Below are 71856 nucleotides of genomic sequence, written 5' to 3'. Positions count from 1 at the left end.
GGCACTTTGGCTAAGTTCGCCAGAGCCAGAACAGACAGGACAGACTGCAGCTGGCTGTGCGGCAGTTTTTACAGCAGTTTCTTTACGGGAGGCCATCTCGGCCAGTTCTGACCGAGTCGGTACTGAAGCTGCAGCCGATTTTGGGGCTATGGCTGCGCCCGGCGCCGCGGCCGGCACTGCGGCCGTCTCTCGCACAGCAGCCGCGTTCGGCGGAGTCGCCGCTTCCGCTGCTGTTTCGCGCTCCCCGGGCACGCTCGGCGCCGCCGTCTCTGGCCGGCGCTCCGCGGACGCGCCCGGCGCCGCCGCTTCTGCCCGCCGCTCAGCAGCCGCCGCCGCTTCCGGGCTTCCCCGCGGCAGCGCTGTTCCCGGTTTCGCTGCCGGCCGCGCCGTTTCTCGGCTCGGAGCTGCGTCTCCCGTTTCTGGCGGGGGGGGGGGGGGGGCGCGGGCGGCGAGGCCGGCGCTGGTGCCGCTTGCGGCGCAGGCTCAGGCATTCGCCGCTCTAACAGGCTGAGCAAGTCCTCCATCCTACGGGATAGGTTTCGTAGCTCTGACAGAAAGGGCAAATGCTGCATAAAAAGGTCCATGGTTCGGTTCTGCGACTGTGCAGAACAGTCCAGCGCCAGGGAGGGCAGCGGACCATAGCCAGGCAGTCCCGGGAGGGGCACGCCCGGTGCAACGCCCGCTAAGTTAGATCCAGGTGCATAGGGAAGCGAACTAGGAGGCTCTCTGGGCGTCCAAGTTGCTAAGCCGCTGATCTGCGGCCCTGGATAAGCCGTGGCTGCCGTCCAGCCAAACGGCAAGGCAGGCTGTGCACCCTGTCTCTGCCCTGACCCCCCTGCCTCTGCCGGCGCGGGGTTCCTGGGGGCTGCGGAGTCCTGTGATTGTGCAGGGTGAGCCAGCGCAGGCTCTGCCTGTGGAGCCGGGGGGGTTATTCCAAATCCACCATCACTTGCCCCGGAAGCCCAGTCACCGGGGCCCCCCTCGGACATTCCTCCGTCACTCATCACCGAGACAGGCGATCCAGCCCTGCTATCACAGTCAAGGGCTGTCAGCAGAATAAATAACGACCGCCAGGTTTTGTATAATTCTAACGCTGCCGGCTCCCCAGTCGGGAGCTCGTGTCGGACAGTGCATCCGAGCTCTTGCCACAAGGAAAAGTCCAAGGCAGTATCTCTGTCCATGGAAATCCCTTTTAAAGTAGCCCAGTCTAATAATTCCCGAACTGAGTTTTCAGGAATGGAGGTGCGCAATATGCTAAACACACCTTTCCAGACCAGTACGACAGCGTCGTTCTGTGAGCTGCTGTTCGCCATTTCTCAGTCCTGTCGGACCTCCCGGTCCCGGGGTGGAAAAAGGAACAGCGTACCTCTACAGGAATTCGGCTTGGCTCGCAGCAACAGGACACGTCAGAGAGTGCAGAATCACGTCGGGCAGCACCAAATATTACCACAGGCCTGGTTCCTACAGTATATCACTGTGTCCCGCAGCCATAGGGAGGAGGAGGAGGAGAAGATCCAGCAGGCAGGAATTGTGCAGCAAGATTGATTTATTTAATTATTTTACAAACTCTTTTATAGAATTTTTTCTTCATAGTCTAATTGGACAAAGGACCAGCCACCCCTTGGGGGTGATTGGCCAAAATCCTAAAACATCCATTTATCAAAATATTTTCTACTATACCATAAACAAGACTTTCCAAGGTTGCAGGTGGCTTGGTTGTTTACATTCCCTGCTACCTCTTCTGTGAGAGAGAAAAGTCTCTCACGGACTTAGAAAATAACAAGAAGATACTCACTAACAGCATTTTTGTACCTACACTCTTCGAGCTAGCTCTTGAAGGATTAGAGGTGGGACTACAACCTGATTTGCAGGTATAACAGCCCATCCATTTTCTGTAATCTCATCCTTAAGAAACTTAATTAACTTGTGGTCTGCCTGATCATATTTTGGGGTGAACCCTGACAAATCAATCTCTTTTTGTGGAATTACTGCAAGAATACCTTTTTCTGCAGCCCTTCTTGCTCTTTCATCAGCAAAGCGATTTCCCAATTCTGGAGTGGTTTTCCCTTTCCAGTGACCCCTACAATGTATGATAGCTACTTCTGTGGGTTTTTTAATGCTCCCTAAGAGGGCAAGGATTTGTTCAGCGTGTTTGATCTGGTTACCTTGAGCGTTCAACAGTCCTCTCTCCTTCCAGATGGCTCCATGGGCATGGACAACACTAAATGCATATTTAGAGTCAGTCCATATATTTACCTTTTTTCCTTCGCTCAGGTCTAGGGCCCTTGTCAGTGCAATCAGTTCAGCTTTCTGCGATGACACATCTGCCAGAAGGGCCTTCGCCTCGATCACCTTGTCCTGGGTTGTTACTGCATAACCCGTCATTCGTTTACCATTTCTCATGAAGCTGCTCCCATCTGTAAACAGATCCCAATCTGGATTTTCTAGGGGCATGTCCTTCAGGTCTGGTCTGCTGGAACAGACCTCCTCGATTGTCTGCAAACAGTCATGCTCAGGCACATTCTCAGTTAAGGTAGAGAACAGAAACATGGCAGGGTTAACAACAGAAGTTGTTTTCAGGGTAACATCATCCTGTTCTAACAGCAGTGACTGATATCTAAGCATTTGGTTGCTGGACAACCAATGTCCTCCTTTCTGTTCCAGTACTGTTGCTACTGCATGTGGCACATACACTACAATATGTTGTCCAAGGGTGAGTTTCCAGGCCTCTTGAATCAGGAGGACAGTAGCCGCCATGGCCTTCAAGCACCCAGGCCACCCTTGGCTAACATTGTCCAGCTGTTTGGAAAAATAGGCCACAGCCCTCCGTTGGCTTCCAAGGCGCTGTGCTAATATGCCCAGTGCCACATTAAGTCTCTCATGTGTAAAAAGTTCAAAAGGCTTAGTCAAGTCTGGTAAGCCTAGTGCTGGAGCTGACATTAGAGAATGTTTCAGCTGTTTAAATGCAGCCCTTGTGCTTTCAGTCCAAATTATAATGCCATTTTCAGCTGCTTTTATTGCTCCATACAAGGGTTTCACCAACAATCCATAATTTGCTATCCACAAACGACACCAACCTACCATTCCCAGGAAAGCTTGCATCTCTCTCACGGTGTGGGGCTCTGGAAGTCGGCAGATGGCTTCTTTCCGTTTCTTGCTGAGCTGTCGGTGTCCACGGAAGATCTCAAGTCCCAAGTAAACTACTGTTTCCTTGGCTATCTGTGCCTTATCTTTGGAAACTCTGTATCCACTCTGTCTCAAAAAGTTTAACAAGCTTACAGTGAATTGGATGCAGTCATCTCTGGTCAGCTGCAATCAAGATGTCATCAACATACTGAAGGATAACCCCTCCTGGCTCTTGTCTCCTCCAATCTTCTAATTCTTTTTCTAGCTGTGTTGAGAGTCTTTCTGAAGAATGGCTAAAAAGCAAGGGTCATGATGACACAGCAGGTTTAGTGAAGATGCAGACACTGAGTCCTTGAGCAAGAGGTTGCATAGATAACAGAATGTGCATTCAGATAAGTAAGCAGAGAGAAACCATATGGAAGAGGAAGATAAGACCACCGTGTTTGCAGATCCCACGGAATAGCTCCAACCAATAAGGAGCTCAGCTTTTGCAATATGTATGAGCTAATTAAAGGTACTATAAGTAAGTGTAGTTTTGAAAAATAAATCGAGACTTGCTGAACATGATGCCTTGAGTGCTTGTCTCCCGCGACTCCACCCAACATCTGGCGCCCGAACAGGAGAAGTTGCCCTTGCCTTATGCGACGGGGGAGTTGCGTTGGGGTCGGGTCCCGCAGCTAGACGGACGGCGAAAGAGGTCGCGTATACTGCAGCGATTGCCTCCGCGCCCGAGTGACCGCACAGGCGGGCTCGCCGATACGTGCTGCCGAAGCCTGGAGGGGCTAGCAACGGTACCGTCGTAAGTATGGAAAGGCAAGCAGCACAGGAACTTTTTAAGGCTTTTTTGCTTAAGCGTAATTTTAAGGAGATTAATCTTGATAAAGACCTCCCCGCCCTTTTAACGCATGCGCGCTCTTACGGTTTTTTCGCTGACCCCCACTCCATTCATGAATTAAGTCAGTGGCGCGCGTATAGTGACAAACTCTGGGATCTTGTCTTAGATGACGATAAGCCAGCTAAAAAGATGGCTAAACTATGGAGAGTTGTCTACAATGAACTTTTAATGGTACAAGCAGAGAAAAGGGCAGCAGAAAAAATTAAGGCAGCCCATGATAAAAACCGTAATTACGATTCTGCTGCTTCCCTTTACTCCGCTGCCCCTAACCCCCCCACCTTTGCTACAGTCGAGGTTCCGCCTGAGGCATTTGCCTCCGGCCCGGCTTCACACTCACCCTCTGCGCCCCCTGATCCTCCCCTGCAGTCCCCGCCCCCGTCCCCCTCGCAGCAGCCGCGGCAGCCGCAGCAGCCGCCGCCGCCGCAGCCGTCTGTTCCTCCGGATCGCTCTCGTTCGCAAAACCCTTTCCTAAGCCATGAGCCTGTCCCTGGGGCAGATTCTGACCTCGCGGAGGCCATGGCCAAGGGTCATAGAGAGCTGTGGGCAGCTCTCGCTCGTGACGGTTTGCATAAGGGCGATGCAGAGATGCTAGCGGCTGCCCAGGAAAGCTTGGCTTTCCCTGTTCTGTTTGTTCCTAATCCACAGGGAGGCAATATTGCGCAAGTTACTAACCTCGACTGGAAGCTGTTAGCTCAGCTACGAACAACGGTGGGGAATTACGGTGTTACGAGCGAGCCCGTAAAACAGATGCTTGATTATATTTTTAACGCTTTTACCCTTCTTCCTGCTGACATTAAAGGCATTACTAAGCTCATGTATACCCCGCATCAGCGACTGCTTTTTGAGGCTCGCTGGAGGGAGGAGGCAGCTGTTAGTGCAGATCTCGCTAGACCCCAGGGAGATCCGTTAGCAGATATCACTGTAGATGAACTACTAGGACAGGGTCAACATATGAGGGTTGAGGCTCGGGCTGCACTAGGCCCTGCTAAATTGCGGGAAGCTATGGCAGTTGCTAAGAGAGCCATGGACAAAGTTCGAGCCCCGGGTGGAATTCCTATGTACATGAGCATTAAGCAAGGTCGGGAAGAGTCTCTAGGCTCTTTTGTTGATAAAGTCATGGAGGCAATTTCAAAAGCCGGGGTGCAAGAGCACATGCACGACCCATTATTAAAACAATGTCTCCTACAAAATGGTAACCAAGCCACCCGTGCCCTTATTACTTCCACCCCAGGGGATTGGACTGTCCAGCAGCTCCTAGAAAAGGCTGCTACCATGCCCACTGGCTCTCAGCTGTTCTTAGCACAGGCTTTAGAAAAGTTAGGTGAAGGGCTTAAAGAACAGGCTATTAGCTCTCAAAATCAGGTTATGGCAGCCCTTGCTCCTCTCCAAGCGGCAGCAGCACGTCCCCACCCAGCTCCAGGTGGCCGCATGAAGTGTTATTGCTGTGAGACACCCGGTCATATTTGTCGCGAATGTACAGCCGCAGGAATTTGACTATTCCATTGCATCCAGATGACACCAAGCGCTTCGCCTTTACCTTACCTGCCCTGAATAAAGGGGAACCAGCTAGACGATTTGAATGGACTGTATTGCCGCAAGGGATGAAAAACTCACCTACTTTGTGCCAACTGTATGTTGATGCTGCCTTGCAACCCTTACGGAGACAGATGCCTGATGCCATTATTTATCACTACATGGATGACATTCTCTTTGCTCAAAGGGATCCCTTCACCCCTGCCCAGATGCAAATTATTGTTGCCTCCTTGGCTGCCTGGTCCCTTGTTGTGGCACCCAACAAAATACAAGTTTCTGCTCCATGGAAATATCTAGGATGGACTATTACCGCTCAGAGAATAAAACCTCAGAAGTTACATATTCAAGCATCTATTTCAAACCTAAATGAGGCCCAGAAACTTCTAGGAGACCTACAATGGCTTAAACCCATTACAGGAATTCCCAACATGCTATTGGAACAGCTACGTCCTTTGCTAAAGGGCACAGACCCATGTACTCCTGTGACGCTTACGCCGCAACAGTCTAAAGTCTTGCAGCAAATTACATCCTGTATCTCCAGAGGCTTTGTTGACCGTCTAGACCCCGACACCCCCTTATCCTTAACTGTCTGGAACAGTAGAGAACATCTCTTAGGAGCCATTACTCAGCAAAAGAAAACGGGGGACATCTCCGTTCTAGAATGGATTTCGCCCCCCTTGCAGCAAAGAAAAACAGTCACTCCAAAGATTGAAAATTTAGCAATTCTTTTAAAGAAAGGACGTCTACGCACCTGGGAAATTAGTGGCCTTGAACCTGCAGTTATCTACCTCCCCATGGAAAAACCTACCTTAGACTGGTACCTACTCAACTCCTCGCAGCTCACTGAAGCATTGCTCTCTTCTGGAGCAGAAGTTCGCACCGGCCCATTAGCTCCAAAATTACTCAACTGGTTGGGAAGCTGGACCTGGATATCCAAACCGTTGCAGCACCGAGGGCCTATCCCTGATGCTCTAACAGTTTTTACTGATGCCAGACGCAGAACCAGGACAGCTGCCGTTGTTTGGCACTATAATCAACAATGGTGCCACCATAAGATCGCAGCTACCCCTACTGATACATTACAAACCTTAGAACTTGTAGCAGTACTGTGGGCTGCCCTTCATTTTTCGGAACCCCTCAATGTCATTTCAGACTCTCTTTATGTTGTAGGAATTGTTTCTAGAATCGAGGACGCTGTCATCAAGGAAGTGAAAAACCAGCGACTTTTTGATCTGTTATTACAACTAAAACGTCCCCTATGGGTTCCGGCCAAATGGACTAAGCCTGCTGTCCTAAATGAGCAGTCCACAACTGAGGAAGAAGATAAGAATACAGAAGAAGATCTCGCAAATCCTATGGGAAATTGAGCAGCAGTTTCACGTCACCTTCCTTGTGGACTCAGAGGAAAAAATTGAGAACTTATCTCCTCCCACATTTGCAGAGACACTTTTTGCGCTTTTGCCAATCTGCTTGCTTTGCATGTAATTGTAATAATCATAAGGCGTGGGTAAGATTGCTTTGCGGAGGCTGTAATTTACAGTGGTGGGTCCACCAGCAACATCTATCAGAAGGGTTTTGGTGTCAGTCTTGCAGTTTTCACTGGCACCGTGAGACGGCTCAAGGAGCATTAGTACAACTCACAGGCAAAAATATCATTGACAGTTTGCAATTAGTTGAAAATCTTGAAGATCTGCGGCTAAGAGAATTAGCGTGGTCAGTACAGCATTTAGCAAAAAAGATCTTAGCCGATAGCTACTCTGTAGTTTTGCAATCCTCATGCCAACCAAATATCGGGGTCCCCATTCAGTGGCAAGTTGACCCAAGAAAGTGGGATCATGTTTGCCGGCGGTTTAAGCATCGTGCTGCTAATCGCAGGCTCAGTAATGGGTCACCCCCTTTCCTATCCTCCTAAGGTGTTTGACCCTAGAGATAATATCTGGGTCTCCTTGGCACGTGAATTGAACACTACAACATTCTGTGCTTCCTTAGCCTCGCCCAGTGCCCCCTTCTTAACGTTTGATTGGGGTGCCGTTAAATGATAGTACTTGGCGTCTCTTTGTTACAGAGACTCAAACACTTAAGACTACCCAGAGCCTCTGGCCCTTGACTACCACTACTAACGTTACGCATGGGCTACAAGAGTATGATAGCTGGGATGATAAACTCCCGGTGGGCCCTGAGCCACAAGAGATAGAACTAGTTGATTCTCTTAACGCTACAGCCTGTATTTATATTAATAGTTCACGTAATTTATGCCAAGAGGGCAGCCTTAATGGCTGTCGACTGAATGAATCCAACCCCATCTTGATTTATCCTATTGGCAATGCTTCACAGTGGGATTTAGAATAGTGCAACGTTACCGTGAGAAATCGATCTCTTGCAGCCCCTGGAACGTTTTTCCCTCGAAAGTTACCCAGAGGGTTTTTCCTAATTTGTGGGAATCGTGCCTGGTCAGGTATTCCATCCAGGCCTGTAGGTGGGCCCTGTACCTTTGGCCAACTGAGTCTTGCACTTCCACAGCACCATCTTAATGCTACACACCGAACACGATGGCAGAGGTCTTTAACAGAAACTATAACACCTGAATGTCAGGATGACCTCACGCTATGGAGCAAATCAGAAGTGCTTTTTACCTCCCTTTTTGTTCCTGGTGCAGCTGCGGCACGAGCCCATCGTCACTTAGAAAAACTAGCATGTTGGGTAGTTAAACAGGCAAACGGTACCAGCCGAGTGTTGTCTGAACTTGCAGAAGATCTGAGTTCAGTCCAACACGCCCTGCTTCAGAATAGAGCAGCTATAGATTTTCTACTCTTAGCCCATGGCCATGGCTGTGAAGACTTTGAAGGAATGTGCTGTATGGATCTTGAGGATCATTCTAAGTCCATCCACGCCGAAATTAAGAATTTGATTGAACACTCCCAAAAAATAAAGAAAGACTCCGGATTTTTCAGATTAGAAGGACTTACAGAGTGGATGGGCTTAGAAGGATGGATGAAAAGTGTGATTAAATCTTTAATGCTGTTGCTAATAATTGTTTTGCTTGGTTTACTTATGCTTAGCTGTATAATGTCATGTGTAAAAAAAATTTAATTTTGAAGTCAGTCAATATGACTATGATCATGCAAAAAGAAAACAGGGGAAGTGTTGAGAGTCTTTCTGAAGAATGGCTAAAAAGCAAGGGTCATGATGACACAGCAGGTTTAGTGAAGATGCAGACACTGAGTCCTTGAGCAAGAGGTTGCATAGATAACAGAATGTGCATTCAGATAAGTAAGCAGAGAGAAACCATATGGAAGAGGAAGATAAGACCACCGTGTTTGCAGATCCCACGGAATAGCTCCAACCAATAAGGAGCTCAGCTTTTGCAATATGTATGAGCTAATTAAAGGTACTATAAGTAAGTGTAGTTTTGAAAAATAAATCGAGACTTGCTGAACATGATGCCTTGAGTGCTTGTCTCCCGCGACTCCACCCAACATAGCTGCTTTCCAAATATTGTCAGGCTATTCTAGAAACCCTGGGGTAAGACTGTCCAAGTAAGCTGACTTTTCCTCCCTGTTTCGGGATTCTCTCACTCAAAAGCAAAAAGCTCCTGGCTGTTTTTATGCACAGGAATGCAGAAAAAGGCATCTTTTAGGTCCACAACAGTAAACCACCCTAGTTCATCTGTCAGTGTGGTCAAAAGTGTGTATGGATTGGCAACCACTGGGTGTATGTCCTCTGAAATTTTGATAATTGCCCTCAAATCTTGGACTAACCAATAACTATTACCATCAGCTTTCTTCACTGAAAGGATTGGTGTGTTATACCTGGACTCACATTGCACTAATAACCCATGGTGGAGGAATTTTTCAATTATAGGTGCCAGTCCTTTGCGACTCTCTAATTTTAAAGGATATTGGTTTTGCCTTACCGGTGTAGCTCCTGGTTTGAGTGCAATGCTCACTGGTTCTGCCTGTTTGGATCTTCCTGGAACATCACCGGCCCACACAATTGGGTTGACAGCATTTTCAACTTCAATGGGGATTTCACCACATCTGTCCTGTATAAATAGTGCAGCATCTTCAAAAAATTTAGTTTCTGGAATGATAACTCATATGCCCTCCCCTCTTTTAAATTTAATTTCGGCTTCTAATTTTTCTAACAAATCCCTCCCCAGCAATGGTTTAGGGGAGTTAGGCATATAAAGAAATTGATGAGTTACCCAGTGCTTCCCCAGTTTAAATTTCAAAGGTTGGAAGAAAGGCCGTGTTTCAGTTACCCCTGTTGCCCCAACTACATGAACAGTTTCAGTTTCCCTTCTAAAGTATTTAAGACAGAATCTGCCACGCCGGTGTCTACCAGAAATTCTATATCATCTTTCCCCAGCTTGGCTATAAGCGAAGGCTCTGCTGGGGGAGAAGCCTCTGGTCCCCATCATTCTGAGTTTGAGTTTTGTTCCAATGGGAGCTGTGGAACTGGGGGTGTCTTCTTCAGCATCGGACAGTCAGCCTTCCAATGCCCTTTCTTCTTGCAATAAGCGCATGTGTCTTTGTCCCTAGGGGGAGAGGCTTTCTTAGATGACTTTTCCTGACTATCTTTCTCCCTGGGACAGGGTTTACCTTTGTCACTGGAGTCTCTATCTCGAAACACTCTCCAGGCTATTTCTAACAATTTATTCATGTCTTGAACCCCTTCTAACTTTTGCAGCTTTCTTCTTATATCGTTTGAAGCCTGATCCATAAACAAATAAGCCAGATTATTTCCCCCTTCTGCTGTATCAGGATTTATGTGTATTTGGTAGCAGCTTCTCTTAACCTATTCAAAAAATCAGTAGGAGTTTCATTAGGACCTTGCTTCACTTCATAAAGCTTTGCCCAGTTAAGAGCTTCAGGGACACCATGCTTTAACCCATATACTATGAGATCTTGATACTGTTTTAATCTTTGCATTTCTGCTGGCACATTTGGATCCCACCTTGGATCATCTGTTGGAAAAATATCTGCAACCGTACCTTGTAGCGTCCCGTTAGCTATGCCTAATTCCACAGAGTCTGTAATAGCTTTGTTTACCATCTGTCTTTCAGTGGGACCAAGCAATGTCTCTATCATAGCTGCCAAATCACTCCAGTCAGGGTTCTGTTTTAATTGCTCTTTGTACCAAAGTAGCCACTTTGTCTGGATTTTCTTTATATTTCCCCACTGTACTCTTCCATTGTTCTAACTCTATGAGGGAGTATGGAACCTTCACATAGATTGGCCCTTGATTACCCGCAGCCTGTCTCAGAGGGGCTTGCAAAACTGGCTCCCTTTTCGCTCTGGTCCGTTTAGCAATTGGGCTTCGCTCCCTGTACTAGTTTGAAAACAAACCAGTGGGAGGCACCAAGTCAGAATAACAATTTAATGGGGAAGTTAAAGAAAAGAAAAAAAAAAACTAAAAGAAAACACTGGTTCAAACTGACAGAGTCAAGATACAACCTGAGTCCCTGTTAGGCAGGGTGGTGGTAGCAGTCTGCTAGAATGGTGGCTGCAGTCCTCTGAAGCGGTGATCCTGTAGAAAAGAGGGTCTGCTCTTCCTCAGAAGGTCCAGTGGTGGCTGTGTAGCTCCTGTCCTCTGGAAATCCAGTGGAAAGGCCTCCTCTCTGGTGTTCAGCCTCAGCTTATATCCACGCTGGGATGCTTGGTTCCTCCCTCTGGGTGGAGCATCTCACAATGGGGTAATGAGTCATGAGGCCAGGTGTTGATTGGGCTCATTAACAGATGATAGTCCAGAGGGAGTTATCTATGAGTCATGCGGCAGGACAATGATGGGCCATTAACAGCAAGATAGTCTGGGGGGAGGAGGCAAGGAAACACTGCCCCACCTGATTTCAACGGCTGATGGGGATGGTAATAGAATACACTGCAACCCAGGACACTCCCTTATTGCTTTTCTTGCTATCTTTCCCCTCTTTCGCCTGTTTAAAGCAGCTATCTCATCTTCTTCCTCAGAGGAATTGCCTGAGTGAGAGCTGTCTGATTCCGTGGAGTCGGCTGTGTCAGGTCTGCCCCGGCCCGTTCTGGTACCTGGTATCACTGTCAGGGACCTGCTCCGCCTCAGGGACCGGGCAGTGTCCCTGGGCCTGCGCGCTTCGATGACGTCATCCTCTAAGCCAGCCGCTCGGCGTTGTCATGGAGACTCCGATGCCTGGGAGAGGAAGGAACGACACCCCCCCTGTGGGACATTCCCTCCCCACCCTCCTGGTGGAAATCCCTGCCTCCCGGCTCCACCTCTAAGGGCGGTGCCGTAGGCTGCACACGCTGGCTGTCCCCTCCCCTTGGCCCCTCCGCTCCTGCTGGGACCGAAGGGGAGGGCGGAGAAAGAGAGCCGGGCGGCTTCTGGGCAGAAGCCACTGAAGACGCAAACGCCTTCCAGAGCCGCCACGGCCAGTCTTCACCCTCTTTTAGATGCGGCCTTGCCGCAGCCAGAGTCGCAGCCGGGAATTCTCCCGGGTCCGTGGGAGGCGGCAGGGGCGGCCAGTCCGCCTCCCCCTTCTCCTTTTTCACCGGCCGGAACCCATCCAAAGCTGCCTCTCCTCCTCCCCCGCCGCCGGGACCCATGTCGGCTGAGGAGGAGGAGGAGGAGGGGGGGGGGAGGAGAGGGGGGCCCAACCTCAAGGCGGGAGCTATTAAATCCATCTCCACGTCTTCCCCTTTTGTCAGGTCCAACATAGACTTCTTAACCTTTTTCTCTTTTTTCCTTAAAAACAGTATATGCTCTTTTTTAGATATTTGTAACTTAGATGCAGCCAAGAAGAGCTTTGCATACTCTAATTCTAAGAAACAGTGATCTCTTCGATGATATGATATTAAACTCAATATTAATTCTTCATCTAAGGTTCCAAACTGAGGCCACTTTTGCCAGTTATCTAACCTATAAGCTGGCCAAATCAATGTAGAAAGCCTAATTAATTCTGCTTTTGTAAGGGTTTTATCTTTGCCAATCAATTTTTCCCAGTTATCTAATACAAAGCTTAAAGGTGTTATAAACATATTATAATATTGGCTTCTAGCAAAGTATTAAGGTAGATATTATATAATGTTAGAAATGCTTTTTTGCTGTGTGGATGTAGTTTTCTCTCTTTTTAGCAAGAATGTTAGCAAGTGTGAGCAAGTAATATAACCTCCAAGCGAACAGAGGATGAGGCCCAAGAAGCTGCTAATCAACACTTTGTCCAGGGAACAAAAGGGCCCAAAGGCTACTCCGCCCGGAGAAGGGGCGGCCAGGAGAGTCCAAGAGCCCTTATCACCGCTCTGCCCGGGGGGCAAAGAGGCCCAAAGCTGCAATCAGCCCTGACTGTCTGGAGAATTAAGAGATCCACCCTACCATCGACTCTTACCTAGCGAGCCCAACCCCAAGAATCAAAAGAAATAAAACCACAAGGCAGAAGACTACACATGCTCTAAAAAGGCAGAACCAAGGAGTGGCCATGCAGAACAGCTCCAGGAAAAGTTTGAATATGAATAGACAGTAAAAATGGTATTAAAAGGACTCACCTCTAGCATCAGGTGTACTCTTGGCAGAGTACCAAGGCACCCGGTCGTTATCCCTTTGCTTTATTTTATGTGTCTCTTATTGTCTTTATATTAAACTCTTTAAATTCTCACAGGAGAGTGAACCTCGTTTTTCACAAAGGGGTGTTCGGTGGTATTTCACTCCCCATACAAGAATGATTACCGCCCATGGTTTTATGCTTATAAACAAAATTCACGAAAGATCTAAAACACTCTATAAAGCAGAGAGAGAAAACTACAGAAGGTAGGATTCAAACCCATAACCCCCAGGTATTCAAACTGAGACTTGAAATATGATCCAAGCCGCTACACCACCTGGCTGGATGCCAAAGGGTGGCGGCTGGACGGAAGCTAGCAACAAACCAACAGAGAGAAAATCAAATTCCCTGGAACTCTCACATGAGTTACCTGACAAGCTCTCACGAGCTGCCAAGCTAACAAAAGGGGAAACACCAAACAAAACCCCCTTGGACCCTCCTGGGTCCCTAAACAAACTGTAAGGGATCTCTTAATACCCAATTCAGGTGTTACTAACAGAATACCATCTTTATTCAGTTACTCACATGCCTCTGTGCTGGATCTGGAGAGTTTTCTGGGCTCTTGGGGCTTCTCTGACACCTGGACTACTGCAACTGCCCCCCCTGTGTGCCAACGGGGGGGGGGGGGAAGCTGAGCTGGATCTTTCTGAATCCCAGAGGATTTTCAGAAGTCTCGTTGTCCCTTCTGGATCGCCAAAGAACTGATGCCTTAAGAGGCCTCCCAGAAACAGAGACTAGACAGGAGTAAGGGAATAAAAGTAGGTATTTATTTGAAAGGCCTTCAAAGGTACACCCTGGGGACTCTGAAGCTATTCTCAAAGTGGACCCCAAGATGGACCCCAGGTCACGAGTTCTTCACTCTTTTATAGGTTTGGTTCATTTGCATAGCAGGGTTAATTCTCCAATTAAAGCTTCAGTTTTCCCCTCAGCTTGCCCCCCCCCCCCCCCAGCGGCTTTTTGGTTTATACGTTTGGCCTAGGACAGTCTTGGTGTCCTTGGAAAGCAGGTCCGGAGAGGCTTTGTTATGTCTACCTAGCATGAGAGAGCAGAAATTAACAGGCTACAAGAAACTTCAGAGTCACAAACCAAGCAGTACAGAATTTGAAAAATATAAAAATTAAAACCTAAGCCATCAGTCCAAATACAAGTATGGCAAGGCCTAGCAGATTGATTACATCACACTGCATCAAACACGCCAAGGCAAGTGCTATGTGCTCACAATGGTAGAAGCCACCACAAGATGGCTGGAGACATACCCTGTGCCTCACGCTACTGCCTGGAACACCATCGTCATACATGAAATCCCTATTTGTGCTTGGTCTTTGCATATTAAGTGCTTTAAGTAATTAATTTTGAGTTAATTATTTTTAAATTGAATGTTACAATTAACCCATCAGCCCAGGTACAAAAATCCAGTTCCATTATCAGTGTTTTCATTTGTTTAAAGTAGTTTATTAATAGAGTTGCACCCTTCCCAGTTAAAATTTTCCCAGTTAAAAATCACAAACTTGCCCCTTCTCAAACTTCAAACCACCTATACACCATAAGAGTTACCTTTCCTGTGTTTACTGTATACCTTTACAAGTGTTTTGAGGTGTGTTGGATGCATTTTAATACTTTTTGTAGGTGTTTCATTTGCATTTTGATTCCAAGGCCAAAACCCCCACCCAGTCTTAATAGCCAGCAGCTATTTTTAGCTACAGAGCCATTACTCTGCAGGCAAGTTCCATGGCAACCTGAATACCTGAATTTTAATGAAGGTATTGTATTCCCCTTATCTCAAACTGATACCACCCCCACCCCCCCACCCCCCCGATAACGATGAGCCATTAGTGGACAGAGATGATCCATCAAAGGGAAAGCACCAATCGCCTTGGACCGAAGGGGGTGGCTGTGGGCGGGCTATGGGCGGACTGGGGGCAGAGCAAAAACTATAAAAAGGACGAAGCCGAGAGGCAGGCTCTTTCTTCTCTTCCCCTCTTGCTCTCTCCAGACTAGCTGTGGGAGACATCGGTGCTGGGCATTAAAAGCCTTACCCCTTTTAAGGGGCTTTTAGTAATTTTTTTAAGTCAGCCCAGCACTGCAAGTTCTTTTTCTCTACCTGAGGTCTAGTGCTGTCTCAGCCAGAAGATCTCATATCCCTGCGCTCCTGGGGCATACCATCTACCGAGCCATAGGATCCCAAATTTTTATATTTTTCTGATTTCTGTAATTTTTCAATTTTTCTGTTTTCAATAAATTAATCTTTTTAAGAGTTGTCTCATTCCTCACAACCATCTTGGGTCTGGAAAACCAAGTCCTTCGGAGGCATGTACCCCTGAGAGAATTGAATCTGACAATGGGACTCATTTCAAGAATAGCCTTATCAACATCTGAGCTAGGGAACATGGCATTGAGTGGGTGTACCATATCCCTTACCATGCACCAGCTGCAAGCAAGGTGGAGTAGTGCAATGGATTGTTGAAAACCACTGTCTTGGGGTGAGCTTATGATGTGTATCCCATATCGCTGCCTATGCCCAGAAATTAATTCCTGTGCCATTCTATGCCTCTAAACTGAGCCTGAGAGGGGGAAGGAAAAACTGAGCAAAACTTTTTCAAAGCAGTTTGCAGCTTGTTCAAGGTCACACACAGATAGCAATTTGTTTCCCAGCTGCGGCAGGGGAGGGAGGAAGCACCCGGCTTGCTGCTCCCAGGACAGCTTTTTGGCCAGTGGTTCAGCTGTTTTTTTCTCCGGAGAGAGACTGAGAGTTGAATCTTTCCTTCCCTGGAATTTCGGATTTTTCTCCCTTTTCTACTGGACTGCTTGATTGCTTTAACATCAGAGCACATCAGGAGGACTTTCCACCAGGCACAAAGGGCTTGGCCCTGGCCCAAGCCCCAGCTCCGAGGAGACCAAAGGGAGGACTCTAACACTTTGCCAGGTTTTTCCTCCACAGCAAAAGATTTTATTATTTAGCATTATTTTCCTTTCCCATGTGTTTGTTAAATAAATAGCTTTTATCTCCTTCACTTTCCTTCGAGAAAATTTATTTTTTCCCGAACTTGGTGGGGGAGGGGTAGTAACCTGCCTTCTCTCAGAGGATATATTTCTAAATTTGGCCAAACCGGAACAACCACCTTGAAGGCACTGGGTGGGGGAACTTTCAAAAATTGGGAACAGCATCTAGCAAAGGCCACCTGGTTAGTTAACACCCGAGGTTCCACCAATAGAGATGATCCAGCCCAATCTGAATCTCTGCATGCAGTAGACGGAGATAAGGTCCCAGTAGTGCATGTCAGAGGTCTGTTAGGAAAGACTGTGTGGATGAATTCTGCCTCGAGTACAGACAAACCCATCTGTGGGGTTGTTTTTGCTCAGGGACCTGGTTGCACATGGTGGGTAATGCAGAAAGATGGAACAACACCTTGTGTACCACAGGGAGATCTGATTGTTTAGTGAAAACCATCTCTAATGTGAAATGCCTGTATACCACTGCTTGCTGAGTGTCACTGTCACTGTTTATACATATATATATGTGTGTGTATTAATGTGTATGCTTAGAGTTAGAATATATTAGTTTGGGCACTGAGCCGACGATATGGGATAAGGGGTGGAATGTCTTGGGGTGAGTTTATGATGTGTATCCTCTATCGCTTCTCTATGCAGAGAAATTAATTTTGTGCCTTTCTATGCCTTTAAACTGAGCCTGAGAGGGGGGAGAGAAAAAAACCGAGAGAGCTTTCAAAGCAATGTTTCAAGGACACGGAGATAGAGACGGCTCTCTGTGTTCAGCTGTGGCAGCAGAGCACCCTGCTTGTTTTATTTCAGCCAGTTTTTTGGTTTTCTTTCCCTCCAGAGAGTTGAACTTTGTTTTCCTAGGACTTTGATTTTTCCCTTCTTCTTTTCTGGACTGTTTCAACATCAGAATACATTGGGAGGATTTTTTTTCCATCAAGGCCCTGGAGGAGGGCCCACCCCATCCCAGCTCTGAGGAGGAGGGGAGAGGCTACCTATGGAAGGACTCTGAAATTTTCCCAGGTTTCCTCTCCACAGCGAGAGATTTTATTATTTAGCATTATTATCCTTTTCCTGTGTGTTTGTTAAATAAATAGTTTTTATCTCTTTCACTTTCCTTCGAGGAAAATTTATTTTTTCCCAAACCTGGTGGGGGAGGGCTGGTTGTAACCTGCCTTCTATCAGAGGATATTTTTCCTCCAAATTTGTCCAAACTGGCACACGAAGTTAAAGAGAATACATCTGGCTCTCCCTCTGCGGAGGATCCAGGAAGCTTGATACAATCTGAGGGCAATGCACCTCCTCCTGTACAGCCCTCGACCCCCCTCTTGTGGGAAAGCCAAAGGGGGTTCCCTTGCGATCTGTAAGGGCATTCACCTGCCCTGACGATAGTGAGGAAGAGCAAGAAGACCCCTTTGATCCTGGACCTATTGACCCCAAGAGGGAACCGGACCTTGATCCCCCTGATGCCCATGACAATTGGGCTAATTTGAAATGGGAGGCATTGAAAGAAGGGGAACTGGACTTTGCAGAGAAAATTGTAGCACCTGTCCTTTATCAGGGAAAAAACCAGCGGAATCCACAATGGGAGCCAATGTCTTTTTCGGTGATTAAAGAGCTCTGTCGGACCGTGACAGAGCATGGGTAAGCTCTCCATACGTGAGTTTGCTGTCTTCTGTGTTTAATGCTTATGTTATGACTCCACATGATTTAAAATCACTTGCTCAACTTTTGCTAACCCCCACGCAATACTCTCTGTGGGACACTGAGTGGCGGAAAATATTGCAAGCCATCCTTGTTACCTATGTGGATCATAATAATCAGGCTTTAGTAACCCTTACATTTAATCACCTTATCAGGACAGGGCCTCATACGGATCCTGCAGCCCAAGCCTGGGACTGCCCTAGAGACACCCTTGAAGCAACTCGTGAAGTGGCATGTTTAGCCCTTCTTAAAGTCCCTGATACACAGAAGCCACATAAAGCGTTTACAACTATTGTGCAAGAATCTCACAAATCTTACATGCAGTTTATTGATCACCTTAAGCAAGTGCTTGAGAACCAGGTTGAACACCCTGAAGCTCGTGAAATTTTGCTTTTAAAGCTTGCTGTTGAGAATGCGAATGGGGACTGTAAGAAACTCCTTGAGTCATTGCCTAATCAAAATCTGACCTTAGTTGAAATGACTGAAGCATGTAATCATATTACTGTACCAAATATTACTGTATCCCGCAGCCGTAGGGAGGAGAGGAGAGAAGATCCAGCAGGCAATCTTGTACAGCAAGATTGATTTATTTAATTATTTTACAAACTCTTTTATAGACTTTTTTCTTCATAATCTAATTGGACAAAGGATCAGCCACCCCTTGGAGGTGATTGGCTAAAATCCTAAAACATCCATTGTCAAAATATTTTTCTACTGTACTATAAACAAAGCTCGGCAAGGTTGCAGGTGTTCATGGTTTATAAACTCTGCGAATATCTTCTTGAGAGAGAAAAGTATCCCACGGCTTAGAAAGCAGCAGGAAAATTCCTTGCTAACAGCATTTTTGTATCCGCACAATCACATTGGCACAGTAGAGCATAAATATGAGGCAATGGCTGCTGCTTTTGCAGCCCTTAAAGGCCCCCCCCGGGCCCTGGCAGTTTGCTTTGGCTGTGACAAACCTGGTCACTTGAAAAAAGATTGCTTCGCCCTGAGAGGGACTAAACCTAAAACCCCTGCCGTGTGTCCCCGTTGTCGTAAAGGCTGTCACTTTGTTAATCAATGTCGTTCTAAGTACAATTTTGAAGGTCGCCTGATCCAGGGAAACCAGACCCGGAGCGTGGGATGGCACTGTGTGCAGACACAAATGCCTCAGCCATCGCAGACACCCCATGGAGGACCGCCTCAAGTCTTCACCCAGCAACTGCAGGCAGCGCTGGATTGGACCTGGCTACCTCAGTCACAGTAACATTGTTAGACTCTTCTGTTCATTTACTCCCTACAGGAATTTTAGGGCTCCCAGGGCCCCAAAGAAGTGCCTTGCTGTTAGGGAGATCTTCAACCACCCTTTCAGGACTTTTTGTTTTCCCTGGGGTTATTGACTCAGACTCTGTAGGAGAAATCAAAATCATGGCTTGGACCCCTTTCCCACCTTGTACAGTTCCTAAAGGAACCTGCATTGTGCAGCTGATTCTTTTCCCACACGAATCACAACCCCTTGTAGAGGAACGCAAAGAAAGAGTGGGAGGATTTGGTTCCACGGGAACCCCACAAATTGTATGGGTACAGGCCATTTCGGACAAACACCCTACTTGTAAATGTACCCTGCCTCTATGAGGACACCCAGTGACGCTTACCGGTATTTTAGATGTGACTGTCATTTCTCAAGCCAAGTGGCCTCCTGCTTGGGCCCTTACAGAAGTACCCCAAGCCCTCACTGGGATTGGGGGAAGCAGTCGCAGTTATCAAAGTCACCATCTAATTCAAGTGATGGGACCAGAGGGCCACAGAGCTTCTATTAAACCATTTGTTCTACCCGTACCCATGGTGTTATGGGGACATGATTTACTTTCCCAATGGGGTTTTAAAATTCAGTCTGATTTTTGATGGGGACCATTGAGGTGTGCGACACCCTGAAATTAACCTGGAAAACTGAGAACCCTATTTGGGTGGATCAATAGTCCCGGTCACAAACCAAATTGCACGCACTTACTGACCTTGTACAAGAACAGCTTCAAAAGGGGCACATTGTCCCCTCCACGAGTCCTTGGAATTCACCTGTGTTTGTTATTCAAAAACAAACTGGCAAGTGGCGCTTGCTCCATGACCTTCACAAAATTAATGCTGTTATGGAGGACATGGGAGCCCTTCCCTAACCATCTCCTACTATGATCCCTCGAAACTGGCATTTGACAGTCATTGATTTGAAAGATTGCTTTTTTACCATTCCTTTGCATCCTGATGATGCTTCTAAATTTGCTTTTTCTGTCCCAAGCACTAACATGCAAGCACCCTTGCAAAGATATCATTGGGTTGTCCTACCACAGGGAATGAAGAATAGCCCTACTATTTGTCAGTGGTTTGTTGCAAGGGTCTTCAGTCCCATCCGCCAGAAAATGCCTGATGTTCTCCTGTATCATTACATGGATGACATTCTCATAGCAGCAGAGAAACAAGAGGTTATGGAGGAAGCCCTAGCCCTTGTCATTGCTGCTGTAACCCAAGAAGGACTTTGTGTTGCTCCCAAAAAAATCCAGAGCCAACCCCCTTGGAAATACCTTGGCTGGTGTATCAGGACCCAGACTATTTCCCCTCAGCCTTTACAAGTTCAATCAGACATTCAAACCTTACATGATGCCCAAAAGCTTTCAGGAACCATTAATTGGGTTTATCCTTTGTTAGGAATTTCCAATGCAGATTTGAGCCCTTTGTTTGCTTTGCTAAAAGGGGAACCAAATCTTTTGTCGCCTCTGCAGCTTACATCCGAGGCTTCCCAAGCCCTGCAACAAGTAGCTGATTCTATTTCAAACCACCAAGCACGCAGGGGTTAACATCTCCGTGTGTGTGTGTCTGACGGTCATCTTACAGAGGTTTTTTATACATTTGCAAGTTTGTCATTCTACGTTTACAAGTTCGTCATTCTACGTTTACAAGTTCGTTATTCACTTCTGCTTTGGTCACTTATCTAGAGTTACAGTCCTATGGGGTCCTACGTGACTTTGTGGTTTCCTTATCTTAGGGTTACAAACACATCACACTATTCTTAATATATTGATCACATCTACTTTGCTAATACATACTTAATTCTACTATTACACACTTTGTTGCTATATTAGTTATACTTTATTTATAATTGTGTATTGATTATGTTCCTATTTTCTTACTACAATTTTACTCTTTTGTGGAAGTTCCTCTATTTGTCATTAAAACGGCAGTTAGCATGCATCTTCCCCCTTATCGCTTAGCCCATAGGGGCTAGGCCCCTGTTCTGCAGACAGTCGGTTAGCCAAACCCATTAGCTCGCATTCCATTCCCTCATCATCCTAGTCCACTCGGGTTTGTTTTTAAGAGCAGTTAGCGTTAGGCATAGCATCTCCTATTCACTTATCATCATAGCCCCTTTCCAAGGCTAGGCTTCTTGCCTTGCAAAAGCAGTTGCGGTCAAGCTTAGCAGCCAACACCAAATTTTTATTAATCTATACTTTATACTAAAGCACCTATGTTAAAAGAATTCTATGTTTCATATGTTAAAGGAGTCCTGTACATCAGAAAAGATTGGAATAAGACATGTTTTTCTGGTTACCTGGTGGACTATGGGTCAAATAAATACCATTTCTCCTCTTATGTGCTATAGCAACTCTAATCTTTTTACCATGCATGACATCTTGCTGTGCGCAGCTCATTCAGCAGGTGATCAAGAGGATGCAGGTAGCAGCCATGCCTGCTGATCCAGAAATGACTACAAAAGGATTGAAAATGATGTCACTGCAAATAATTGCAAAACTAAAAAAGACCCAGGAACAGAAAATTAAGTCAATGATAACTAAAGTTTGTAAAGAAAATTATTGAGAAAATAAGAAGAGGAGGGATTGAAAGGAATGAGAAGGAGGTGTCTTTACAAACTTTGGGCCTGCTGTAGATAAAGCCAGATACTAAGAGGTGAAAGAAACAATGGGAGGAACCATAAATTCCATAGGAATTCCACTAATTGACACAAACTGTTACTCAAGACTGTGCTAAATCCCTGGATTTAGAGAAAAAGAACAGAGACACAAGGAAAAAAAGAAAACGGGGGGGTACACATTAGAAGGAGGTCTGTATTAGGCGATTCAGGAAGTCTGTACCTCTCAAGTACCTCAGCCAATGGGGAAAGAGAGAGGGAAATGCAGCCGGGAAATTAGGATAAATAGGAGGCTGTGTCCTCTAACAATTTGAGAGACCCCACGGGAAATGCCCATGACCTCTCCCTTTATTTGAATAAAGTAACAGGACTCCTCTGTCTCATTTTTAGACATAAACCTCTGGTGTTTGTGGATTAATTTTCCTGACGCTAGCCTGAGCTGGAACTAGACAAAACTAAAACTGCTACAACTGCACTCCTGCACATACACCAAAGGGGGGTTTGACTACAAGTCAATGACTTTATGTTATAAATATCTGTAGCCCCCTTAAACCCATTGAGTTCTCTTGTATGGCATCAGACTACACAGCAGTGATCTTCCCCTTGAGCAGGGATGCCTCTTAAGATTACTCCTTGCTTGTGGGACCCCTTATCCAGCATCTGATATCTATAATGAGGTAAACAACATTTCACATTAGGCCTAAAAGTATATTGTATACTAGCAACATTTATATATCTAGCTAGAGCTTACTTATTAAAAGTGTAGTAAGTAGCGTAGTGTTTGACTGCTATCAAAATCACTGTATAAATTGTTAAATCATCATTTAAATATTTGTCAAACACTCTCAAATTACCATTCAATTATTTCTTAATCATAATTTGACATTTATTTTTCATTCAATCATCAATAACTATCATTTAATGATCGTTTAATGATTAATAGAACCCCTTTAGTTAACCCCACAATGATGACTTCTCTTAATAATTCACTTGTGACACCACTGCACGTGCAAGTTTAAATGGAAACGTTAACTAGGGGTGGAGGCGTCTGTTATTAGGGCAAGTGGATGGGGAAAGGCTTTGTTTCCTCTTTGCGCACAGCTCCATCCTATTTCTGTGGGCAGGGTGAGGCCACGCGAGGCAGTTGTCACTGCTCTGGACACCGCTCCTTCTGTTTCCCCACCTCCCTGGAGAGCAGACGACATTCTGTGTTCATTCCTGTATGGTCCCTAGTCTCGGGGAGGGGGAGGTTGGTGACTCCGCAGGCAATGGCGACGGTACTGTAAGCCGCCTTACGTGTATCTCGTGCTCTCTTTCCCCTCGCGTAGCACCGCGCTGGCGTGTAGGCCTCAGCAACAGCCAGAAGGAGGCGGAGCTGACGCGAGCAGACCAACTGGTTCAGATCCCTCCTTCATCCACCCTTCTTCCTCAATTCTTTCTCTTTTTTTTGCGCCTTCTTTTCGTCTTTTTCCTGTGCGTTGTGCGTCTCATTCCGTGCTGCTGCCGCAGAAGGGAAGTGGTGGCACCGCCAGCTTTGTGCTCCCACACCCTCTTGCCCTTCGCTCTCCCAGAAACAGTCCGAAACCATCTGCAGCGCCTCCGACATCGGCCATTGGATTTCTCGCTCCGCCCCCTTCCAGGAGCAGGTACGCGGGCGTTGAAGGGTGGCTGCGGGAGGATGCAGACTCGACTTCTGAGAGTTGTTAGCGCGGTGGCATTGTGCGCATAGGAGCTGCGCGGGGGGTGCTTGGGCCTCCCCGGGGCGTTTTTGCTGCCTTCCGCGAGGCGAGGGGTGGCAGGGCGTCTGTCGTTTTCCCCGGCGGACTCTTTCACTGACGCGACGGGTACTGCGGCGGGAGGCCGCGGGCCAGGATGGCGCACACACTACTATTCTCTCCTTAGTGGGGCAGGCAGGGAGCGAGATAATGAGGCTTCCTTAGTCTTCGCTGGGAGAGGAGCTGTTTTTTCGTTTGTTTTTTCCTTAGACCGGTAGCCTCCACGTCTTTTGTGTTTTGGTGTCGGGAGGGGGTGGGGCGAGGCGGGTGTGTGGAGGCGATGGCGACTGAAACATACTACGCTTTGAGCACTTGGCAATGCCGCCTTTTTGGTCTGGATTATCGAGCGGCATTTAATTGTCATTGGGAAATGCCTGGGTTTGATTCGCGTTCTTCGCATATACTTTTTGCTTCATCGAGATCACTGTTAGAGAGGTGTATACCTGAAATATCCTTGCTGGGGTTTTTTGTTTTGGGTTTGGTTTTTTTTTATGGTCCATTTTCTAGCTGAGGATATTCAGGTAAATAAGTATTTATTTAACCAGCCAGTTTGTGTTTTATTATTGATTTAAAATTAGTTAGTATTTGTATTCCCTTTATTATATTAAGTAATTAAGTTAATCTAGTACCTAAAGGGGGCCTACAAGAAAGTAGGAGAGGGATTTTTTTACAAGGGCATGTAGTGATAAGAAAAGGGGGGATGGCTTTTAACTAAAAGAGGGTAGGTTTAGATTAGATATTAGGAAGAAATTCTTTGCTATAAGGGTGGTGTGACACTGGAACAGGTTGCCCAGAGAAGTTGTGGCTTCCCAATCCCTGGAAGTGTTCAAGGCCAGGCTGTATGGGGCCCTGAGCAACCTCATCTAATGAAAGGCTCCCTGCCTGTGGCAGGGGGGTTGGAACTAGATGATTTTTAAGGTCCTTTCCAACCCAAAGCATTCTAGGAGTCTATGAAGTATTGGGGTAACTTGAAATGCTTTTATTATGTATTTCACATAGTTCATAAGTTGTAGTTTCTTGGAAGTGCACTTGGTGTGCACAAAAGCTTAATTATATTTGCCATTCAAATAATCTAAATATCTGCTGTTATTAGAGTTGACTATGCATCAGCTTAGTTGCAATTTGGAATTAAAAGATGTCTTAGTTATGAGACTCTGTTAACTTTAATAATACCAAAGTATTTGTGTTCCCCTTTTAGTTTGGCTGGGTTAATTTGCCAGTAACTGTGAAGGTCAGTGGTGTAAATTACTGTTTGAGTTAACACACTGAATAAAATAGCTCCTTTTTTATTGGGAGGTCAGGGTTAAACAGGGACATCTCTGAGTGTTAAGACTCTTTTTGGAGGTAAGAGAAATCATTATATTTTTTGTAAAGGTTTGGTTGTAACCACTCAACCAAAAGATTGGGGAATATAAGATCATGAGACTGTATTATGTTAGGTCTCTGATCATAGCCAGTTTTTTGTTCTTGCTGTGAAATAGAGATGAAAATGTCTGAGATGACTGCCTCATGATGCTGCATTTTCTTGATTGAATTTAAGTATCAGCACTCCCTTTTCCTCTAGAAAAGAAGCTGTAGTCATGTTAATTGAATTTCATGTTTTCCTCTTATAGTGGGTGTATGCTTGGCTGCTTCAGTTCTGTGGGTTGTAGGAGTTGGCAGCTTTCAGAGATATAAATAGAAGCTGATTTCAGAGACCCCTGTTGACAAGGTTTTGTGTCTGAGCCTTTAGATTAGTCTGTCACACTGCAGCCTTGTGACAGGCAGAAGCTAATGTGCTCAACCATGTGACCCAAGTGTTATGATCCAATTATTAAAAATGTTTAGAGTGGTGCTTCTGCCCAAATTAAGGTGCAAATGAGAGCATATGCTGAAGTCAATAGCATAGATTTTATTTAATAGTAAATGTGAGAGAGAGAGATAGAAAGAAATAGAAAAAGAGGTGTGGGGAGGGAAAAAAAGTGACAGATTAAGTAGAAAACCTCACCACTCTGTGGATCCTGATGGTGTCCTGTTGATCTTCTTGTCTTCTCAGTGGTGAGGGTCCAGCAAAACATAGAATTCAATGGATTAATAATATATGTTTGGGCCAGGTGTGAATGCCCAGGTGCCTCCCCTGGGGAGGGCAAGTTTGACACTGTCTCTTGCAACAGACTGGATCTGTTGCATCACTTTGCATCATGTGCAGTCATCTGGTGTAAGGCCTCAGGAACCAGTCTGGGGGCACTTTGGGGGTCTTTGATGGTTTATGATACTGTCATGGGTTAGCAAAGCATAGTCCCAGAAGTGATGTTCTTGCAAAGGGGTGCTTACAGCTCCTCTATGACCTGACAGAACCTATCAGCTGGCTAGTTTAAATATGGACAATTCTTTAAGCCACTTAAAATTGTGATCGCCTCTGTGGTCCACATTTAAGAATAGACAAACCCCAGGCAGAGCTCTCTCTCGTTTCCGGTGCTGGGACAGGTGGCTGCAGGCCCCGTGCGGGGGCCAGCAGGCCCGGCTTGGGCCAGGCTGGGCCGGGCCATCCTGGAGCCGATGGGCCCTGTTCCACCTGCGCCCCCCCCCCCCCCCCCCCCCCCCCCCCAGCCCTGCTCTGTGCAGACGGAGCAGCCCAGCTCCCCCTCTCCAGTGCAGCCAAGATTCAGCTGAAAGCTGCTCACCGATGCCTGGAAAAGATCATGTGACCCACAGCGATAACCGAAATTCCAGCTGCAAGGCCTGGGTGAGATTAACCCTTTTAGTGCTATGAAGAGCTGAAAACCTGAGGGAGGAGAAAGAGGAGATGCTTAAAGCTGAAATTCTGTTGTAAAGCTATGATATATCAGAGTACCCATTGTAATTTCATGAAGGCATGTGGGTTGGAGCGTTCAACTTGTACTTGTGAGCAAAAGCACCTGCGCTGAGATAGGCAGATGCTGAAGCAGCTGTAATTTGATGAGAAGTTTGAACAGGGAGTGATGGAAGCGATGAGGACTCTTACTCCACATGGAAAGGGGAAAACCTCAGTTCCTAGAGATGCTCCCAGAGATAGTCATAGAGATGAAGATGATGAGGACCCTTTGCTCCCAGGGAAGGAGGAGGGCCTCTATTCTTAGAGATGAAATGCTCCCAGATATGGGTGAAGAGAACTTTTGTTTCTGAACGGCTCAACCTTAAAATTGTACCCCAGTAATTCAAGAGTGGACCCTCGAAAGCAGTTGTGGGAAAAGCTGCAAGTCGGGGGAAGGGACTCACATGCGAACAGAGAACCAACCCAGGCAGCTGTCTCGTTGTGATAATGTTTTCATAGCATGGGCAAGAGAGACTCCTCTTCCTAAATGGACTGAACAAGGTTATTATGGAAGTGGTAAACAGACTGAACATCTCAGGGGTTGTCTTTTTACATTGTCACTTGGAGAAGGGAGAAAGGTGGGGGGGAGGAGAAGTGTTCTGAAGGTGTGGTATGATTTTTTTTTCCTCTTTCTTCTTTTAGGTCTATTAATAAATTTCTTTATATTCTTTCAAGTTTGGTGCCTGCTTTGCATTTCTCCTAATTCTTATCTCACAGAAGGTAAACAGTAATGAGTATTTTGGACCAAACCACAACACTAAATTGGTGTTTCTGCCCAGTTACAAACTGAACCCACTACAGATACCTTCTCAGCTGCCTCTCATGTGAATGTCCCATGTGTATGTGGCCTTCCCGGGGTGAGGGGTTCTACAACTGAGCCAGTTTGTATAAGGGAGGATGGGTGTTAACTCCCTCTGACCAGAGGTTACACCACACACCCAAAACTCTCCTCCTCCTCCCTTGGGGGGAATCTGTGCAAACCTGGCCTCAGTAGATGACCCTGTGGGCTATGGCCTCATCCACCCCAAACCCAGCCAGAGCTGATTTTTAGGACAGGTGCTGGGTTTGGCTTTCTTGTGGATGCATTCTTCTCCCTCAGCCTTGTTTACTTCTCCCTAGACCTGAGATAATTGGACAGTAGTGTCACCTTTATCTTATCTCAGGTTCCCTTAGGCGGCTTAACTTGCAGTCCAAAGTTCCAGTCAGGAGGCATATTCAGGGAGGGTTGGGTTTTGGTGGTCGCAGCTTCTTTATACAGTTTTGCCATAATGGGCAAAAAGTCCTACATAATGATGTTCAAGCCATGAACCATAACATTTCAGTCTCTCACACCAAGTTTCTGAGAAAAGTTCAGGAAAGCAGATACATAATGGTATTCGCTTAGGTTTTCAGGGTAATAGAACTGAATTTGTAAGGCCTTAGGTACTTACTGATCTCAGAAAAGTTAGTAAGGAAGAATTGGAGAAGTCTGTAATCTGTCTTTTCAGAAAACTTTACTTTTGCTGTTGGTTCAAAATATTAAATGGCATATTTTAGTGTTCTGATTATTAGATTAAACTCTGGAAAGTGTATTATAACCTAGTCAGGCAATACCTAGACCTTAAAGAGTGAAAAAGCAAAATTTCTTAAGCATTGGATAACAACTTGATCTTTTTTTTAATAAGCAGCATGTATTTCAGGTAGTGAAAGACTGTGCTGAAAAAGAGCTATAAAGACTCATTTGTAATATGTTAATATCAGCATTAATACCTAAAGCTACACTTAGTAAGTGCTGAAAGATTCTAATTTGAGAGCGGAGCAAGTCAAATGAGATTGATGATGATAGTGTATGTTACCACTTTTGATAGTGCTTTGAGTGTACCTGCATATAATAAGGCCAGAAGTAGTCTTTATTTGTGTTATAATAACACAGAGCTACAATAAAGATGAGAATATTTTTTTAAGGTCTTAGATTTTCTGTTGTGTCCACTGATTTGGTGTATGGCTGTAAAACTGCAAATTCTTAAGTGGTATATCAGAATAAGTACAAGTTTGCTTTGTAGTACTGAAACAAAGGTATAAATTGTTGAAATCCTGTGACCACCAGCAGGCAAGCAGATTGATTTTACTCTTTTCTCCTGCTGTTGATTTACTTTGATCCCAGAAGTTTAGATTAACTAGAAAAATACTGCTGTCAATTGCAGTTGTCATACTGTTGAGATATATGGTTACAGCTTGTAGTACGGCTTTTTTAAGTTATAAAAAGTATTTCTTTATACACTAGAGTTAATTAATGTTTGGTATGCTTGAGTTTTCATGAGCATCAGCAGACAAATATCCTGTTTTGTGGCTGCCCTTAAAGAAGAAGGCAGTAATCTGGAGTTTTCACTAAAATGTCTAAGTGCTATAGGCAGTACTTTCACTAAATCTAAATTTTTGGAGGGAAAGTGTGTCCTCAATTTGTAGTAGATTGCTTGATTATTATATTCTTAGTTCCCAATGGCAATAAAACTAGGATTTGGTTACTATATCAGTTTTTCTACTAGCCTTGTTTTTCAGAGGTCAACTGCCAGTGAAGATGAAGTATTTTTATTCCTAATTTGAGCAGTTGATGGCAGAGATGAGGGTTAGAATTATCTACCTTTGAGAGATGCAGAAGTCTGCCTATATTTTAGACAAAAGATTTAACTGGCTCTTTGGAAATGCATATAGTGTGTAAATGAATGTATTCAACAGTCTAAAATAGTTTAATTTTTCTTGGAAGAGCAAAATCTGGTTTAGGCATATTTCAGAAATGCTTTTGGATCATCTGTTTTGAGGGCCTACTGTATGCATGTTGTTGCTAGTTAAAATTCAGTATTGGCCTTTGTATGCAATTTAAGCAAAGTTAAAGGTCTTGTTACAGAAACGTCCCCTAAAGATATAAAATACAGTTTTAAAATGACTGTTGTCCATCCTTCAGTGATTTTTGTTCTGTTTAACAAATATGTTGTAAAATTACAAACTGCTAGCAATGTTATTAGCATCAGAATGATACAAGATCACCATTACTAAAAAGTGGAGTGGGGTGGCTGGTGTGGGGTCTGTAGCTCAGACCCAGGAAGCTGTGACCGGTCCGGAGAGATGGTCCCATGAGGAGCTGTCTTCCCAGGGCCCAGTGTCTTCCCTCAGCCATAGCGCCTTTGCAGAGAGGCTATCAGCTCTTTAGTGATTCTCAGCTCGTGATTTCAGTTCTTGCTCTGCGGGGCAATCTCCAGGCCAGACCAGGAGGAGAGAGACGAAGAGACTCGTATAGCAGTTCCGCATGGGGCAGCTTTATTAGTCCGCACCCCGCGAAGGGGAGGCCAGGGACGAGCTCTCTCTGGTCTGACAGGGGCAGAGGGCTAGATCTTATAGGGATACAGGGGGTAGGTGTCAGAGGGTAAAAGCCAGTGGGTTACAAAGGATCTGCATAGGGTCTCGTAGAGGATTCTGGGTTTGTCTTCTCACCGTAACTGAAAAGTGGTTGCCTTTCCAGGGGAGTTCTGCTGGGAGGTTATGCAATCTCCTTATCTCAGTAGGCCTCCCTCCAGGGCAGAGGCTGGGCATACCCCACAGTGGAGCAGTTCTTCTGGAGTCTGCAAAAATAAACTGTGCTAATTACCAACACTGTTTAGTAGACCCAAACTTGGTCTTGCTTGTTTTACCCATCTAGCTGTGCTTTGTTTGGGTTTTTTTTCTACCCTGTAAGTGCTCAGAGGTTAATAAATTTTTTGTTGGCCAATTAATTAAATATGGTCATAACCTGCACACATAGATTGGTGTCTGATAAGTATATTACTTCTCAGTATTACTGTGTGTATTGGGTTTGTGTGGCAAGGTTTTGGTAGTGGGGGGCCACGGGGTGGCTTCTGTGAGAAGCTGCCAGAAACTTCTGCTATGTCAGATAGAGCCAATGCCAGCTGGCTTCAAGATGGACCTGCTGCTGGCCAATCAGCAATGGTGATAGCACCTCTGTGATAACATATTTAAGAAGGGGGGGGGGGGGAACTGCTGCACAACAGCAGCTGGAAGAGAGGAGTGAGAATGTGTGAGAGAAACAACTCTGCAGGCTCAGAGATCAGTGGAGGAGGTGCTCCAGGTGATGGAGTGGGGGCTGTGACCCTGAGGGAAGCCCATGCTGGAGCAGGTTTGCTGGTAGGACTTGTGACCCTGAGAAGGACCCATGCTGGAGCAGTCTGTTCCTGAAGGATTGCACCTCATGGAAAGAAAAAGTGGAATGGACCCACACTGAAGCAGTTTGTGAAGAACTGCAGCATGTGGGAAGGACCCACATCAGAGACATTCATGGAAGACTCCCTCCTGTGGGAGGGACCCCACATTGGAGCAGGGGAAGAATGTGAGGAGGAAGGAACAGCAGAGACATGTAATGAACTGACTGCTACCCCCATTCCTTGTGATGGTGGGGGAATAGAAAAATTGTGAGTAAAGTTTAGCCCAGGAAGAAGGGAGGGGTGGGGGGAAGGTGTTTTAAGATTTGATTTTGTTTTCTCATTATTCCACTCAGATTTAATTGGTAATAAATTAATTTTTCCCAAGTTGAATCTGTTTTGTTTGTGATGGTAATTGGTGAATGATCTCCCCTCTCCTTATATCAACTCATGAGCCTTTCATTGTCTATTTCTCCACCTGTCCAGTTAAGGAGGGGGAGCAATAGGGCAGCTTGGTGAGCACCTGGCATCCAGCCAAGGTCAACCCACTAAACTATGATAATGTTTTTTACCTCTCTTAGATGTTCCTGACAATGTTACTTATCAATACAATTGAAGTATTGAATTATATATTAACATCCATATAGCCATCTTTAAAAATGCTGATATCACTTTTTGTGGGCAAGGTAAGCAGACCTACTTTAATTCTATAACCCTGTAATCGATTTTGGTGAAATGCCAGTCCTTAATGCAGTTCTTGGTTTTATTTACAGCACTGAAATGGCTCAGGAGACAAACCAGACCCCAGGCCCCATGCTGTGTAGTACAGGATGTGGATTTTATGGAAATCCTAGAACAAATGGCATGTGTTCTGTTTGCTACAAAGAACATCTTCAGCGACAGCAGAATAGTGGTAGAATCAGCCCAATGGGTAAAGGTTTGAGACGTGTTTTTTTTGTGTGTCTTGAAAACGTAATGTATAGGTGATGAGATGTATTCAGATCTTCTGATAGCTGCATATTAAAACTATTACTATCAAAGGGGATAATACTTTAAATCACAATAAGAATAAAAATGCTTTTTTGTGTAATGTATTCTGGCCCACTTGGTGTTGAACTTAAGTTGGATTTTTACTTACCCTCTGCTATGGTTGTGTTCTTATACAATCCTTTTGTTTTGGTCATTAACAATATAGTCTATATTAAGAAGATGCAGTAGAATGAGGAATTATAGGAAATGATTCATAACCGTATTAAAACCTGCTTGACTAACTTGTATCCTATACTTTGGTTATAATTAACTTCTCAAATTTCTGTTATATAGGGACAGCTAGTGGTTCAAACAGTCCTACCTCAGACTCTCCATCTGTACAGAGAGCAGATGCTAGCTTAAGCAACTGTGAAGCTACTGCTAGTAGCAGATCTGGAAAATCAAGGTAAGATTATAGAATCATTTAGGTTGGAAAAGACTTAAGATCATAGAGTCCACCCATTAACCTAACACTGCCCAGTCCACTGATGCCTTAGGTTTTAACTTTTATATTTTTCAAATCCTGTACTGCCTAGTGTGTAACTGAAGTTTCTTGTGGCCTGTTAGCTGCTATTCTCTCATGCTGGTTAGACATAACAAGCCTCTCCAGACTTGCTCTCCAAGGACACCCAGATTGTCCTAGGTCCAAAATGTGTAAACTAACATCTGAAGAGGAGGGCAAACTTGGGGTAGTTACATCATTAACTGGGGTTGTAATTGGAGAATTGATCCTGATATGCAAATGGACCAAACTTATAAAAGTGAAAAAACCCATGACTGGTGGTCCATCTTGGGTGTAGCCTTTGACCTGCCCAAGGTGTACCTCTGAAGGCCCTTCAAATAAATACCTACCTTTATTCCCTTATTCTTGTCTAGTCTGTTTTTAGGTAGCCACTTCAGGCATCACTACCACTAAACCATGTCCTTAAGTGCCACATCCACACAGCTTTTAAATACCTCCAGGGATGGGGACTCAACCACCTCCCTGGGCAGCCTCTTCCAATGCTTGACCACCCTTTCAGTGAAGAAATTTTTTCTAATATCCAATCTAAACCTCCCCTGGCACAACTTGAGGCCATTTACTCTTGTCCTATTCCTTGTTACTTAAGAGAAGAGATCAACTCCCACCTCGCTACAGCCTCCTTTCAGGTAGTTGTAGAGAGCAATAAGGTTTCCCCTGAGCCTCCTTTTCTCCAGGCCAAACACCCCCAGCTCCCTCAGCCGCTCCTCATAAGACTTGATTTCTAGACCCTTTACCAGATGAAGGTACTATTTTGAGGTTTGAATGAACTGTGAATATATAGCAAGTTACATTGCCCTATTACAGAGAGTTTCTGCAGAGGAAAAAGTGACAGTGCACTTTACAGTGCTTTATGAATCTTTATAAATTAGGACTAATTAGTGTTTGGTGTTGGACTATTACATTTACAAGGACATTTCTGGTTTATCTGGGGAAATATTTGCTACAGTTTGCCTAATTTCTTCTAGGGAAGAGAGATAGAAGTACTAGGTCAGGAACATGTATCAATAATAACTGATTGGGTAGTCTGATGGATTTTTACAGTTTAAGCTCTTATGTACTCTAAACTAATGTAATCACCCATTTCACTGTATGTAAACAGAAATGTGCCTGTTGCTGCTTTGCCTGTAATGCAACAAATGACAGAAATGAGCATTTCAAGAGAGGAGAAAGTATCACCAAAAACAGAGATCAAGCCAGGTATGTTTACAGAGTAACACTGGATACAACTGGCTTAACAGAAGCTGACAATTTATTTACTTTCTCTCCACTTTAGGGACAAGGATGTTGTGTGGGGCAGTACCAAATGCTTTGCATGAGTCCAGGTAGATTTTTTTTCTGTCACTCTTCCCATATTTGCCAATCCTGTAACCCTGTCATAAAGACCTCCATGATTTGCCCTTAGTGAAGCCATGTTGGTTGTCACCAATCCCCTCCTTATTTCCCATGTACCTTAGCATAGTCTCCAGGAGGAGCTGCTCCATGATTTTGCCAGGCACTGAGGTGAGACTGACTGGCCCGTAGTTTCCTGGGTCTTCCTTATTTCTGTTTATAAAAATGGGGGTTATGTTTCCCCTTTTCCAGTCATTGGGAACTTCACTGGACTGCCATGACTTCTCAATAGGATGGATAGTGACTTAGCCACTTCATCCACTAGTTCTTTCAGGACCTGCAGATGCATCTCATCAGGTTCCATGGACTTGTGTACCTGCAGGTTCCTTAGATGCTTTCAAACCTGATCTTCTCCTACAGTGGGTGCTTATTTGTTCTCCCAGTCCTTGCCTTTGCTATCCAGATTTTCATCCACCAGTGCCCCTAAGTCCTCTTATACATGGATGATCTCAATCCCTGCATCCCCTCAGCCTGTTTGGGGGTTGTCCTGACCCAAATGTAGGACTTTGCACTTTGCCTTGTTGAACCTCAGGAGATTCACATGGGTCTACTTCTTGAGCTTGTCCTGGTCCCTCTGAATGGCATCCCCTGTGCCTGTTTTGTGGTTACTGATGGCACTGCATTTTACAATGCCTGTGGTTAACTTATTGTTGTATTACTTAATAAAATTTAAAAATCATGTCCATGTCTGGAAACTTCTTTTTGCTCCCAAGTTCTTCAACCTTGTAGCAGGAGATCTGGTTTCCTAAAATTGAAGTGAAATAAACCTCATCTGGTAACCTGAGCTGGTGGTTGGCAAGAGAAATAACCATGGTGATGAAGAGGGCTACATGCCAACAGGACCTCTCTTAAGGCAATAAAACATGTTCTGGTGATAAAAGGCTTTGCTCCATATGAATAGGGTTATTGGTACTGAGGAGGCAGGTCTGCAGGTGACAGTAACAACCATTTTCCTGCCATCGTTTCAGTTTTTGTCTAGTGATTTATTCCATGGCAATCACTTTGAGTACTTTGCCTGATGATTAATACAGTGTGATTTCTGGCATAAAATTTATTTACTGTATACTAGAGGGAGCTTTTTGTGACAAGCAGTTGTCAGGATAGTATCTGATGAATGTGGGTACTAATGTCATTTCAGAAGAACTAAAACTTATATTTCATTTGAGACACAGTTTGGCGGAAAAATGGGGGGTTGTTTTTATGTGTGAGCTTTAGTTAAAGGGTGTTGTCCCTCTTCTAGCTGTTATGCAAAGCTACTTTGAGGACTTCATTATTAAAATCCATTATTAGATCTAACTCTGCTGGCATAAAAGTGGATGGATGCCTACTTTTTGCAGATGTTATCTGTGTTGAGTAATAAAGTTAACAATTCTGATTTAGGGCAACCTGTGCAATCTCCTTGTCTTGGGACCTTTTAGTTGCCCATTTCTGCATGTTACCTGTTTTTCTTTTTTGGAATATGTTTTAGTTGTGGAGGAAGGATCCTGTTTGGCAGCTCTTTTCGGAAATGGGCCTTTGCACTTTGGATTATCATCACTTCCTAGTTCCCAGGTTGCTGGTTATGGCAGTGAACGCCTGTCAGTTTCACAGAGTTCACAGAATATTATGAGTTGGAAGGGACCCAAAAGGATTTCAAGTCCAACTCTTAAGTGAATGGCCCACACAGGAATCAAACCTGTCACCTTGGTGTTACTAGCACCATGCTCTAACCAACTGAGCTAATCTCAGTCAGTATATTTATGTAGAGGAGGAAGTACATTTGTAGTAGTTGGTAACATTTTCCCTTAGATGGATTTGTTTATAATCTTTGTTTTGTGAAACAAAATTATTTAATACACTATCTCTTTGTCTTGATGGATCAGTGAGCTCAAATCTGGTCACTGCTGCACCCGTACTGCTTCTTGTGAGGTTTGTCCTCCGTTGGTTCAGGTGGTTCCTGCTATAAGTACATCCTATAACATGTAACTCCAATACCAGATTACAACAGTTTAAAGGCATATCCATTAAAATCTCTACCCTTGGTCCCTTTGTACCAGGCCATAGGGTTTAACATTGCAATGAACTCTTCCCCTTGCCCCTGGTCTGACTTGGATTTATTCACAGACTGCAGTCCCTTAGGAGTGTGCCTGCTCCAAGTGGATCTTTATCTATGAGCCAGAGTCTCTTTAGGGTATACCTTCTGCAGCACAGACTTATCCATAGCCACAGTTGCTTTGAGGTGCACCTGTTCCAGCATGGACTTTTTCATGGGCCACAATCCTTTCAGAGATGTACCTGCTCCCGTGTGGCCTTACCCACAGCAACAGTCCCTTCAGGAGTGTACCTGCTATATTATAGACTTATCCACAGCCACAGATGCTTCAAGGCATACCTTCTCCAGTGTGGACTTCTTGAGCCACAATCCCTTTAGAGGTGTACCTGCTCTGGCACAGACGTAACCATGGCTACAGATGCTTCAGGGTGTCCTGTTCCCATGGGGACTCATCCACAGGTCACAGTCCCTTTGACTTGAGTTCACACAGAGTTCCAGCCTGTCCAGGACAGCAGCAATGCCCAGGCCATTTGCCAGCCCATGTGCATGCATGGTCATTGCTGTTATCAAAATGTTCCCAGGCACAGCAAAGTAAGATGATAAGCAGTGAAAGCAAAAAGCAGCTACTAATGAGCACTAGACTTTAATTTGCAGTCAGGCAAGCAAGCCCATGGCAAGCCCAGGAGCCTGCTGATTACTAGTTAAACAGCAGTAACAGCTATAAATTTGACCTAGCACATTCCAGTTAAGTCTGTTGTTATCTCAAACCCTTCAAGCCCTTTGTTGGGTGCCAGAAAGGTCTGTTGTGGTTTAACCCTGGTAGGCAGCTAAGTACACACAGCTGCTCACTTGCTCACTCCCCCAGAGAATTGGAAGGTTCCCCTTTTCCATCTGCCATAGCTTACATCTAGCATTTCATTTTAAACAGACTGGTAATATAAAAAATCAAAAAGGAGCTTGACCATGCTGCTTGATTTGGGAGATGTTTAGTCAATTTCTTAATTCCTGTCAGCTAAGGTGTGTGGTATCCAACAGGCTTACACTGTGGTGTCAGTGTTTTTAACCTGATTTTCTTTGGTCATAGGCTTTCAACTAGATTATCTGATACTGAATACTACTTTCCTTGGGGTTTAAAGACAAGTTCAAAAGGTTATATCTGTTCATTTTGAAAATATTAATTGTCAAGACAAAGGAATTGCTTAATTTAAAAAAAAAAAGCAGCTGTCAAAATTACTCTGAAAAGTATCTATAGCAGTTATGATTGTAGTGCCATACCTTTGCTTTTTATTAATAGCATGCTTAAGTATGGAAAAAACATTATCTATCCAAGACTGGATAGTATTGTTGTCCTCAGAATTAGCAAAATAGTGTTGATGCTGAACTCCTCACACTTTCTAGAAGAATCTATAGAATATTCAAAAATAAAGTCAGTAAAGAGCTTGAGTTGTTCCCTAGGACTTACATTATAATATTGTATAAGAAAATACTGATTTCCTGTATAAGACTTTTTGGGTATGAGCACCGAAAGTTCCTTGTTACCTGTAAAAGTTTGTCACTACTGAATCTTGTTTACAATCTGAAATATAAACTGACTGGAGGCTCTCTTTGTTCACTTCTACAGTGAATTGTGAAATGGGGCTTGGATCTGTGAGGCTTTGTGTTAGTAATAATAGGCGCATGAACATAATACAAATATAATCTTATAAGAGCAGGTATTAATAGTAAGGATAATAAAAAGTTAGCTATAAGGGGTTCATGATGTTGAAAAAAATCCACTTTCAGAATGCAATGCTTACTGATCCAAAAGGATCTCAACTAAGAAATCATATTTGTGTGCATAAAGTTGGTTACAAAGTGAGTCCTTTAAACCTATATTCTCAATCATTAATTATGGAGTGTATTTTATAGTTTGCTCATTATCTTTTAAAACAGTAGATGTAATCATACAATTGAGTATCCAGGAAAACTGAACAGGGACAGACTCTCTGGGTTGTATGCATTAAAGTTTGTATACAAACACATCTCCCTTGTCTTTCCTCTGCACTAATTTGAGTATTAAAAGGATTTTTAAAACAACTGATAAAAAATTTAATTTTTCAAAGAAAACTAACAGATCCACAGAAGTTCACAGAAGGACCCATTTTTATCCTGAATAGAACTTGAATAAAAAGGGAGAAATGTAACCAAAAGTGTTCATGACAAAGGCAATTGAAAAATAAGCCATTTTGACTCAAACTGCTTGATCATTAAGGTTGAATACAGTACAAGGATTCTGATATCCAATGTAAATATGTACTTTTTTCTTCAAATTACTGAAAAAAGGTGTCTGAAACAAGGGCTCTTTTAAGCTGTGTGGCTTGTAGTAGTATGCTTGGTGTATCACAAAATCAGTGGTTTGAAACTCAAGAATATTAGGTGTTGTACTGTTTGACTGAGGTTTTAGATCATCTGCAAGTATAGTGGCAGAGTAACTTGGTACTATGACAAAAAAGCATTACTGTAAATGTCATTTGTTTCTAAAATATGTTCCTATTGACTATTTTCCACAAGTATCCCCTCTGTTCAACAACTTTGACAGTGTTGTTATTGTTTTAGATTAATTTGAACTGGATCATATTACTTTTAATATTGTGTGTACAGGACCTATATGGGTGAATACAGGTGATAACACTAGGTATCCTGTATTTTCTAGATGATGGAACAGTGGGGAAAACTTGATAATTTTCTGTAGAGATAAAAGAGAAGTTAATAGAATACCTATTCTACTTACCACTCCAGACAATAAACTTCGGGGTCTTAGTAGAGGGGAATTTACTGTTAATAAATACAAGCATGCTAGTGAAGTCAAGAGAAGGAAGAAAATAACCTTTATTTCTTTTGCTTGCTTTAATAGTTGTTACTCAACCAAGCCCATCAGTTTCTCAACCTAGTACTTCACAGAGTGAAGAGAAAGCTGCTGAACTGCCTAAACCAAAGAAGAACAGGTGTTTCACATGCAGAAAGAAGGTTGGCCTTACGGGTATGATAGTACTTTGTCAATACTGAATAGATTTATATGATTAGTTGCCTCTTACTAGATTAAATGTGTTGAAATCTGTAGGCATTAAACTTTTGCTTGCTGTTATAAAATCATTAATGTTAGATCCCTTAATAGAGCTGATATTTGAAAATATTCATTCCACTTAATCTGTTTGATACAGATGATGCACATACCCCCTTTGTACTGGCTAAGCCCTTAATTTATAGCTTTCTTAAGTCTGAAGCTTCCTAGTGATGTTGCTTTTCCTTTTCTTTATACAGGGTTTGATTGCCGATGTGGAAACTTATTTTGTGGACTTCACCGTTATTCTGACAAGCATAATTGTCCATATGATTACAAAGCAGAAGCTGCAGCAAAAATCAGGAAAGAGAATCCAGTTGTGGTGGCTGAAAAAATCCAGAGAATATAAACTAGTCTATTTGTGAAAAGACTGACTTTTGTTTTATTTTAATATGCCCTATGAAAGCATTAAAGAGCAGATGTATGGCCATTTTCCTTTGTTCTTCAAAGTTTTAATTTTAGCCTTGTCTGTCTTAATGTTTTTTCACAATGTTTGGGTGTTTGTTACAGGCAGAATTGGATAGATACAGTCCTTGAAAATGTATATGCTCTCCTCAGAATATGATTGGATGGCTAGAACCTGCACAGGAATACACAGGCACAGAAGACAGGCTCTAGTTCACATGTGCTAAACAGATGTTTACTTCATGTTTGGAGCAGATCTGCCTTTTGAGATGTTCAAGGTGTTTATGACTAGCCGAAGACTGTGCCTGTTTGGGAGAAGGATATGTCAGAAAGGCTGATGGTCTACTTCTATCCATTTAAAATCTTATTGTACTTTTATTTTCCATGCTCCGTTGTATTCCAGCAGAATATGAGACATGTAGAGGGCTCTACCATCCAGTAAGATGAGTGTTGGTGCCATATTTAATAAAAAGTCATTTAGCAATTGCAATGAGCAAAATGGAAAAAAAAATCTCATATGTATGAGAAGAAAACTATTTTAGAACAGATAACATTAACTTTAGAATAATTAAAATTATAATAATTTCCCAAAGGAAATGTCCTGTTAGAAATTTAAGAACTGTCCTGCAACAGTTGTCTGCTTTTCCTTGCATAGCTAATAATGTTGTATAGTGTTACAGTGGGGATACTGTAACACACGTATCAAACAACAAGGCCCGTGGAAAAGAAATAGATATGGACCGATTCTTGATAGATGTTTCAGAGAGATGTTTATTTCTCCAGCCGCATGGCTGAGGATCTGCTGAGGAACTGTTATAATCACGGGAACCGAGGGTCCTTGCCCGCGCAGGGGAACACAAAACCACCAGTGGGGAACAAGGCTGACCAGGGACTAGGGAAACCCCGTGTCTCCCCCCCCCCAAGGCCCCTCTCCCATGACTACATGGCAGGGGGGAAGGGACCCCAACAGTATAGCACAATATTGTGCTAAGATTGACTTAGAAAACCAAAGCTATGAGTGAGATTTTTAGATATACCACAGCAACCCTATCAAGTGACACATGCATCTATGTAAGTTGCAGAAGTATTTCAGCGGTTTATTATTCATGTGTTTCTTAAATTCAGCACGTTCTGGGTTCAAAAGACTATTAGGAGCTTTTTTCAATTAAAAAAAAAAAGTTTTAAATGTAACAATTGTTGTGTATGGGAATCATACCCAACATGACTCCTGTAGACTTAAGTGGGAGCTGGAACCACTCTTGGAAGGCTGCTTTATCATTTTTAATTATATTTGGGTGTAGGACTGTAGTGTTCTTGGGTGTATTGCATGGGCTCTGTTATCTACACCTTTGTATAATAACTAGAAAGGACAGTATAGTTCACTGATGCTTGTCTGGTAATATAATTTCTGTGTTATAATGGAAGGGGGTTTGTCATGTATGAAACTTGTGGTGGTTTTTTATATAATCAAGTATAGTGTAGACTAGTGTTGTAATGCCTCTTCTCGTGTATGTACACAAGATGCTACTTATGATTTTTATTGCAGTGTTCAATCTTAGTTTTTTAGTTCACTATTAAAAACATCAAGCTTTTGCTTTAAATTTGTTCTTTCAATTTAGTTATCAGATATGCAAGCATGTACAGATAGTTCATACTTTGGTATTGCACATAATCACATTATCCAGCACCTATGCTCTGCTGTATTATGTAAATAATAAAAATCATGTACAGAAGGAAATACTTTTTGTGGTAGTTCATTGGTTTCAGTTATTGCTGTAACTTAAAAGTGGCCCTGTGGAGGTTTGGATACAAAACTAGTACTATAAATTTTTTTTTTCTTAAAACATTCTAACCTCCTTATTTCTTATTTTGACATATTGACTTCTTTAAGATGACTTGTTGAGGTCAGAAAAGCATGAACAGCTGGAATAAAGGTAACTATTTGATGACTATATAAAGATGTCAGCAAACAACAATGTGGTTAAAAGGGAATGAAGGAAATATTAGTAGTAAACTTTAAAAGTTTCTGTTCTGTTGTGGGTTTTGGGTTGTTTTTTTTCTCCTTTTGGCTGCAGAAGTTATTTCCGGTGGATCTGTTCTAATACAGCCAGTATACCGACTAAATTGTTTTGTTAAAATCTTCATCAGAAGGCCTGGGCAGAGTTGTCAGGGTCTGTATCCAAATATGAATGTCATGTATGCCATACGTACCTTTCTCAAGGAGAAACAAAAGTACAGAGCACACAGCACATGTTGACTTGAAAGAAGCTATCTTTGCTGGTGAATAATACATAATAATTACTGCTGCCACTATATATGCTTCTGATAAGGGAACAAGGGCGTGTTCTGGGCCTTCATGCGCCAGGATGAATTTTATTTTTTTTAATTGTGGAACTGTTTTAAAGCATCAAAGTTATACTTTTTCTACCTTTTTGTATTAAATCAACTCAACTGCATCATAAAAAGCTTGTTCAGTTCGAGGATGGGTTTTTTTGTTTGCTTGTTTCGTGAATGCACCTTGGAACTGGATATTTGGGGAGAATGTGTCCAGATTTGTGATATTGTCAGGGTGAGAGTATTTTAGGAAAGATAACCATACTGATACTAGTACTTAGTGATTCTGATGGTCCCTCTTGCATTCATTTGCTTTTTTAATCTGCACAAAGGCTTGTTTAATTTAACTCAATAGATCTGAGGAGGAAAGTATGGAACAAGAAATCTCTCATTGTTCTATAAAATCATTAACTGTATCGTGTAAATTGCTGACAGGTGGGATAGGAGCCTGTATTCAAAACTAAGCTTTATTCTGTTAATAATTCATATAGAATCTATAATCATTCGGGAGCACTAATTCCATTGAGGCTCATTGAACTTTCAAAGAGGGGGAAGGCTGGTAAGTAAGAGTGGGTACTGAAAAGTCTGATAAATGGATCTTTACATTTTAGTGCAAACAGTGTGGTACATATCCCTTGGCAAAAATAATATGAATATAGGTGCAGAACACTGGATTTTAGTTGTTTGGTCCTTAAATGTAAAGTGATAAGTGATTATGACAAGATTACCCACCTAGTTGATCAAGGGAAGCCAATTGATAAGAGAAATTATGCATTACCACAACCTATGACAAAACAACCTTGGAAAGTCCTGGGAAATGCAGACTGAGCTCTGGAGGCATAGATAAGATAAAAGCAACCTTGCTAATTGCTAGAAACAAACTGCACATGTTCAAAACCAGGGGTCAACCAGAAGACACCACAATTTGGGAAACAAAGATCACCAAAGACCCCGAAAGAGATCCCTGAGGACCAAATAAGGACTTTTGATAGGGATGTGACTATGCAAAACAGGGCAATTAATATACATCAAGCAAGCAAGGATACCTGAAGAATATGTAAACAATGTATATAATAAAAAGCCTTACTTGTCTGTCTTGGGTTACACGAGATTAGAGGAAAAATTCCTCCTCTTTACTGCAGTAAAGAATATCTGCTTTCTAATACTCAAAACTGTGTTAGTTTCTATCTGGCCGAGTTCGGTATCAGAATTGGGACCCCAGATGGGACAATCTGACTGATTTCCCCTGGATCCCGGGATCTCTGGATCTTCATGCCAGCACCGGGACTTTCCTGGAGGAGACCACAGATCCCTGGTCCAGCCCGGGACACAGGTAAGATCCCACCTGTCAGTAAGGCATTCTTTCTGGGAACCCTGACCACAGGAGACGTGTGGATTTTCCAGCGCTGTGGGTGGGTTGTTTGGTATTCCAGAATTTGGTATTTGATTTTGTTATTATCGATAATTGTTTTGTATTTGTGTAACTGTTTTGTATTGTATTGTAACATTTTGGGGTCCCCTGTTCAGCGATGGGCAGTGGACAATCTAAAGGGGGCATTCTAAAAAGTCCCCACTTGGTTGTATTTTGAGAAACTGGGAAAAAAAATTGGTGAGCCCCCTGGGGAACAGCTACCAGGGAGAATTTGATAAAGTATTGTCATCAATAGTGGCCGTTGTATAAACTAGATTCTGGAGAAAAATGGCTACACAACGGAACCTTGAAATAATGTTTTTAAGATGAGAACAGAAATAGGCTGGAAATATCACAAAAGAAGCCCAAATACTGAAATGCAGAAACCCCCTTAAAAAAAAAAAACGAAAACAAACAAACAAAACAAAACAAAAAAAACCCACAAAAAAAAATCCCCCAAAACCCCCCAAAAACGTCCCTCCACAAACAGGTGAGAACTCTTAAACATAATCCACCCAAGAGAAATGGACTATGGAGAACTGCCTTGGCTTTGGGAATACTGAGAGATGCCTTCCAGGCAAAGTGGGGGGGAAAAGTGGCAGATTTAAATCCAAACCTTCTACAGAGAGAAAAAAAAAAAAAAACAATTCCAATTCCTTTGCAACACAGCAGGGAAAAAAACAGTCTTAAGTGCTGGTCGAACTTTGGGGCCCAGCTGGTGCATTCCTGCATAATGGTTTTCTGATAAGAATAGCCCCTATGTTTATCTGGCTGTAGGAGTAGAAAGACAATCTTTGAAAATCATTGAAACCTCTTTAATTACTCCTATGAAAGTTGAAAAACTAAAGTTTTAAAAATAAAAATTGAAATTGTTTAGCTGGCTTTAATAAAAAGGTATTATCTGTTACACTGCTAAAATCCGTTTTTGATGTAATCAAAAATTTGGAACAAATGGCATTTTATTTAAGATGCATTCTGCTTACAATTCTCCTGTTTGGCAGGTGAAAAAAATCAGACAGGAGATGACATTTAACAATTGATTATTAGAGGCTTAATGCTAACACAGGACATTTCACTGCAGCTGTTGCAAATATTGCAAACCTCACTGCTACACTGCAGGCATCTGCAAACAAATGGATGGCAGTTTGGGATAGAAAAGACATGTTAGCTTTACAACAGCCATATAAACCTTGTCCTATAATGGATACCCCTGCATTTACCTCAGACTCTGAAATTAAAGATGTCTGATTCACTGATGCCTTAGCCAAACCCACTGATGGTAAATGGAAGTAAAGAGAAGTTGCTCTTAACACTGAAAGAGTGGAACTAGTAGAAGAAGGAATAGGAAGTGCACAGGTGGGAGAGTTGAAAGCTGTATTGCTGGCAGTAAAGGAGAAAGCAAGGATGGTGTATGTTGATTCTTATGCAGTCTGGGCTGGTGCCACACAGTGGTTGTGTCAGTAGACGTGTTAAATTGGCAAGTGAAGGGAAAGAGCTTTGGCAGAAGGAAGATCGGAAAAGGTTGTCACAGGCTCAGTCCCGACAAATCCACGTAGGATGGGTCAAAGATCATGCCAACCAGTCATGGTCAAATTACCCCAAATTGGGACTGTACCTATGACTCTAACAAACACTTGAAGACTATTAGTCTGGGTGGCTACTGACTCTGATGGCCATCAACACAGAATCAGTTCCTGATGGATATTTCCAACATTCTGAACTACTTTTATAATTGTGTAAGTTGGGTTTTTTAGCTTCTTTAATAACCTTGGATGTTCAAGTATATCCTCACCAGACAGAAAACTGGTTGTATATCTGGATGTGAGACAAGGAGCTGTTCAAGCAGCAGTGAAAAGGACTTCTGATTACCTACACGGCTGTGGAAACTACAGGCAGAGATTCCTAAAAACCTCCTATAAGCGAATAAAGCCAGTTCCGGACACAGAGAAACTGTACTGGACAGCACAGTAACTAATGAATCTGCTGTAGCTAAAGCTGCAACAGAATCAGAAATTCTAAAGGTACAATCATTGTATAGTTTACCTTTTTATGTTTACAGGCCAATGTTTTCAATACTGTAGCATGGCTGTTCGCACCTGGATTAGTCAGTGTCTTGGGGTGACTTTATGATGTGTATCCCCTATTGATGCTCTATGCCCAGAAATTATTTCTGTGCCTTTCTGTGCCTTTAAACTGAGGCCGAGAGGGGGGAGAGAAAAAAAAAACGAGCAAATTTTTCAAAATGGTTGTTCAAGGACACAGATACATACTCCTCTGTGTGAAAAACGAGGTTCACTCTCCTGTTAGAATGTAAAGAGTTTAATATAAAGACAATAAGAAACACATAAAATAAAGCAAAGAGATAATGGCCGGGTGCCTTGGCGCTCTGCCAAGAGCACACCTGATGCTAGAGGTGAGTCCTTTTTATACCATTTTTACTGTCTGTTCTCTATTCATATTAAAACTTTTCTAGGAACTGTTCTGCATGGCCACTCCTTGGGTCCGCCTTTTTAGAGCATGCGTAGTCTTCAGCCTTGCGGTTTTATTTCTTTTGATTCTTGGGGTTGGGCCCGCTAGGTAAGAGTCGATGGTAGGGTGGATCTCTTAATTCTCCAGACAGGGCTGATTGCAGCTTTGGGCCTCTTTGCCCCCCGGGCAGAGCGATGATAAGGGTTCTCGGACTCTCCTGGCCGGGCAGAGTAGCCTTTGGGTCCTTTTGTTCCCTGGACAAAGTGTTGATTAGCAGCTTCTCAGGCCTCATCCTCTGCTCCCTTGGAGGTTATCTTACTTGCTCACACTTGCTAACATTCTTGCTAAAACGAGAGAAAACTACATCCACACAGCAAAAAGCATTTCTAACATTATATAATATCTACCTTAATACTTTGCCAGAAGCCAATATTATAATATATGTTTATAACAATCCCCCCTTTTTCTATTTTATAAATCATTTGGCTTGAGCAATATTTCTTTTTTCTTGGCTTCTAATGTCTGTTCGTTCTTTTCACAGATTAATTTGGCTTCTTCGAGAGGGTCTTTTATATCACTCTGTCTTTTTAATACCATAATTTTTTGTGCTGTTCTAGACATAGCCAACTTTGGGTCAGTAGGCATTGCCACAACTTGCATGCCTTGAACTACGCTGGTGATTAGCCGAATAAAGCAGGGGATCAAGCAAGGGAGAAATATTAGACCAGCTGTAGCACATAAGAGGAAGAAGCCTAGCTTCTTCCACCATTCTTTCCCCAATATGTCATCCCACCAGTTAGCAGTCATCATCGATTCTCATTTTTGGACTGGTACATGGGCTATTTTTCTGATATTGTTGGCGATATCTAGAACGGCATCCCCATTGTCATCAATTTTTAAACAACATTCCGATGTATTGAACTTCCCGCACACACCCCCTTCTTCAGCCAGTAAATAGTCTAGAGCCAGCCTATTTTGATATATTGCAGCCCTGGTTTGGCGTTGCTGGCTGACTATTAATTCCATAGCCCCGGCTGTTTCCTTGGTTATGATTTCTACAAGAGCTTGGAGTCTGATGATACGATTTAGCATGTAAATTGGGGTTCGATATCCTCAACTTCCATCTTGTGCTCAGGTAGCTGGCCCATATGTTTCTAATATTCATTCAGGGGGCCATTCCTCATCTTTCCATTTTTGGAATCCTTCAATTAAATCTCTTATTTCTTTTGAAGTCTTCATAGACAGGTATTCCTAATTGATCTCCCTTTGGTTCTGGTAAAAGGAAAAACCTTGGTTGAATGATTCCTAGTGTACAACTCCCTTTCTAATGTGAAGGGAGTCTTGGGTATGCCCTTTTCCCACATATCTAAAATAAGCCATCTGGTGCTTTCCAATAATCACCTTCTTGTTCCCAAATTTTCTGTAATCTAATATTTTTCCCCTTTATGCATACAAATACCTAATTTGGACGAGTCATAACAGTGACTGTTGATATGGGTATGAGTAATAAGAAAGAAGCCCCGGTGTCTTTCCATGTAAAGCTTTCGATAGCATTTGTAACATGGTCTTGCTGGTGTCCCAAAAGGGACCAGGATAAGTGACAAAAGAAGGAATAACAGAGGTCCGGCATGGCTTATACTCCCACCTCCCTTGCCTATGAGGTTGCAACCCATAGCAGGTGTATTGGATCTTCTCAGTGGCGAGTACAGTGGCCAACCCGGTCTTGCCCTCTATTTCCTTGTCACTTCCTTTGTAGCTTTTAGGCAAATTTCTTCTGGCACCTTTTTTAACTGTAGTATCTTAGGTATTTCCCATTCAACAGGCACTGGCAATTTCCATTTGCAGAGCAAAGTTATTGCTTTTGTTGCTTATGATTTTGTCTGGATAAGGGGATTGATTTGTGCTTGACACCTTTTACAACTAGGGTGTCGGTGGTGTGAAATGCCAATTTCCCTCCAGATTAATTACTTATATTTGACCTGGCTGGCATGCCCCATGTTAGAATGATTCAAACAGGGTATATGATGTGGCACTGATGGAAGTTGTGATTCTCCCCCTTCTCAATACAAATCACAGGCTAGAATCAGAACATGAGAGTTCCCTGTTTGATACAGTCCCAACCCTTCCTGTTTGAAGTGAGAATATTCTTCCCCAAGATGTCCCAGAATTTGTCCAGGGGTCACTGATATAAATTTGTCTTTTACTTCTCAGTTAGGTGTGATTCTTTGCATATCCCTTGGATTATTTAGATTGTTCTAGTTCGTTGCCACCTGGCCTCTGTTTAAGAATCAATTTGGTGTCACCTGGTTTGGATATTACAGTCCACTCTTCAGGTTCTTTTACAGGTCCTTTGATTCTGCTGGCATGGATCCACCCTCGTTCCTTGGTCCGGATTGCGGCCTCAGTCGTCAGCAGTACCTGAAAAGGACCCTCCCATTGTGGGGTCAAAGATTGTTCTTTCCATGTTTTTACCAGTACCCATTCCCCTGGGTAGATATTATGAATTTTGAACTCCAAAGTTGTGGTTTGAGGGATCATTCCTTTCAGCCTCAAATTTTCAAGTGTTCTGGCAATTCTGGTGACATATTTTTTGACACTTGCTTCTCCCACTTCATAAGTGGCTGTTTCATGTTGAGTGGTAAGGAAGGGTAATCCGAACATCATCTCATAAGGAGATACTCCCAGATCTGACCTGGGCTGCGTTCGGACTCTCGACAGAGCCAAAGGTAAGCATTTTACGCATGACATTTGAGTTTCAATCATTAATTTTGTTAAAGTTTTCTTCAAAGTCTGGTTCATTCTTTCTACTCGGCCTGAACTTTGTGGGTGCCAGGGGGTATGTAATTCCCATTTTATTCTCAAGGCTTGAGTTATTTGTTGTAAGACTTTGGATGAAAAATGTGTTCCTCTATCTGAGTCTATTTTATTAACCATTCCATATCTGGGAATAATTTATTCCAGAAGGGTTTTGCATACTACGTTAGCTGTAGCTCTGGTAGCAGGAACTGCTTCTACCCAATGAGTTAGATGGTCTACTATTACTAATAGGAACTTTCATCTTTGTACTTGAGGAAGTTCAGTGAAATCTACTTGGATACTTTGGAATGGTCGCAGAGCTAACTCGCGGCCTCCTAATGTTGTTTTTCTCATTATTTTCCTATTGACTCTTTGGCAAGTTATACAGTTCTCAGTTATTTGTTTTGCTACCCCAAAGATTCCAATACACCCATAATTTCTCAGAAAATGATCACACAAAGCTTGAGTGCCCCAATGAGTTTTTTGATGCATATCCTCTAATATTCTCTTAGTGAGTGGCTTATTAAGTAACTGTCTCCCATCAGGGAGTTTCCATTTTCTAGATTGATCTTGTTCTCCCCCTATCTTAAATAATTCTTTCTCTTCTTCTTTACTAAATTTGGGGATTTCCAATTTTCCCCTTTCTGGGGTCAGGATTAACATAATTCGTTTAGTCCAATTTTCTGCTGCATCTTTGGCTTCTTGGTCTGCTAGATTATTCCCTCTTATTTCTGGGGTCATCCCTTTTTGGTGTCCTTTGATATGCATTACAGCTATTTCTTCAGGCGATTTTAATGCCTCCAACACTTCTGAAATTAGGCCTTCATGTACCAGTTCCTTCCACTTTGAATTTAGTAAAACCCTTTCTTCCCAGATCTTTCTAAAGGTATGTATTAACCCAAAGGCATACTTTGAATCAGTATAGATGGTCCCCTTTTTGTGTGCTAAATGCTCCAGTTCTCTCTTTAGAGCATATAATTCACAAGATTGCGCCGACCAATTTGAAGGTAGTTTTCCTTTTTCGATGGTCTGCATATTTATCCCATCGACTAAGGCAAATCCTGACATTCTTTTTCCTTGCAAGCATCTGGATGAACCATCCACATATATTCTTTCCCCTTCTAAGAGGGCTTGTTCTTCTAGATCTTCCCGAACTTTTGTTTGGTATTGAATAATTTCCAAGCAATCATGTGCCAGGTCATCTTTTGGTTCTCCATAGAGGAATTGGGCCGGATTGAGGCTTTTGCTTGTTTCTATACTTAGATCATTACTGTTGTCGCGGGTTCGGTTTGTAACCGGGCGGAAACACCAATTTAGTGTAGTGGTTTGGTCCAAAATACTCATTACTGTTTATCTGCTGTGAGATAAGAATTAGGAGAAATGCAAAGCAGGCACCAAACTTGAAAGAGTATAAAGAAGTTTATTAACAAACCTAAAAGGGGAAAAAAAAAAAAAAAAGAAAAAAAAAATTATGCCACCTTCAGAACTCTCCTCCTCCCCCCACCTTCCTCCCTTCTCCCACTGACAATGTAAAAAGTAAAAAGACAACCCTTAAGATGTTCAGTCTGTTTACCACTTCCATAATAACCTTGTTCAGTCCATTTAGGAAGAGAAGTCTCTTCTTGCTCATGCTATGAATGAAAACAGTATCACAACGAGACAGCCGCCCACTTCCAAATATTGTTCAGTCCATTTAGGAAGAGGAGTCTCTCTGCCTGCGTGTGAGTCCTTTGCCCTGACTTGCAGCTTTTCCCGCAACTGCTTTCGAGGGTCCACTCTTGAAGTTTCTTGGGGTACAATTTTAAGGTTGAGCCATTCAGAAACAAAAACAGAGGCCCTTCTCCTTCCCTGGGAGCAAAGGGTCTTCATCATCTTCATCGTTAGGACTATCTATGGGAGCATCTCTAGGGACTGAGGTTTTCTCCTTTCCCGTTTGGAGCAAAAGTCCTCATCTGGTTCATCTCTCCCTGTCCAAACTTCTCGTGAAATTACAGCTGTGTCAGCATCTGCCTATCTCGGCGCAGGTGCTTTTGCTTACGAGTTGAACACTCCACCCCCCATATCTTCATGAAATTACAAACGGATACTCTGATATATCATAGCTTCACAACAGAATTTCAGCTTTAAGCATCTCCTCTCTCTCTTCCCTCAGGTTTTCAGCTCTTCACAGCAGTAAAAGGGTTAATCTCACCTCGGCCTTGCAGCTTTGCAGCTGGAATGTTGAATGTTTCTTATCGCAGTGGAGAGGGGAGAGAGCCGAGCCGCTCCGGCTGCCCACGGCAAGGCAGTGGGGGGGGGTTCCATGGCTGGAACAGGTCCATGGCTTCAGGATGGCCGTGGCCCAGCCCGGCCCGGCCCAAGCAGGGCCTGGCCGGGCCCGCTGGCCCCCACACGGGGCCTGCAGCCACCTGTGCCAGCGCCAGAAATGAGAGAGAGCTTGGGGGGGGAGTTTGCCTATTCTTAAATGTGGATCACAGAGGTGGTCACAACTTTAAGTGGCTTACAGAATTGTCCATATTCAAACTGGCCAGCTGATAGGTTCTATCAGTTCCCAGAGGAAACTGTAAGCACCCGTTAGCAAGGACACCCCTTCCGGGACTATGCTTGCTAACCTATGACAACTGTCAATCAGAATTGCTTCATATTTTAGTATCTTGGAGTCTGTTAACCATTTTTCAGCTTTTTGATTTAGCACATTTCGGACCGCATGGGGTGTGTATACAATCAGTTTACTTCCAAAGGTGAGCTTACGGCTCTCCTCCACCAAAATAGCAGTAGCTGCTATGGCTTGAATGCATACTGGCCAGCCACGGCTTACTGGGTCCAATAGTTTAGATAAATAAGCTATTGGTCTTCTCACCTCTCCCCATTCCTGGACTAATACACCATGAGCTACTCCATTTTCTGCATTCACATATAAATGAAAGGGTTTTTCTAGTGAGGGTAAGCTTAGGGCTGGTACCGAGGCTAGTTTCAACTTCGGTTTTCTAATTTATTATCATCATCTTTGGTCTATTGTATATTGTCTCCCCCTGTTAATTTTTCATGTAAAAATTTTACTGCTTGTGTATATCCTTCAATCCATAGTCTGCAGTATCCCAGTAGCCCCAGCAGTCTCCTAACCTCCTTTTTTGAAGAGGGAGGAGGGAGGGATAAAATCCCTGTAATTCTTTCAGGACTTAGTTTTCGGCTACCTTTGCTTATCAGGTGGCCAAGATATTTTACTTCTGATTCCACAAACTGTAATTTCCTTTTTGATGCCCTTAGTCCCTTTTCCCCAAGAAAATTTAGAAGCTTTATAGTAGCTTCTTTAACTTTAATTTCATCTTCTCCTGATATTAGAAGATCATCTACATATTGGATAATTTGTATTCCTGGGGGAGTGGGGAAGGTTTGTAATATTTCTCCCAAGGCTTGCCCAAATAAATTTGGGGCCTCACAATACCCCTGTGGCAGTTTAGTCCACCTCAATTGGTTCTTTTTCCCTGTGTTTGGATCTTCCCATTCAAAGGCAAAAATATCTCGGCTTTCCTCTGCCAGTCGGCAGGCCCAAAAGGCATCTTTAAGATCCACCACACTACACCACTGATGTTGAGGTGGAATTTTACTTAAAAGAGTGTAGGGATTAGGAACCATAGGGTAGCAGGCCCGTGTTCTTTTGTTTACTTCTCTTAAATCTTGCACTAATCTATAATTTCCATCAGATTTCTTCACTGGGAGAATAGGAGTATTATGAGGGGATTTACAAGGTTCTAGTGTCCCATTCTTTATTAATTCTTCTATTACTGGTTTTAAGCCTTTTCTCCCTTCTAAAGATATAGGGTACTGACGTACACGAATGGAACATTCTTCTTTTTCAATTGTGACCCTTATGGGGTCAATATCTAGTCCACCCCTATTCCCTTCCCCAGCCCAAACTTCTCTGTTAATTTTTCTTTCATCTTCTTGGCTAAGTTTTAACACTTTGGCCGTCATTCTCCCTTCTTCTGGTATGACTCCAATCCCCAGCTGGATTTGTAAATCCCTTCCCAATAAATTGCTGCCAGCCCCAGGAACTAACAAAACATCCCCTATCCCTATTTTTGTTTCCCCTTCAATAACCACATCTTTAATGACAGGGACCTTAAATCCTTCCCCCTTTGCTCCCGTTACTTTTACTATATCATTACTTACATCACACCCTTTTGGAATATTCATCACACAAGTCCTTTCTGCCCCAGTGTCAACTATAAATTCTAATACTTCCTCTTGGGGGCCTACTTTTAAAGTTATCAAAGGCTCCAGATGGTATTTATCCCCCAAAAAATAGAGCCCATGACTTCCTTATTTTTCTTCTGTGTGTGTCTCTTGAAATATTTTCAGATCCCTCCGGACATATATATCTTTTGAGCTTCCCTTACTAGGTCTTGTAATGGTTTCTTATACCAGTCTTCTATTTTTTCCAATTTTTTCCTAATATCTGGCCAGGCATGAGTGACAAAGTTAACTCTTAGCAGGGCTTGCCCTGCTAGGGACTCCGGGTCTACCCCAGAGTATTGTTTCATATTCTTTCGGAGCCTCTCCAGCCACTCACTCGGGGTTTCTTCCTTCCCTTGCTGCCCCTCAAAGGCCTTTCTGACATTTTGTCCTCGAGGTGCCCCTTCTTTTATCCCCTTGATTATCAAGTTACGATAATCATTCATATGTCCCCTCCCAGCTTCATCATTTTGGTTCCAGTTAGGAGGTGTAATGGGCATTTTCTGATCCCCGGGTGGACCTTGTTGGTTTTCTCTTTCCCAAATTTTTATGCCAGCAATTCTAATCCTTTCTCTTTCCTCTTGGGAGAATATTATTTTCATTATTGATTGCATTTCTTCCCAAGTGAAAATGTTGGGACCTAGGAACTGGTCCAACTGTTCAGCTGTACCTATGGGGTCTTCTAATAATCCTTTAATTTCCTTTTTGAAATTCCTAACCTCTGTAGAGGTGTCTCGGTTTTGAAAGACAGGTGTCTGCTAAGGAAGGCAGAAGCCCCCCTTGAAGTGGCAGATATAACCCTTTTTCCCTCCAAGTTATTATATTTTGAAATCAAGGGCCTTTAGGCAAAGATGTGGGAAATAGGAATAACAGTTCTTTACTATATATATATATATATATATATATATATATGTATATGTATATGTATATGTATATAACCAGTCAAACAAAACAACAACAACTATGGCAGTAACAGCACACACAAACCCAGTCCCAGCCTTCTCGGCTGTCAGGCTATTTCCCCTCGGGTGCAGTTCCGCTCGCAGCCGGCAGGGGCGCTGGCGGCTCCCGGTGAGCAGGGCAGGTGCGATGGTTCCCCCGCGGCTGCAGGGGGCGCTCCGGAGCGAGCTCGGGAAACACGCGGCACCCGTGCCCTGGGATCCCGGGAAGGGAAGGAACAAAGGCTTCACAAACCCCTGAGCAGCCGATCCCGGACTCTCAGGAACAGCAGGCTGGAAATGGCAGGCGGGAACAGCAGGCTAAAGCGGCAGGCTAGAGCGGCAGGGACGAACGCAAATCCCGGGTGGCAGGCGAGATGTATCCAGATGGGAGAACCCCACGGATGCCCAGGCAGGCAGGGCGAGCAGGGCTACAGTGTAGCGAAAACTCGAAGCAGCAGCAGTGGGGCAGGGCAGCCACAGCTCGGCCTCCAGCAGGGCAGGAAAAGCGGCTTTTGGGGTCCCGGCGTTGTTTCCAGCAGGAAGAGAAGAACGGCCAAAAAGAAAGAAACAGCAGCTCCTTTCTCTGCAGCTTCTCTCTCCGGACGCTCAGAGCGAACTGCCCCCACACCCAGGTGTAGACAAAAAAAGTAGCCAGGCCCGCCCCACTCCCTTTTTTGTCTTTCTTAAGTACAGCTATTTGTCCCCTAGCAACATGCATATGGGAGAAAATTCCTTTAACAGAAAAAAAAACCTAAGACTAAACTAAAACCCCAACAAGAGGCTAGAGGGGCATTCACAAAGCCAGTTCCCCCTCCTCCCATAGGTACTTCTCTTAATGGAAATAAATGAATTTCTCGGCTTCCCTCTGTTTGTTTAGCAATGGAGGGATTGTTGGGCTGCCTCTGAGCCTTAATGGCACCTCTTGTATTCTGGTATGGTGCTCCTTCGTTAAGAAGAGGGTTTATTTGGGAAGAAAGCACCGAACTCCCCTAGGGAGGAGGGGCAGATTCAGAGTCCGGTGCTGAAGCCGAATATTCTGTGGTGCAGAGAGCGGGGGTGGGGTGTGGCAGTGAAGCCAAATATTCCGGAGCACAGGAGGCGGGGACCGGCACTAAAGCCGGGTTTCTCAAGGCAGGAGAGGTGGGGGCTGAAGCCGGGTCGTGTGACGTTCCTCTTGATTCAATTGAGGCTGCTGGGATTCCCGAGATTCCCGGGAAGGGTGGGATCCCCGGCATGGGTGGGGGCAGGGCTCCCCCCCCCAGCTCCATTGGGGCGGGAGAGCTGCCGGGGGAAGGGCCCCCGGAGCCGGCGGAGGGGGGGCTGCCGGGGGAAAGGCCCCCGGAGCCGGGGGGAGGGGGGCAGCTTCTGGTGCTGGCAGCGGGGGAAGCCCCGGAGCTGGGAGGGGGGGGTGCAGCTTCTGGTGCTGGAGGCGGGGGCAATACTTCTAAAGGGTCCCACCCTCTTTTCTCTTCTGTTTGCTTTTCCTCTGGGGTTTCTGATATTTTAAAGACTTTGGTTCCCAGAGGTTTTGTCATTCTTGTCCAGCAAGAAGCATATTCTCTCTCCTCAGGGTGAGATGGATCTTTTGAATTTACAAATACATTTAGAGCCTGGCAAATCCATGCCTCATCAGACCCATATTTTGGCCAGTACACATGATCAGATCTGATTTTCTATTTTTACCCACTCTTTCATGCAGAATTGAATCATTTTTACTTTACCTTTTCCTTTTGTAGAAGGATCAGTTTCCCAGTTCGCGAGTTTGACCCCAAGGGGACTGTCTTGGGGTATATCCTCTGGCACCCTTGAACTTATTTTATTAGGTAGTTGTCCCATTTATCCAGGAGTTCTCTATTCCAACTTACTCAAAATACCAATTTATCCCCCACCTTTGAAATACTAATTCATTCCTTTAAAACACCAATCTTCACTGCTGTAAAGTACTACCCACCTTTTCACAGTAGAAAAAACAACAACAAAATTTATTACAGCCCACCTCCCCAAAAACCAAGTTAACTACTAATTACACAGTCTTTCATTCACACATTCACTCCTTTTTAATATTTGTTCACTCACTCATTCCTACTCACAACAGAATAATAAGGTACCTCTTTCAAGTCACTTGTTAGTATCCACCCATGGGTATGAAATAATCCTTAGGATTCTGGGTGCTCTTGAATTTCCCTCAACCCAGCACTGTTAGCATCCAACCCCAACTCCTCTTGGGGTACTTTTAGATCCTGGGTGCTCTTGGAGTTTTCCTCAACCCAGCACTGCTAGCATCCAACCCCAACTTCTCTTGGGGTACTTTTAGACCCTGGGTGCTCTTGGAGTTTTCCTCAACCCAGCATATGGGGGGGGGTAGCTCCCACTTTGCAACCCCTTCCCTGGGACCCCGTCCCAGTCATCCCCGGGAGATTCTTTCACTCCTCTTATCTCTCGCTTCGTCTCCTCACTGGCTGCTGTTCTCACAAACAAGACGGAACCGCAGCACTCAGAGACTGCCACACTCACTTCGCAGATCTGGGGCAACCAGTCCGCGTCTCATTCACACACACTCATCTCCCGTAACCACCCCCTTTTTGTTTGGACAATACTTACCAGTCCTGTTGCTTTTCCAGTGTCTGTGGGATTTTTGTCGAGAGCACTCTCTTTCATTTGCTTTATTTTTGTGTCTTTCTTGTCCTCCGGGTGTTGCCCTGTGTCTTGGGGTGACGTTATGATGTGTATCCCATATCGCTGCCTATGCCCAGAAATTAATTTTTGTGCCTTTCTATGCCTCTAAACTGAGCCTGAGAGGGGGAAGAGGAAAAAAAAACTGAGCAAAACTTTCTCCAAGCAGTTTGCAGCTCGTTCAAGGTCATATAAAGATAGCAGGTTTTTTTTTTCCCCCCAGCTGCGGCAGGGGAGGGAGGAAGGACCCAGCTTGCTGTTTGGCACTCAGCTTTTGGCCAGTTTTTTGAGTTTCTCGTTCTTCGGAGAGAGACTGAGAGTTGGACTTTGCTTTTTCCTTCTCTGGAATTCCGGATTTTCTCCCTTTCCTACTGGACTGTTTTCAACCTCAGAGCACATCAGGAGGACTTTCCACCGGGCACAGAGGGCCTGGCCCTGGGCCAAGCCCCAGCTCCGAGGAGACCAAAGGGAGGACTCTAACGCTTTCCCAGGTTTTTTCCTCCACAGTGAAAGATTTTACCATTTAACATTATTTTCCTTTCCCGGGTGTTTGTTAAATAAATAGTTTTATCTTCTTCACTTTCCTTCGAGGAAAATTTATTTTTTCCCGAACCTGGTGGGGGGAGGGGTGGTTGTACCTTCTCTCAGAGGATATATTTCTAAATTTGGCCAAACCGGAACACCCTGCTGCCACCAAACCGCGCCAGAGGATGCTAAGCAAGGGTCCTGCCAACTTGGGCAGGAGGCACCTTACCCTTGCTTCTTGAATCCTCCCACGCTTTTCAGAGGCGAGGTGTAGATCCCGGGCGAGGCCCCCAATTGTGAAAAACGAGGTTCACTCTCCTGTTAGAATTTAAAGAGTTTAATATAAAGACAATAAGAGACACATAAAATAAAGCAAAGGGATAACAGCCGGGTGCCTTGGCGCTCTGCCAAGAGCACACCTGATGCTAAAGGTGAGTCCTTTTTATACCATTTTTACTGTCTGTTCTCTATTCATATTAAAACTTTTCTAGGAACTGTTCTGCATGGCCACTCCTTGGGTCCGCCTTTTTAGAGCATGCATAGTCTGCGGCCTTGTGGTTTTATTTCTTTTGATTCTTGGGGTTGGGCCACCTAGGTAAGAGTCGATGGTAGGGTGGATCTCTTAATTCTCCAGTCAGGGCTGATTGCAGCTTTGGGCCTCTTTGTCTCTCCGGGCAAAGCGGTGATAAGGGCTCTTGGACTCTCCTGGCCGGGCAGAGTAGCCTTTGGGTCCTTTTGTTCCCTGGACAAAGTGTTGATTAGCAGCTTCTCGGGCCTCATCCTCTGCTCCCTTGGAGGTTATCTTACTTGCTCACGCTAACATTCTTGCTAAAACGAGAGAAAACTACATCCACACAGCAAAAAGCATTTCTAACATTATATAATATCTACCTTAATACTTTGTGAGAAGCCAATACTATAATATATGTTTATAACATCTGTGTTCTGCTGCTACGGGGAGAAGAGCAGAGGAAGCACCCTTCTTGCTGTCTAGCCAGCTTTCGGTTCCTTTTCTCTGGAGGGAGACGGTGAGTTGAACTTTGTTTCCCTGGGACTTTGGTTTTTCCCTTCTTCTGTTCTGGACTGTTTCAACATCAGAACACACCGGGAGAATTTTCCATCAAGGCCCTGGAGGTGGACCCACACCAACCCAGCACCAAGGAGGAGGAGAGAGACCACACCTACAGAAGGACTCTGAAATCTTCCCAGGTTTCTCTCCACAGCGAGAGGTTTTATTATTTAGCATTATTATTCTTTTCCTGTGTGTTTGTTAAATAAATAGGTTTATCTCTTTCACTTTCCTCCAAGGAAATTTTTTTTTCTGAACCTGGTGGGGGAGGGATGGTTCTAACCTGCCTTCTATCAGAGGATATTTTCCTCCAAATTTGTCCAAACCGGCACAGCCATCCCAACAAAACCTTGCAACTAACAATTGTAAAAGAAAGGAGAGCAATGCCATTTTTCCTAAGGACCACTCTAATATTAAACACAGATGGAACAAATACTACCTGACACTTGGAAGAAAAATTCACACCTAAAGCTAATGCAAGCCGTGACACGGATAACAAACTGCAGCAAGTGCTGGATTTGTTCTCAGTTTCCCACTCATTCAGATGACAGTGTTAGGATGATGGGAATTCCCACACCAAACATATTTTCCAATGGTATTCCTCCTGCTGGAGTGATGTTCCTTCTGGAAGGAAAGAGTCCAAACCCCCACAGACCAACAAATCCTGACAGTAGAAATAGCAGCCATTGAGACCTCCTGTGTTCACAGATGCCTAAAAGGGACCAGGAGTCGTTTCACACCAAAAAATGGAGTTACCTGAGTGTAACCAAGGAATAACGGTAGGAGATTATCCCAAGTGTCACTCATATTTGGATGTAACAGGAATAGGCATTTTAAACACACATTGGTGGCCTATTCCAGACAATATGGGATACTATTGGCTTTGTGGAAATCAAGCTAGAAAAGCTCTACCCCCTAAATGGCAAGGAGTACGCACCATTGGAACTGTAGTCCCAGAAACAGACATCATTGATAAATCAGATTTTCCCAGAGGACACCTACAATATTTTATAACAAGATACAAGCGAAATTTAAAACCCTTGGTTGAGAGATCCTCTGGATTCCACAGATTTCTGAGAGGGTTCTTACCATGGTTAGGAGTGCCTGAATTAGAAAAGGTGATAGTGAATATATCCAGAGTTATCAAACAAATAGAAAATTAGACAAACAATGCAATCGCTGCCTTGAAACAAGAAGTTACCAGACTCTCAAACGTAGTCAAGCAAAACCAAATGGTTTTGAATTTGCTTTTGGCTTCCAAAGGTGGGGTATGCACCATTATCAACACTAGCTGCTGTGTATACATAGATCAGACTCTGAGAACACAGACCGATTTGAAAGAAATTAGAAAGAACACCGGAATCTTTCATGAAATAGAAAAAATCTCAGGGAAGATATATTTGGTTGGATAACATAATGGATTCCAAATTTAAATGTAATCGTGAGAAAACTGACATAATTATCATAGTTCTGTACTAGTTTGAAAACAAACCAGTGGGAGGCACCAAGTCAGAATAACAATTTAATGGAAATTAAAGAAAAGGAAAAAAAGTAAAAGAAAACACTGGTTCAAACCGACAGAGTCAAGATACAACCTGAGTCCCTGTTAGGTAGGGTGGTGGTAGCAGTCTGGTAGAATGGTGGCTGCAGTCCTCTGAAGCAGTGATCCTGTAGAAAAAAGGGTCTGCTCTTCCTCAGAAAGTCCAATGGTGGCTGTGTAGCTCCTGTCCTCTGGAAATCCAGTGGGAAGGGTTGTCTCTGGTGGTCAGAGACCCAGATTATATCCACGATGGGATGCTTGGTTCCTCCCTCTGGGTGGAGCATCTCACAATGGGGTAATGAGTCATGAGGCAAAGTGTTGATTAGACTCGTTAACAGAAGATAGTCCGGAGGGAGTTATCTCTGAGTCAGGCGGCAGGACAAAGATGGGCCATTAACAGAAAGATAGTCTGGGGGGAGGAGGCAAGGAAACACTGCCTCACCTGGTTTCAACAGCTCCTGAGGATGGTAATAGAATACACTGCAACCCAGGACATTATCCACCCCTTATTCTATTACCATCTACATCATCCCAAATCAATACCATATATATATATATATATACAATGAAACCCTACACACAGTTCTCACCTAAGATTAGGTCTCCTTGTGGTACACAATGGGTTTCCCCATCTTTTGGCATTACCCACCAAGTGCAACCAGGTCCTTGAGCAAAGACAATCCCACGGATGGGTTTGCCTTTGCCTGAGGTGGGATTGATCCAAACAGTCTTTCCTAAAATACCCCTCAGGTGTACCACAGGGACTCTATCTCCATCCACTGTGTGCAAGGGTTCAGACTCGGCGGGACCAGCTCAATTGATGGACCCTCGGGTATTGACCATCCAGGTGGCCTTTGCTAAGTTCACTTCCCAATTTTTGAAGGTCCCCCCACCAAGTGCCTTTAGGGTGGTTTTAAGTAGTCCATTGCAGCGTTCAACTTTTCCGGCAGCTGGTGCATGATAAGGAATATGATATATCCATTCGATACCGTGTTCTCTGGCCCAGATGTTGATGAGGCTGTTCTTAAAATGAGTCCCGTTGTCCGACTCGATCCTGTCAGGGGTGCCATGTCTCCACAGGACTTGCTTTTCCAGGCCCAGGATGGTGTTCCGGGCTGTAGCATGAGGCACAGGGTAGGTCTCCAGCCATTCAGTTGTCGCTTCAACCATGGTCAACACGTAGTGCTTGCCTTGGCGGGTTTGGGGAAGGGTGATGTAATCAACCTGCCAGGCTTCCCCATACCTGTACTTTGACCATCGTCCACTGTACCACAGAGGCTTCACCCGCTTGGCCTGTTTGATTGCAGCACAGGTCTCACAACTGTGGATGACCTGTGAGATGCTGTCCATGGAAAGGTCCACCCCTCGGTCACGGGCCCATCGGTATGTTGCATCTCTCCCCTGATGACCAGAGGCATCATGGGCCCAACGAGCTAGGAATAATTCTCCCTTGTGCTGCCAGTCCAGATCCACCTGTGATACTTTCACCTTGGCAGCTTGGTCCACCTGCTCGTTGTTGCGATGCTCTTCATTAGCCCGATTCTTGGGTATGTGCGCATCCACGTGTCGAACCTTCACGGTCAGCTTCTCTACTCGGGCAGCGATGTCCTGCCAAATCTCAGCGGCCCAGATGGGTTTCCCTCTGCGCTGCCAGTTGGCCTTTCTCCAGCGATCCAGCCATCCCCACAGAGCATTAGCTACCATCCACGAGTCGGTGTAGAGATAGAGCCTCGGCCACTTCTCTCGTTCAGCAATATCCAAAGCCAGCTGGACGGCTTTAAGCTCTGCAACCTGACTCGATCCACCTTGTCCCTCGGTAGCTTGTGCAACTCGTCGTGTGGGGCTCCATACTGCAGCTTTCCACTTTCGGTTAGCGCCTACAATTCGGCAGGAACCATCAGTGAAGAGGGCATAACGTCTTTCAGTCTCCGGTAGCTCATTATATGGTGGGGCTTCCTCAGCACGAGTCACTTGCTCTTCCTCTTCTTCAGAAGATAATCCAAAAGTCTCACCTTCAGGCCAGGTTGTTATAATTTCTAGAATCCCAGGGCGATTCGGGTTTCCAATACGGGCACGCTGTGTGATGAGGGCGATCCATTTGCTCCATGTGGTGTCGGTGGCATGATGCGTGGAAGGAACCTTTCCCTTGAACATCCAACCCAGCACCGGTAGTCGGGGTGCCAGAAGCAACTGTGCTTCAGTGCCGATTACCTCAGAGGCAGCTTGGACTCCTTCATAGGCTGCCAAGATTTCCTTCTCTGTTGGAGTGTAGTTGGCTTCAGATCCTCTATAGCTTCGGCTCCAGAATCCCAGTGGTCGGCCACGAGTCTCACCAGGCACCTTCTGCCAGAGGCTCCAGGACAGACCATTGTTCCCGGCTGCAGAGTAGAGCACGTTCTTCACCTCAGGTCCTGTCCTGACTGGGCCAAGGGCTACCGCATGAGCGATTTCCTGCTTGATCTGGGCAAAGGCTTGCTGCTGTTCGGGGCCCCAGTGGAAATTGTTCTTCTTGCGGGTAACCAGGTAGAGAGGGCTCACGATCTGGCTGTACTTGGGAATGTGCATCCTCCAAAAGCCTATGGCACCTAGGAAAGCTTGTGTTTCCTTCTTGTTGGTCGGTGGAGACATCGCAGTGATCTTATTGATGACCTCGGTGGGAATCTGACGTCGTCCATCTTGCCACTTTACTCCCAGGAACTGGATCTCTTGAGCAGGTCCCTTGACTTTGCTCCTTTTGATGGCAAAGCCAGCTTCCAGGAGAATCTGGATGATTTTCTCTCCTTTCTCAAACACTTCCTTTGCTGTGTTTCCCCACACAATGATGTCATCGATGTATTGCAGATGTTCTGGAGCCTCACCCTTTTCCAGTGCAGTCTGGATCAGTCTGTGGCAAATGGTGGGACTGTGTTCCACCCCTGGGGCAGTCGGTTCCAGGTGTATTGCACACCCTTCCAGGTAAAAGCAAACTGGGGCCTGCATTCTGCTGCCAAAGGAATGGAGAAGAAGGCATTGGCAATGTCAGTAGTGGAGTATCACTTCACTGCTTTGGACTCCAGCTCGTACTGAAGTTCCAACATGTCCGGCACAGGGGCGCTCAATGGTGGCGTGACCTCATTCAGGCCACGGTAGTCCACCGTCAGCCTCCATTCTCCACTGGACTTACGCACTGGCCATATAGGGCTGTTGAAAGGTGAATGGGCCTTGCTGACCACCCCTTGGCTCTCCAGTTTGCGAATCATCTCATGGATGGGAACCACAGAGTCTCTGTCGGTGCGGTATTGCCGACGGTGCACTGTTGCTGTGGCGATTGGCACCTGTTGTTCTGCAACTCTTAGCAGTCCCACGGCAGAGGGGTCATCTGAGAGGCCAGGCAATGTACTCAGTTGTCTGATATCTTCTGTCTCCACAGCAGCTATCCCAAAAGCCCAACGATGTCCTTTTGGGTCCTTGAAATACCCATTTCTGAGATAGTCTATGCCGAGAATGCACGGGGCCTCCGGGCCAGTCACGATGGGGTGTTTCTGCCACTCGTTCCCAGTTAAACTCACTTCAGCTTCCAGTACAGTCAGCTGCTGGGATCCTCCTGTCACTCCAGAAATAGAAATGGGTTCTGCTCCCACATACCTTGATGGCATCAAGGTACATTGAGCACCGGTGTCAACCAAAGCCGTGTATTTTTGTGGGTCAGATGTGCCAGGCCATCGGACCCACACAGTCCAAAAGACCCGATTCTCCCTTTCCTCTACCTGGCTAGAGGCAGGGCCCCTCTATTCCTAGTCATGTTGCATGTTGCTCCCTTCCGGTGAATACGTTCCTGAGGTCCCTTCAAGAGGATCGGTCATGTTATCATTCCTATGCCGTCTGGAGTTCTGTGTGCGAGAGACCAGAGCGGCGTTGACTCTAGATGCGCTTCTTGTGGTAGTTGCCCCTCTTTTTAGTTCACGTACCCTGGCTGCTAAGGAGGAGGTGGGTTTTCCATGCCACTTACTCATGTCTTCTCCATGTTCCTGAAGGAAAAACCAGAGATTACCTCGTGGGGTATATCCTGTCTCCCTGGTTGGGGGATGCCGGCTCCTAATGGCAGAGACTCTTGTTGGTTCTGGCGGGATGTGGTAAATCTCTTCCTTAAGTTCCTTTTTCAGTTTCTGATGGCCTTCTTCGATCAAGCTCCGGACTTGCTCAGCCAAAAGACTTGTTTCCACAGATGAGACATGAGTGCGAAACGGGGCTGTGACGGTGTCCTCGTAAATCCTCAGCTTGTTCACCAAGACACCCACCCTGTCCTCACCTTCCCTCCATTGCAGCGTTGCCAGGTAACGGGAGTACATCTCTGGTCCAAGGCGTGCGAACCTCAACCACATCTGTGACGTGCACTGGACACCATCTGGGCTCTTCGGAAATCTCTCATCTTCTGAGAAAATGATCTCCAGCACAGCCAATTCCCTCAGACACCGGATACCTTGTTCCATTGTGCTCCATTTCCCTTGGTGCACCTGGAGGTCTTCTTTACAAAGGTACCTGTCCCTTACACTTGTAAGCAGTCGCCGCCAGAGGCTGAGAGTTTCTTGGGTTCTCCCGATCCCCTGGTCAATGACCACATCCCAGGACAGAGATCCCAGCTGCCTGGCCTCACTTCCATCCAGAATGGTGTCATTGGCTGCAGCGTCCCAGATGCGGAGCAGCCAGGTCAGGATGGACTCATTTGTCTGGCGGGTGAATTCCCTCCGCAGGTCTCGCAGCTCACCCAGGGATAGCAACCGAGTGATGATCTCTGGCTCTGCCTCTTCTGCTGGGTGCGAAGGTCCTGCTGCATCCTCGTCAGTCACAATGTGGACTGATTTGCTTTTGGATTTCTTCTTCTGAACGGGGGCAACTGCAATCGGTTTAGGCTGTTCTGGTTCAGTGATGGTTTGTGTGGAGATGCTGAGAGCGCCTTTGGTGTTTTCCTCCTCTGCGTCAGTCTGCGTGGACATGGACGCTGCGGTCTTGCGTCTGGGTTCTTTCTCCTCTGTGACAGTCTGCGTGGACATGGACACTGCAGTCTTGCGTCTGGGTTCTTTCTCCTCTGCGTCAGTCTGCGTGGACATGGACGCTGCGGTCTTGCGTCTGGGTTCTTTCTCCTCTGTGACAGTCTGAGTAGGGATGGATGCTGTCACTATGCTTTTGGTTCCTTTCTTCTTTGCAACAATCTGTGTAGACATTGTGCTTGTTGCTCGGCTCTTTTTTTCCTCTCATCCTGAGGATGCTGTGCCATAGCTCTGATCCTAAGCATGGTGTACACAGTGCAGGTCATAGAGAAAAAAGAGAAGAGAACTGACAAGAAGATTATGCCATCCTTAACATCCACAGGGAACTCAATATTTTCAAAAACTGCTGTGTCCAGTCTGAAAGGCTGGGAAAAAGCATTCTTTAATCCCCCCCCCAGGGGCTGGGTATGATTGTTGAAGCCCCAGATGTAGCAGCCTAAAGTAGGACAAGCAGATAAAGTTGAGTATATATTCTGAATTATGTTCATTGTCTCGGAGGTTATCATGCAGTAGGCATAATAGACTAATAAAGCAAATTTTATACCATACCCTGGTCTATACAGGAGCATTGCCATCGGCAGATAGCTCCCCATGTGCGGAAAAATATAGAGAGCTAGGTACAAGACCCATGTAAGAATGTTGAACATCATAGTGAGTAGGTGGCTTCTACAATACAAAACTGTAATTCTGACTTTTCTCAGCAGCCAGCCTCACATTGGGCGCCAAATTATGTACTAGTTTGAAAACAAACTAGTGGGAGACACCAAGTCAGAATAACAATTTAATAGGGAAATAAAAGGAGGGGGAAAGAAAAAAAACAATAAAAGCGGATAACACTGGGTTAAACTGACAGAGTTAGGATACAACCTGGCACCCTGTTAGTCAGGGTGGTGGTGGCAGTCTGGTAGAATGGTGGCTGCAGTCCTCCCGAAGTGGCGATCCTGTAGAAAAAAAAGAAGGGTCTGCTCCTCCTCAGAAGGTCCAGTGGTGGCTGTGTAGCTCCTGTCCTCTGGAAATCCAGTGGAAAGGCCTTGTCTCTGGTGTTCAGCCTCAGCTTATATCCATGATGGGATGCTTGGTTCCTCCCTCTGGGTGGAGCATCTCACAATGGGGTAATGAGTCATGAGGCCAGGTGTTGATTAGGCTCATTAACAGAAGATAGTCCAGAGGGAGTTATCTATGAGTCATGCGGCAGGACAATGATGGGCCATTAACAGCAAGATAGTCTGGGGGGAGGAGGCAAGGAAACACTGCCCCACCTGATCTCAACGGCTGATGGGGATGGTAATAGAATACACCGCAACCCAGGACACTAAGCTAATCAATTTTGAGAGCAACTCATACAAGGCTGTGTTGGAGACCTCTCGCAATATGGCATGTTCAGCTCTGGAGACTACCCCTGCTACATATGCAGAGTCAAATTAAAGGGTTCAGGGAATCTTTCAAAAGCCCTGACGACTGTGTCTAACTCAGCAACTTGAGGTGATCCTTCCACCTCTTTAATATCAGCCTCCCACCACTGAGTTTGGGGGTCTTTCCAAGTCATGACTGACTTCTGGGACGCCCCAGACGCGTCAGTGAAAACAGTCAAGGCCTTTAAAGGTTCCTTGCTCCGAACACTCTTTGTATTTAATTCAAATTGGATTTCCGAATTAAAAATTTTGTGGGCTGGCCTGTGTAAGGAAATTTGGCCTGTATAGCCCTCCAGAGCGAACTGCAAAGCTTCACAATCATGAAGCAAGCTCTCCAACATTGCCTTGGTAATTTGGCCCGTTTGTGTCCTGATTGGTACGTGAATGCAGTCGAAGTCACATCCTGATAACTCCCTGATCCAGACTCTAGCCTTCCAGATCAGTTCAGCCATCAGCTCTTGTGGCCGTGTCATTCTTTTGGACCTATGATGACTGAGAAAGACCCACTCTATTATCAAGAGGGGGTCCCTCTGGTCCTGGTCTTCCTTACTCTTCCTCTTGTCCTCCCATTGGAAGACAACCCCGTGCAGGTGTGGCAGATTACCCAGGATGATGAACTTAAATGGCAAGTCAGGTCTATACCTGCTTGCTTGCCTGGTGGACATCAGGTGTTGCACCCTCTCCAGGGCTGTCTGCGCCTCTGGGGTAAGTGTCCGGGGAGAACTAAGCTCCTCTCCCCCTTTTAGTAAATCAAAAAGGGGGGCTAGGTCTTCGTTGGATAGACCCAGCCACGGCCTTACCCAATTTAGTGACCCACACAGTTGGTGGACATCTGCTAAGGTCTTAATATTTGTATTGATAGCCAATTTTTGCGGCACAATGGTCCGCTTTGTAATTTCCAGGCCCAGGTACTTCCAAGGTGGCATCCTTTGAATTTTCTCTTCTTGGAGCTCGAACCCTGCAGCAACCAATGCACTGATTGTCAGGTCAAGCACATTCGCAAGCATGTCATTGTCGGGGGCACATACAAGGACATCATCCATGTAATGAAAGATGATGGCCTCTTTTGCGGCTGCACGAACTGGGGCAAGCAAGGAAGAGACATACCATTGGCAGATGGTCAGGCTGTTCTTCATGCCCTGCGGCAGCGCTTTCCAATGGTATCTCTTCCTCGGGGCTTCCCGGTTGATAACCGGAACCGAGAAGGCGAAACGCGGGGCATCGTCAGGGTGCAGAGGAATTTGGAAAAAACAATCTTTAATATCGATTACTGCCAGGTTCCAATTTTGGGGAAGCATCGTTGGGGATGGCATTCCCGGTTGGAGAGAGCCCATGTCCTCTATCACGTCATTAATTTGACGAAGGTCCTGGAGGAGCCGCCATTTGTCTTTGTTAGGTTTTTTGATGACAAAGACCGGGGAATTCCAGGGGCTGTGGGGGCCAGCCTCCGGAATCCGGGAGACCAGAGGTCTGGCTCGTGGGTCCTTCCACAGGACCGCGGCAATAGAGGCAGGTGGTGGAAGAAGGAGGCAGGCTCAATTGTGGATGAAGCCCAGAAGGTTTATTGTGTCTCCGAACAGGGGACCTCGCCCCCCGGGGCTGTCCAGCAATGAGCGACCCTGAACGCGCCTGCCAGGGGTTTTATGGGGGGTGGCAACGGGGGAGGGATGACAACGGCATCGAATCAGGGAAGGAGAAGGATGGGTCTGCGGGATGAGGGACACACAAGGGAACCTATCTTGGGAAAGGAAGGGAGGGATCCTCCCCCCAAGACCAATCACTCGACACCCCTGCCAGAACTTTCTAGAAGATTGGGAGGGGTGCCAGAGCGATTGGCAGGGGTCTGGGAGGAGACAAATAGAGAAATCAGGGTTATGAACACGAAACCAGGAGGGTATAAACTGGGATGGTACAGTAATACGAAACCCAAAGGGGAGACCCGGACTGAACCAAACAAGACACACTCCCACAGTCACCCAAAGGGGGCAATAAGGGAAAGTTGAGAAGGGGTCTCGATAATCCATGCTCAGAGGGGGCAATAAGAAGAGTCGAGGAGGAGTCTTGACAACAGGAGATGGACAAATAGTGTTAATATGTTGAGAAAAAAAATTAGTTGAAGGGGAGTGTAGAGAAATATGGTTGAGGCAAGGAGCGGCAGGACCAGGCACAGAGCTGTGGGACCGGGAGCATGGGCTGGGGGCCTGTGGGGGCTGTGGGGCAACAGGGGCTCAGCGCCAGGCAGTGCCTGAGCTCGTCACCCCCGGGCAGGGGCAGCAGTGGCCCCCCCGGCCCCCACGGCATGGGGGATGCCCCGGCCACCTGTGGTGCTGCTGGTCACGCCTGCCGGGAGCACCGGTGGGGGGGAGGAGCCATTCGGACACTGGAGAAGGACAGGGACCGGCTCTGGTATACGGTGTGTGATAAAGAGAGTGAGCACAAGGAGGAGGAGGAAGGAATATCTGGGAAATGCAAATTGTACGTGGAAGGATTAAGATTTTCTTTTAAGGATTTTGTTTGGTTCACTGGAGAAACAAATGATTTTGAGCTGTGGGAGAATGAGCACCCACAGGCAGTAGTGGGGGTGAGGGCCAGAGAAAAGGCAGAATAAGCCCCTGGGTGAACTGGTTAGAAAGATAGAACGAGTGTATGTAAGAAGGGTTGAGGGAAAGGCAAAGGCAAAGGTGATGGCAGAGTTTTTACGGCCCCAGAGGGATAAACCGCAAGGCCCAAGGGGTCCCCCTGGGATAGAAGGGACAGGGTCAGCCGCAAGGAAGTGGCAGAGGCATTCCCTCCTCAGCAGGAGAGAGCCGACCCAAACAGCAGTTGGGAAGGAATCAGTGTGCTATCTGCAGGGCAGAGGGACATTGGAAGCAAGCAGGACTGTCTGCAGAGACAGCTGGATCCTCAGGAGGAGGAAGTCCAGAGGATAATGGAGATGGATTGCTAGGGGTGTCAGGTGTTGCTGCCTGTTCCGAGCTTCCCCTCCCCCCTCCCAAAGACATGTGCTCTGAGCTTCTTTGTTCCAAGCGCGGGCAAAACCAAATGTAACTCAGACTCTTCAGCAGTGTCTGATTGGCCGGTCACCCCGGGTCCGCCCCCAGTCCTCCCCTTTCCCCTTCTCCTAATAAAGGATGGTCGAGGAGAGGCCACGCCCTCTCACTCAGCTCAGCGACTTTCCTGCGAACATCTCTGGTTGTCTGTCTCGTTTGAAAGCTTCTAACTGCAGGGAATTGAGCGAGCAGGGAGCTGTATTTCTCCCTCTTTGCTTCTGCTGATGGTATTTGCTCTGCAGCTGATTCAGGTACCGATTTTAGAGCTACCAAAGTGCTAGATCGCCCTTGCTACCTCTCAAGGCTGCTCGGGGCTTTCTAAGGCATTGAAATACAAGCGCTAGCCGGTATAAAGCTGAAAAGATACCTTCCACATTTGGCGCCCGACGTGCTATCTCTGAACTCCGGTTCTGAGAGACTTTCAGGGTGTCCCGGCAGCTGTGTGTCTGCTGGAGTTAGCTCTGCACGTCCTGCTGTGCCAGCTCTGTGTAGCGAGGTGTTACTTTTTGTGTAACATCGAGCCCAGAGCCTCAGCCTGTACCCTCCCCCACACCACGTGGCGAGGGAACGGCTGGAAAGCAGAAGACCCTTCTCGCGTGTTTTTTTTTCTCCGGACCTGCTTTCCTGTGATAAATCCAGAATTCTGGTGAGTATTTCCCTGCTGGTTTAGGGGCTCCTGTCTTAAGCTGGTGCCGGTGTAAACTTTCTCTTTTTTTTCCTCCTTTTTGGCGAGTAAGAGGTTGAGGTTTGGTGTGCATTTATAATGGGATCTGAAGTTTCTGCACACCATAGAGAAATATACCACCAAGTTCAAAGTTACCTTTCTTTAACTGGGCATAAATACCCTAAAAATCTAGTTCAATCTTTTGTACAATGGCTTTTTCAGTACTTTCCTAATCTGACCTCCGAGGACATAAGATCTGCTGAATTTTGGGATAAGGTGGGGAGAAAACTCTCCTCTCTGAGGCGTGCAGGAGATGAAACAGTTTCAAAATTCTTTCCTCTCCTGTTACTAAGTTATACTTTGCCGGAGAAAAAGGCAGTACATGAAAATCCACTGCAAAACCCCCCTGTTAATTCCCTTATACCCTCTTCCAACCCCTGTGTCCCGGACCCCTCTTCCCCTACGCTGGAAAACACAGCTAGAGCAGACTGCTTCTCAGCACAGGAGAGCTATCGTCCTCCTGGCTCACCCGTGTTTCCTCAGCACCCTGCCTTGGATGGGAATCCGGAGCCTGTCCCAGGACCTCTCCAACCCCTTTTCTCCACTCCCTTTTCCCCTGTTTCTAGCCCTCATGTTTCAAGCGCGCATAAAAACCCCTTCTCCCCTGATCTCTTTGTTCCCAGGGGCAGCCATTGCCATGTGCTCGCAGCCCGGGAAAAAACCCCTCCCCCCAACCCCGTTTCTCCGAGTTTGTTTGTCTCCAGTAATGGCGAACGCAATGTTCCTTCCTCTCCAAACTACACCTCCCACAATCCCTTTCTCCCCCATCCCACAAATCCCTTCTTGTCCCCATCCCCTCCCACTCCCGCGTCACAACCTGACCCCGCCCTCAACCCCGCCCCCACAGCGTCGTGTTTCACCCCTCCCTCTGTTCCCGTCCATGGCTCAAGTACCGCCCCTGCCTCCCACAGCCCCGCCCCCAGCCCCTCCCCTCCTCCGGCCGTGTCCCCGCCTCCACTCCCCGCCCCTGCCCCTCCACTCCCCGCCCCTGCTTCCCATTGTCCCGCCCCAGGTTCCCGCAATCCCGTGACTGCCCCTCTGAATCCGGGAACCCATGCCTACCAGGAAGTAACTCCAAATGCTTCTACTACACTCTCTTGTACTAGCAATGGAGCGAACCCCGACTGGAAACCCCTTTCTTATTCTGATATTAAGGATTTGTGCAAGGCAATTAAGGAGTTTGGAATGCATAGTAATTATTTTAAGAGCCTTTTAAGTGCTACTTTTGCAACTCACTTACTTGTACCTCATGATTTACTTACATTAATGCAAACTCTTCTCACACCTGGTGATTTTATGATGTGGAAAAAGCAATGGAAAATAATTTTATCTGATTTATTAAAAATTTTGTGGCAAACTCCAGATAATTACCTGGATTTTGAAAACAGTTACATCACATTAGACCTTTTATCTGGTGACAGTAATATGGCAAATCCTCAAAAACAAGCAATGCTTATCCCTCGTCCAGTTCTTACTGAAATCACACGTGCTGCTGAAAAGGCCTTAACATTATTACCATCTCAAACTCCTAATTCTCATTATACCATCATCAAGCAATTGCCAAATGAAAATATTATTCACTTTTATAACCGTTTGTGCAAAGCTGTCTCTTCCCAGGTCCCTAATCCTGACCTCCAACAAGCGCTCCTACTCGAACTTCTCCAAGTTAATACAAATGATGCTTGCAAACAAGTCATTCTCACTCTCCCGCTGTATCCTCCTCCTACTGTTGAATCCATCCTCGAAGTCTGTACGAAGAAGGTGCAGCTGAACACAGCTGCTCCCTTTTAGAAAAAAGTGGGGATGGTTGGGGAAGTTGTAGAGAATGTTACGGGTACAGGAGAAAATCAATCGCGCGGTAACTTTGTATGCTATCGTTGTCAGAAAAAGGGACATGTAGCTCGCAATTGCAGAGCGATTATAACTGCTGATAAAAACTCTCCAAAGACTGTTTCCCCAGGTCAACAGCAGGGAAACTAGCAACTCAACGCGTCCTAACAGCTCCGCGTTCAGACATAAATAGGGCCGCAGACAAAGCAACTTGGACTTCTGGACTCAGGTTTAAGGTAACCTGTGATAAAGCACACCATTTCAACAACAACAAACAGACCGTAATACCCATTTCATTCCAGAATGTGGACCACATGCCAGAATTTACATACCTTTTTGTTATTGGGGACACTCGGGAAACACCTGCTGGGATAGAGGTTACACCCACACTCATGAAAACGGATCAGAACGGGTGTTCTAACCTAATTGTAAAATGTATATATCCACCGTACTTTATGCCAAAGGGTCAAGTCATTGCACAGGCCATTCCACTGCCCAAATACCTGCCCACAGATGGTCATATCCCAGCCATCTGTTGGACTGAGGTTTTGGGAAACGGCAAACCTGTAATAGAATGTAAGCTCCGTTACAAATCACATAAAATCAGTATAATGGGAATGATAGACACAGGTGCTGATGTGTCTGTCATTCCATTTGATAAGTGGCCTATGCAATGGGAATTGCAATCTCAGGGCATCATACAAGGGATTGGAGGTACCCAAATTGCAAAGCAGTCCAAACACACCATCCAAATTGAAGGTCCTGAAGGACAAAAAGCGACACTTCGTCCGTATGTCCTAGACACCAAATTCACCCTGTGGGGAAGGGATGCCATGTC

At 45.0% G+C, this 71856-nt stretch overlaps 1 protein-coding gene across 2 annotated transcripts; it reads left to right on the top strand.

Annotated features, from left to right (window-relative positions):
• Nucleotides 1-30379: 30379 nt before the first annotated feature.
• On the top strand, nucleotides 30380-38944 carry LOC309584577 (AN1-type zinc finger protein 5-like). 2 transcript variants are annotated; one of them, XM_082300665.1, is made up of 6 exons: nucleotides 30380-30773; nucleotides 31277-31434; nucleotides 31827-31938; nucleotides 33155-33252; nucleotides 38370-38495; nucleotides 38777-38944. In XM_082300665.1, the coding sequence occupies exons 1-6, from the start codon at nucleotides 30610-30612 to the stop codon at nucleotides 38923-38925; spliced, it is 807 nt and encodes a 268-aa protein (XP_082156791.1). In that variant the 5' UTR covers nucleotides 30380-30609; the 3' UTR covers nucleotides 38926-38944. The 2 variants fall into 2 exon arrangements, with proteins under 2 accessions (XP_082156791.1, XP_082156790.1); XM_082300664.1 differs by having other exon boundaries at nucleotides 31277-31440.
• Nucleotides 38945-71856: the final 32912 nt, after the last annotated feature.

This window comes from Coloeus monedula (genome assembly GCF_965178545.1).
Source record: "Coloeus monedula genome assembly, chromosome: W".
NCBI classification, from domain to species: Eukaryota; Metazoa; Chordata; class Aves; order Passeriformes; family Corvidae; genus Coloeus; species Coloeus monedula.
Note: the sequence above shows the minus strand (reverse complement) of the source record. Positions and strands in the feature narration are given on the sequence as shown.

Bases quoted from the DNA above. Each gene is read 5' to 3' on its own strand.
- LOC309584577 (XM_082300664.1), top strand. From the start codon at position 30,610: ATGTGGGAAGGACCCACATCAGAGACATTCATGGAAGACTCCCTCCTG. The intron at 33,253-38,369 runs GTATGTTTACAG...TTGCTTTAATAG, and splicing joins AAAAACAGAGATCAAGCCAG to TTGTTACTCAACCAAGCCCA. The intron at 38,496-38,776 runs GTATGATAGTAC...TTCTTTATACAG, and splicing joins AAAGAAGGTTGGCCTTACGG to GGTTTGATTGCCGATGTGGA.